We start from the raw sequence: 72,089 nt of genomic DNA, 5'->3' as shown, positions 1-72,089 counted from the left end.
GAAACATGGGCAATGAACAGTTCAGGTAAAAAGAGAATAGAAGCTTTCAAGATGTGGTACTGCAGAGGAATGTTGTTGATTAGGAAGGATGAATATGTAACTGATGAGAAGGTACTGCATAGAATTGGGGAGATGCGAAATTTGTTTCGCAGCTTGACCAAAAGAAGGGATCGGTTGATAGGACACATTCTGACACCAAGGGATCACCAATTTAGTACTGGAGGGAAGTAAATCCTAGAGGGAGAGACTAAGAGATGAGTACAGTAAGCATATGGAGAAGGACGTGGGTTGCAGTAGTTACTCACAGACTCACACAGTATAGAGTAGCATGGAGAGCTGCATCAAATCAATCTTCAATCTGAAGACCACAACAACAATGACAACAACATAGGTATGTAGTACATTGTTTTTCTTTATGGTTTTAATCATTATTGTGATCATTAAATATTTATTCACGATTTATCCACTGATTTAGCGATATTTCTTTATTATCAGAGTTTTTCCGTCTTGAGAGGTAACCTCAGGCCAGAATTAGCTCAAATTACTGGGGACTTATTTAAAGATTTACTTCAATTTATACTGAGAAATATGTTTATGTGCCACTGCCCAGTTTAGAACTGTATCAGTTTATACTTAATGAGCACCTCTTTCTTTCAGTCATAAATTTTGTCATTAGTAGGGGCATGCCTGGTACATCCAATGTAATAGAATCAAAAAGTGTTTTGTGTTGCTTTCTAGACACTCTTTGTCACCACTGTGTTATAATATGGCAAGAAATTAAGTATATGGATCTCTGACAGCATTTTCAGACACTTTCAGTTCAACATATGGTGTACATACATATTGTTGCAGTGACACACTGCTGCATTCGAAAACCATGAAAGGCAACCAAATGAGGTATGTCATTGTTAACAGCCTGGTCTTCTATGTGGGAGGATTGAACCTCTAATTTCCAGCAACCTGTCCAGAGTTAGATTTTCTGCAATTTCTCTAGATTGCTACACATGGGTGTCATGATGGTTCCCGTTACTGGTCAACAGCCAACTACCTGTCTCATCCATCTCTAAGTAAACCTGTAAGTAAACACAAATTTTCACCTACTATACCTGTAAGTGTGTTGTACGGCAAGCTGCCAATTTTGAAGTGGTAGATTAATCAGTTTGTGGATTATCTATGTATAGTATGGTGATTTTTGAAGGGAAAAAGAAAAAGACTAACAAATAACCAAACCTGAAAACTTTTGTTGTACTTAGAAAATTTTTTTTTGTTTAGAACACTCTGTTAGGCATGTGACTAATGTTATGATTCCAGAAGATAATACGGGCTCCATTCCCACTGTCAGACATCCTTCAAATATTTTTCTATTGCTTCCCATGTTTTCCCAGGTACAGAAAATGGCCCAGAGATCACCAGTGTGTGTGTGTGTGTGTGTGTGTGTGTGTGTGTGTGTGTGTGTGTGTGTGTGTGTGTGCGTGTGTGTGTGAGTGTGTGTGTGTGTGTGTGTGTGCGCGCGTGTGTGTGTGTGTGTGTGTGTGTGTGTGTGTGTGTGTGTGTGTGCATGTTTGTGTGTGAGTAATGAGTGAAATGTATGTGCATACAAATTATCTTATTTTAAATTGGTCTAAACCTGTAAATACTTTGGCATGTCCTATGTCCTTGGAAAATGAGATCTACGGATGAATAGAGCTACTGCTATTACTACTACCATCCATTTCATCTTCAGGGAAATGTGATGACCTTACCCGCGTACCATTTAGGTGGCCACTTTCTTGTCTATATGTTTACTAAGTGTTTACCCTATGAGCTAAAGGTCAGTAATCTGGAACTCACTTAAAGCTTAAGGAAAACGAGAATAACTTTAGTTTTCTTCAGAGACAGTTCTCCTCAGAATTATTGCTCTGTGTTCATACAAAATATAAGCACACTGTTAAACATTGCCAAGAAGAATGCAGTATTGACCATAGCTACCTAAAAAGGATAAGTGTTGCATTATATCATTTATCTTGTTGTCGAAGTTATGGCTGGTTCATACGTGCTATGAATATGACAGAAATACAAACATGTTGTAATGATCTAAAAGAAATTAGAAATTATGGATAAGCTAGAAAGGGGCAAATCTGCAACCAGACTTTCTCAGTGTTATCGAATAGAAACAGAAACAGTGAGAGACGTACAGGAAAATAAAGAAAAGATGTTAAATTTTGCAACCAAAACTAATAGTAAAGCACGACTATCACAGCTTAGGTCCGTGAAATGTTCAAGTAGTGTGAAACTAGGTGAAAGACTGCACTTGTGCTTCCAGCAAAATAGAGACGGAGGAGGTCCAGTATGAGGTGCAATGATAGTAGGAGAGTTCCTCGAAACTCTGAAGAATGAAGCAAGTTTGACACATTATCAGGATGACTGAACTGATGCAAACATCACTGTGGGATTCAAAATTGCTGTTCAGGATGAGATACTTAGTGCAACTAAGACACAGAGGTTGTTTCTTTTGATGATTTTTTCAGTCACCTCGAATAGTACATTTTTTTCTGCAGCAGATTTACAGTGATGATGAAACTGGGCTGTAGGTAAGGACACGGCCACATGATTTTTAGCCTCCTGGATTGAAGTGCATGCAACTGGACAAAAGCCTAGCCTCAAAAAACTAACTGTTTCTTCCCAGATTCAATGGATAAACACAAATTGTTGCAAATCTTTATTGGGAAATCGAAAAAGCCTCTCACATTCAAAGGAACAAAAAAAAAAAAAATTGGCATTTTACTGCCTGCATCCAAGACGAGCCCTGATGAACAGTACCACCTTCTGAAACTGGTTACATTCTATGTTGTCAGTGCTGTGCTTATGTATTTGGAGGGAAAATGATTATTTCAAAAAGCAGTTCTTTATTTGGAGAATGCATGTTATCATCCTGCAGAATAAATGGTTTTTTTGGATGATGGAATCTTGTTTATTTTTTTAATTTTTTTTAATTTTTTAAGTTGCATTAGGTGACAAAATTCGCAATATCCCTCACCTTATCATCATTTTTATTTTTTTAAATTTTTTTAAGTTGCATTAGGTGACAAAATTCGGAAGATCCCTCACCTTATCATTATCAAATGAAAAGCCTTACTGTCTGTGATGTAAGGAGGCACAGTGCTAATAAAATACTTTCAACTCAGATGTGTGTCTAGTGTATCTTACAGAAAACAAAAAAAAAAGCTGTCAATTGGATCCAAGCTAGGAGTTAACAAAATACAAGTTTGCAGCAAAAACCATTTCACTGAAAGGTCCATTTCCTTTCACAATAAAATGATGTGGAAAATAGTCATTAACAAGCATCATGGCCTGTAAAATTTACTTCTCCAGATGAGCACTTTCTTTTATGACATGATGTGGAGCTCATAAACAGATTTACTTACTGTTCCATAATTCTATTTCTCCCACAGCTTTTCATGTTCTTACCAATGGCTTTGACACACAGGTAACAATAGTCCCATCTGATCACATAAGTTAATTGCTGTTGGGTTTGGCTTGTACTTCAATGAGTGACCATCTGGGTCTGCTGGCAAGTTGGGCATACTCACCCCTTGTGAAGCCAATTGAGGAGACATTTGATTGAGAAGTAGTGGCTCTAGTGACATAAACTGGCATTGGGTGGCAGAGTGGTGTGCTAACCAAGTGCCCTCCATGTCCACATCCTGTGACATCCATCAATTGAAGATGACATGGCAGGTGGTATGGACTGTTGGAATGCATTCCCTCACTTATCATTATATTTCATAGATATCATTATGAAGTACATATGGAACAAGCTAGGATGTATGTGTGCAAAGAGAAGCAGTTGAAATCAAATTTTGTGAGATTTATTAATAATTGAATGTCACTAAACTGGTGTCTACTGTATCTACTCACACAAAATACACACAGTGTAATGAAAGAGGAAAGTTTATGTTTTGAAGGAAACTACATACTAACTATTCATCAGAAAGATGGGCTAAATACTGAATAAACTTTTATCTGACTACACAGATAGTTATGAGAAATTTTTTTATTTACACACTATAAGTATGCAAGACTGCTCACAAATAACATTGCATGAAATATTTTGCCAAAAGAACAATTTATAGTGCATAAAATAGTCATATATGCTACCCATTCTACTTCCACACCACTGTGGGTCTGCTGAAAGTGATAGATAAAAAACTCTGCTTGTTAGCCTTTTTGTTTCACAGCTGCATATGGGATACAGCAAAAAGTTAGTATTTATTTAATGTCATTTGGTTTAATTTGGAGTAATTTTCACAGAGCATTAGGGACTGTTGCCTCACAACATTTGAGCAATGCATGATAGGTGAGTCACAAGTAGGTCACAAAGTTTAATTCTTTAGTTCATATTGTATTGTGAAGCAACTGCAGTCATGAAGTTTTGTACTGGAATAAAAGGAAGTACAGTACTGCAGAAGCTCCTTGTCAGGTTCTTTTAGCAGCAAAAAAGTTTGTCCATGCATTGGGATCTCTCATACAATTGCTCACTAAAGACACTTATGGTCGCTGGCTGGAGTGGCCGAGCGGTTAAAGGCGCTACAGTCTGGAACCGCACGACCGCTACGGTCGCAGGTTCGAATCCTGCCACGGGCATGGATGTGTGTGATGTCCTTAGGTTAGTTAGGTTTAAGTAGTTCTAAGTTCTAGGGGACTTATGACCACAGCAGTTGAGTCCCATAGTGCTCAGAGCCATTTGAACCATTTGAAACTTATAGTCAAGGCAATGGAAAAAGAACTGTTACATCATGTCTAAGATAACCTCTCAGGTGAACTGAAGTTATCAAATGCCCACATCTTTTTGTGTCTACTAGCATAGGGAAAAACAAGTGTTTTGATTGATGCAGTAATTCTTCACTTTTAAATGCCAGAAGTGCAAAATGATGCCATGAAAGTGGAGAGCAGCAATAGGCCTAAATGTAACAACTAAAATGCATTGCCATAAGTGAAAAACAGGAAAGTTACTGCTTCTCTCCAATAGCTATGGGCGTTGTATTTTACAAAACTAAGTGAAATGATCTTCAATGTGACATACTTCCTATAACTAGCTGCACTTCTGTATGAGGTAATAAAAGATGGCAAAAACAATTTGAGTCATTAACATAAACTGACCCTATTATCTGAATGGGAGGATCTAATAATATGTATCATAACTTGTTATCAGATCAACAGTGAAAGCCCTCAATAATCTACCAAATGCAAATGTCATTCTCTCCAGCACACCTTAATGCTATAATTTAATTCATACTTTGTGTGTAAACAGAGCAACCAAAAACAGTAATAGGCAACTACTGAAAATGTCTAAAGTGTTTTTAAATGCAACTGTTCTTTAATTGCATTCCTGTGAAAGAATACATTTCACCAACCAAGGTGTCCATTTAAACAACTCAGGTAAAATACTTTTTTACCAGAAAATAAGAGAACACATGAGAAATTTAAATAAGGGTAAAAAATTCCAAATTTGTTTTGAATGGGGAACTACAAGGACAGACTAAAACACCTTCTTAAGCTGATAATGTCAAAGAGAAAAAAGAATTCTCAACTGACTAACAAGTGGAAACTTAAGAATTATTTGTACAATATAGGCCCAATGATGTTAGCATTTTCAGAAATGTCCTTGTGACTTGCCGCTCTGCCTCTAAAATTACATCTTCAGAAGGAAGTTGTGATTTTACCATAAATGAAAATATCATGTGCAAAAGAAGATGGAATATCATCTGCAAAAGAGGAGCTACCAACCACATGATCAGTAGTATTTCTTGCATCAGCTGCAACAACAGTGCAAACAACAGCAGTATATATTTTGACAGCTTGTGGGGTATCACTTATATGCAAGGAAAGAAGCATTAGAACAGAAAGCCCACACAAAAGTATCAAACTTTTTAGTACCCAGAGTATTTGTGGTGGGCTCAGAAGCTGTCTCACAAGAGAAAGCAGTTAACAAAGTGACCCAACAATTAAAAAAAACGGTATGTGGCTATCGAAAGAGTTACCGTTACAGTGTACTGGAATTAAAAGCATTAACTTAACCTACAGATTCAAGTTTAGAGACAAATAGTCCCCAGAGGAATACAAATGGAGGTGAACTACTCACGTTTCTACAAGTTGACATATATGGCCTTAGAAATAAGCTTTTAGAATTAGAACATTTGTCTAACATTCTGCATTTTATATATGTACATGAGCACATTTGTGTAACATTCCACATGTCATTTGTGTATTTGAGCTCCTATTAACCCAAAATAAAATAAATGTATTTGTTGGCCAAGGCTATGCTGTTGCAGACATAATACGCAAAAAGCAGAGAAAGAAGGGTAGGGATGGACTTTCTGTTGAACAAGGAATAAAATTCACAAAAAATTAATTTATCTACACGTTGCTAAGAACTGGATGGGGAGTTTAGTTGTGTAAAACTACAGAATGGAAAAGTAGATGTAGTTAGTCTCTATAGGTCTCCAGATGGAGATGTAATTTTTGTTTATTGAAAGATGTGGGTTCAGAGTTAAAAAAATCTTCGAGAATAAGCCAAGAAATGCTATATGTGGTGATTTTAACATAGAAATGGCAAACACAGAGGGGCAAGTCATCAGGCCTATATTGTACAAATAATTGTGCTACATCGAAGAATGCCTGCATAGACAATATTATAGAGAATTTCCAGAGCGAAGAATTTACAATCAGACTTGCAGGAGAAGGTCTGGCAGATCATGAGCCTTTACTCCTCATTCTGTATAGGAGACAAGAAATTAAAATCGAAAAAACTAAGGTGGTACTGGTAAGGGGGCAAAAGCAAGAGTACATAAGAGCCTTTACTGAGAGACTACATAATGTGTTCTACGACTCTAAATATAATTGCAAATTGGAAAAAAAGGGGAGCTGAAATAGCCTTTGATAACATTTTTAAGAAATATATAGATTTATGGTGCTATTGTTCTCCAAGCACACAGAAAAATAAAAGGCTGAACTGGTTTTCTGAAGAACTTGTGGAAATAGAAGAAAACATACTCGCACTGTACCAGATGCATAAGCATGCTTGTACCCAAAGGACAGAGCAAAGGGAGAACATTTATGGGTCCTAACTTAAATGGAAAAAATTCTCCAAACTAAGATCCGGATGGCAAAAAACTAGCAGTTTAAAACCACATAGAAAAGCCCCCCATATAAATGCAAGGCAGCATTGGAAATAATAACACAAGGGGATGCACCAAAATGCACACAAATAGCTCCGCTACATCCTCATGAATTGGATCACTACCTTTGAAACTCAGGTAAAAAATAGGAAACAATATTAAAGCAACAAGTTCATCAGCAATGAACCTGACTGGAGCTGACTGCCAGATGACTAGATATTTTAGTGGAGTAGCATCATGTTCACTGATGTTACAAAAGATGTTTCAAAATTTTCAAATTCTAAAAGTATGGAATGCTATTGTTTGTCAAATTACATACACCCAGTCTCTAAACCATTTGCTTTTATTTTTAAGGAATTTGTAGAATTTGGAGTCACTCAAGGTATCAAATGTATCTCAGTTTTTAAAAAAGGGGACAAATAGTTTATCCACAGTTAAGGAGGAGTCTCAATTGTGGCCATATTTTCAAAAATATTTGAGATGCTGCCACACACACAAATAAGCAACTTCGTTGAACAATGGTCTCCAGTGCAACAGTCAGTTTGGTTTTTACAAAAGGAGAAAAATTACAGCAGACATTTAGGAAATTATGGATCATACTAACAGATCTTGAAGAAAAGCATATGGTATTACTACTATTATGTGCCCAAAGTAGTATTTCATTCAATTCGTGTTGACACTAATGAGGAAGCTGGAGTTGTATGGGATGCTTGGGAGCACATTAACTCTAATGTGCTCTTACTTAAGCAAAAGAAAATAGTTTGTCTGAGTCAGAAATATAAATTTCTCCTTAATAGAAAAAATTACAGGTGTTCCACAAGGCTTTTTCTCAGACCCTTCTTCTTCATTGCAGCTATCAATCATTTGCCTTATAACATAGCTCACTCTGCCATGTGTTATACAGATCACACAGTCCTACTTACAACACGTCAGAGGATCTCAGACCTGAATAAGACAACAAAAGAAACTCTTCATACAGCGTTGGACTTGTCTGCAGCTAATAAACTCCTGTGCAATTCTGATAACACCAACAACTCTAATAGGGAATGTCTAATGAAAGAAAAAATAAGCCTGTAAATGTTTAGGTATTTACATTGACTCCAAACTCCACTGGTGGGAACATATCAATCACATATGTGAAAAAATATCTCCGGCATCATACCTAATTTTGAAGTTAAAGGCTTTAGTGAACTTGGATTACCTTATCATGACATACTTTGGACTGTTCCAGTCACATATGTCATAGAGTCTGATTCTACAGGGAAACTCCACTCACATCAGGAATACTTTAAAAATACAAAGAAAGTGCTAAGTATAATGTGTAAGACATCTACATCTACATATACATTTATACTCCGCAAGTCACCCAATGGTGTGTGGTGGAGGGCACTTTACGTGCCACTGTCATTACCTCCCTTTTCTGTTCCAGTCACATATGGTTCGCGGGAAGAACAACTGTCTGAAAGCCTCCGTGCACGCTCGAATCTCTCTAATTTTACATTCGTGATCTCCTCAGGAGGTATAAGTAGGGGGGAGCAATATATTCGATACCTCATCCAGAAATGCACCCTCTCGAAACCTGGCGAGCAAGCTACACCGCGATGCAGAGTGCCTCTCTTGCAGAGTCTGCCACTTGAGTTTGCTAAACATCTCCGTTACGCTATCAGGGTTACCAAATAACCCTGTGATGAAACACACTGCTCTTCTTTTGATCTTCTCCATCTCCTCCATCAACCCAATCTGGTACGGATCCCACACTGATGAGCAATACTCAAGTATAGGTTGAACGAGTGTTTTGTAAGCCACTTCCTTTGTCAATGGATTACATTTTCTAAGGACTCTCCCAATGAATCTCAACCTGGTACCTGCCTTACCAACAATTAATTTTACATGAACATTCCACTTCAAATCATTCTGCACGCATACTCCCAGATATTTTACAGAAGTAACTGCTACAAGTGTTTGTTCCGCTATCATATAATCATACAATAAAGGATCCTTCTTTGTATGTATTCACAATACATTACATTTGTCTATGTTAAGGGTCAGTTGCCACTCCCTGCACCAAGAGTCTATCCACTGCAGATCATCCTGCATTTCACTACAATTTTCTAATGCTGCAACTTCTCTGTATACAACAGCATCATCCACGAAAATCTGCATGGAACTTCCGACACTATCTACTAGGTCATTTATTTATATTGTTGAAAGCAATGGTCCCATAACACTCCCCTGCGGCACGCCAGAGCTTACTTTAACGTCTGTAGAGGTCTCTCCATTGATAACAACATGCTGTGTTCTGTTTGCTAATAAGTCTTCGATCCAGCCACACAGCTGGTCTGATATTCCGTAGGCTCTTACTTTGTTTATCAGGCAACAGTGCAGAACTGTATCGAAGGCCTTCTGGAAGTCAAGGAAAATAGCATCTACCTGGGAGCCTGTGTCTAATATTTTCTGGGTCTCATGAACAAATAAAGCGAGTTGGGTCTCACACGATCGCTGTTTCCAGAATCCATGTTGATCCCTACAGAGTAGATTCCAGGGTTCCAAAAATGACATGATACTCGAGAAAAAAACATGTTCTAAAATTCTACAACAGATCGACGCCAGAGATATAGGTCTATAGTTTTGCGTACTTGCTCATCTCACATGGAACACAGTCATGCTTTTTTTTTCCTGGCTCAGAATACTCACAATTATACTTACTGCACATGTGCCTTTTCTCTGTGTTAAAAGTAATATTTTGGAACTTGTTGACACCAGAACTAAGGATACTTCAGACGTACCAAGGCACAGGTTAGCAAGAACTGGAAATTCTTGCAAAGCGCACACCTTCAAAGCTTTCAACAAATTACCAATCTATGTTCAGTCTATCGATCTCAAAATTTTTTTAATATTTAGTGGTACAGCTGGCTATCTGATCACCTGTTTTACTGCTCAATCTGTAGAGAAGCAGTGCCTAATTCCCTAGGTGGGCATCTTCCTAATCACAATATTTTGAGAGAATCTCCTGGACCTACGTCACATGCAAAAAAGTGATGAACTTCTATCAAGTGCTTGGCACTTGTTTATAGACAATTATATAATCAAACATATGTAGAAATTTACTAAATAAGAAGGACCAGAGATTACTAGGAAATGACAACTGGTCAATGACCACTGAAGAACTAGAGGCATTTATTGCAGTTATTTATGGTCAAGTTGTGAGTGGTTGCCAAAGTGCTGACCTGTACAGCTTATGGTCAGATTGTAGAGCCCTGCCATTTTATGTTGAAACAATGAGTAGAAATAGATTCTGTCAGATTATAACATTCCTGAGGTTCAACGAGAAGTCTACATGCTCTGTACATGTACAGTATGATAAGTTTGCATAGGTTTCTACTGCCTGGTTTAAAAGCTATCTGGAAGATCGACAGCAGTATGTCGAATTAAATGAAACTAAGCTTTCCGGTACAGCTAGCACTGTACATTCTTCCATACATTCGATAAAGCAAGACGTTTCCCAAGGCTCCGTCCTGGGCCCCTTGCTGTTCTTACTTTACATAAATGACCTTCCTCACAGCCTACCAGACGCAAAAACCCTATTGTTTGCTGATGACACCTCTGTACTCATATCTGCACCTGAACAAATTCTCCAGTCTAATATAGATAGGACCACAGATCAAATAAGTCGATGGCTTCAAAGAAACAGGCTGCTTCTTAATGCAAAATAGACAATTGGAATAACCTTCCACACTGCCCAAAACACAAATCCATTACTACCAACTATATCACTGGAAAAAAATAATGTTAAACTTGAAAATAAAATAAGATTTTTGGGGGTCACTGTTACTGATATGCTCACATGGAAAAGGCACATTGACGTTACCAGCACAAAACTTAGTACAGTATGCTTCACGATTAGATCAATAAGAAACGTCACTAACACAAGTACCCTAACCACAATGTACCATGCACTCTTTCACTCTGTATTTAACTACAGAATCATCTTCTGGGGCCAAAATTCTGAATCAATTAAGACATTCAAACTGCAAAAGAATATAGTCAGAGCAATTATGTTCAAAAAACAAGGAGACACTTGTAAACCATTATTTAAGAAACTAAATATTTTGCCCTCCCATGCCAATACAGACAAGAATTATTATTCTTTACCAAAAAAAGTATCAACAAAATTAGCAAAACTATAGATTACCACGATTGTGACACAAGACCAAAAACCTCTGTAAGAATTCTTCCCCAATCAACAAAACTGTACAGTGATGGTGTCAAGTGCATGGGAATAAAATTATATAACCATCTTCCAACTTTTGTACAAGCAATCCAAGAAATAAATAAATTCAGACAGTGAAATCTCTTTTAACAAAAGACTGCTTTTATACCATCCAGGAATATTTGGAATCAAAATTGTCTTAGTGAATGATAATGAATCAAAGCTGAATGTTATTAAGCCAATTTTGTCACATCATGTAACAATTTTCTGTAAAGCTGTAACTTAAAGTAACATAATTTGTAGGTAATGTAAAATAATCATTCTTCTGTCTTCTTGTTTACTGTTTTAGACTCCTGTAAACTGTATATTTGTATTGACTTATTCCATATCAGTTGTACAAGCCATTTTAATGATTTGATCTGTAGGACAAATAAATAATAAATAAATATATAAATGAATAACAAATTAATAGAAAACCATGCAATATGTTACAAACTTGGAAGTGACATGACAATAGATGACCAGGTCTTCCCAAGTAGAACTAGGTGCCCATTCTCACAATTCTTGACTTCAATGCCTGATAAGTACGGGCAAAAATACAGGTTAGCTTTTGATGCTGAAAGCAGATGTAAACTCAATGGTTTCCCCTATCTTGCTAAGGATACTGCACGATGCCAAGACAAAAGCATTTCAGGTTATGTAGTGACGCATATTATGGAACCATTTCTGGGCAAACGTGGGAATGGCACTTCAGACAATTACTTCACTTCACTCAAACTAGACAAAAAATTGAAAGAAAAATTAACCTCCACTGTAGGAGCAATTAACAGAGCAAGCAGAGAAATACCACACGCTTTCAAGTCCTTGAAGAGTCCTATGTATTCCACGAAAGTTTTAAAATTTGATATTTCCTTGGCCATCTATCAAGGAAAGGAAGCAAAAGATATTATAGTAGTGTCTTCCTTTCATCCTAATGTTACTATAAATACTAATGAGAAAAAACTCCACAAACTGTATGTTATTACAACAAAACAAAATTTGGGGTTGACATAGTAGACAAAATGGCAAGGCAGTATTCAGTCAAGGGCAGTGCACTCCTTTAACAATATCCTTGGCCTATCAGGAATAAACGCATATGTAGTATTTAGGACAGTTATTGGAAAGGTCAAAGAAGACATTTTATTCGGCAGCTTGCAGATGAACTACACTCTATGTAAAGGATTGCTTTCCTCGTATGACCACAGAAAAGTATTAAAAGAATGAAAATGAAGATGAAAACTAAATGCCACAGAAGCACTGTAAATATAAAGTTCTAAAATTCTGCAAATTTAGTAAAATATATCCAAGTGCAGTGTTTATAAGGAGATGGTTTGTGGTAAATGTACTGAGGAAACGTATAGAAATGCGTGAATTGTGTAAAACAATGAAGTGGATGAAATTTCTATGTACATGAAAACTTCAATTTTTTTATGAATTTAGATCAAAGAAAAGACTGTCACTTGCTTACACTTGTTTAGGTGTTACCAGGTTCAGTGAAATTTGTTTATATCTCAATAAATAATATAATTTGTGTCCTTAATATTCACAAACCTATATCTGATATGGCTACAAATGTTGTAAACATAAAAATATATAAAAATGCATAAAATTTTGAAGTAATAGTTTAGAAATTTTTTTTAAATGTTAGAGGTCAAAATGACCCCTCTGGGCATTCGACAGGCAGACAAAGTGTAGGCGTTTGAGTGTTAATGGAGAATGGACTTGTACCTTACAATGAATATGTTCAAGGTATCACTGAATGGTTAACTCATCTGAGTTTTGGAGGTCTTCATCTGCCATTCTGCCTCCAAGTTGAAAGTTGAATGGAATGGGTTGTTGATTGAATTTGTGATCAATTATGCTGGTAAAAGTTTTCAAGATCAGGTGAGACAAACTGTGAACTCAGTCATTTTTATGTTCATTCTTCTGATAGGGGGTTGGAGGGACTTCAGGGCATCATTTTCATGCCTTGACTGATGCTAAGGCAGTTAATTCCAATTGTATACATGATTCATCAGTGGCCAACATCTATGAACCGGTTTTCACAGATTGTCTCTAACAGAGATGCTGTGTCTCCAACTATCAACTGTTCACACAGGCATCATTGTTAAATGTAACATACACACACATCTGAATCTCTCTGAGACCACGGACATGTGTGCAAGTAACGTCTGCCCGCGCGCGAGTGCAAATATGTGTGTGTGTGTGTGTGTGTGTGTGTGTGTGTGTGTGTGTGTGTGTGTGTGTGTCTACTGCTCACAAAGGCCTTAATGGCCAAAAGCTATGATTGTGTAAATCTTCTTATTGTGCCCATCGCAACTCAGCATCTCTATGGTGAGTAGCAACTTTCCTCTCTGGTAATGTACTCTAATCAGTTTTGTGAGATGCAGTACAGTGTTTGCTCAATGTACTTGAGGCCACACTCACAAGGAATATTGTATATTGGGTACATTTAGGATACTCGAGTAATCTTAAAATTTTACCAGACGATGATGAGAGTGAAAATCATTTAAATGTTGCATAATTTCAGTGAATCCACTCAAAGTTTTCTCCAGCAGTATATGCTGAGGACACCTACATTCACATTTACTACACTATCCATAATAACTTAACAAGATGCCTAGTCTCCTATTTATTATTACACCTATTCCTGCATTGCCCCAGTTACGCACTTCTGCGTATATTGTAATTAATGTAATCCAGCCTTCACAGTTCCTGTAGGAACAAGGAAACGTGGGCAGTATCCTATTCCCAGTTTCCACATTTAATTTTGGTTCTTAGATTTTTGTATGTTGACTTTCAAGACTTAGTTGGTGTCTGTCTTCAAGCAACGGCCAATTCTTGTTCTTTAGCATTTCTGTGTGTCAAACCAGAGCATGACGATTTAAAATTCTTCTTCCATCTGTTGCAGCATTTTAGTATCAAAATCATGGCTGATCATTGTCATAAACTGTACAATAATGTTAGTAGGTGAAGGTGTCAGTTGGGAATGGTAAGTATTTATTCTTTACCAGTTTTGAAAACACATTTCCCTTTGTTACAGGCATTAATGTTTAAGTTCTTCTGAACAAGGATAACTGATTTATATCTGAATCCGATAAAGAATAAATGTGTACAATCTACAGGTGTTGACTGTAGCTGACCTCTTCAATGAATCAAAAATAAACTGAAAGTTGGCCGACCACCTTAGAGGCGAAGCTTGATGGAGAAGGAGATAAATTTGTCATTGTGGGCTGAGGAAACAGGTCGGGGAATGCTTCCAGGCTTGTCTTCCAATGCTGATAAGTCATGGGCGTGTAGTGTGGGCCTTGTATCAATCTCTTCGATCGTGTATCATGCTGCATAATGCATTAAATATAAGTCCATTAACTTTTATCACTTAATCACATGCTCACAAAGACCACCTCATCAGGCAGTTACAGTGTCTCAATCTTCGGATCAGTGAAGGAGGTAGCATTGTTAACCAGCAGTTGACATTTGAAGATTATTACCTGGTGGCCAGCGGAAATCCTATCATTCCCTTACTATAGTTAGTCCACTGGGGGCTCATGACACACTAATTTAAGTAGGTTATATAGTTATAATAAGATCAGCATATACATGGCCTGAGGTGCCACCCCACAATGTGCAAGGATGTAGCCAAAGGCAGGCCATGGGGGTATGGGGCCCCCACTTGTCACAAGATGAAATTACGTACAATTTGTGATCATAAGTATCCGGAAATCTGGCTGAAAATGACTTACAAGTTCGTGGCACCCTCCAACGGTAATGCTGGAATTCAGTATGGTGTTGGCCCACCCTTAGCCTTCATGACAACTTCCACTCTCGCAGGCATATGTTCAATCAAGTGCTGGACGTTTCCTTGGGGAATAACAGCCCATTCTTCACGAAGTGCTGCCCTGATGGGAGGTATAGGTGTGAGACATGGCACGAAGTCGACGTTCCAAAACATCCCAATAGTGTGTGCTATAGGATTCAGGACAGAACTCTGTGTAGGCCAGTCCATTGTAGGGATGTTACTCCCATGTAACCACTCCGTCACAGGAATAGGCGCTCGATCATGTTGAAAGATGCAATTGCCGTCCTTGAATTGCTCTTCAACAGTGGGAAGCAAGAACGTGGTTAAAACATCAATATAGGCCTGTGCTGTAATATTACCACGCAAAACAACAAGGGTTGCAAGCCCCCTCCATGAGAAACACGACCACACCATAACAGCACCGCCTCCAAATTTTACTGATGGCACTACACATGTTGGCAGATGACTTTCACTGTGCATTCCCCATACCCACGTCCTGCCATCCGATCGGCACATTGTGTACCGCGATTCGTCACTCCACACAACGTTTTCCACTGTTCAATCGTCTAATGTTTACGCCCCTTACATCAAGCGAGGCGTAGTTTGGCATTTACCGGCATGATGTGTGGCTTATCAGCAGACGCTCGACCATGAAATCCAAGTTTTCTCACCTCCCGCCTAACTGTCATTGTACTCGCAGTGGATACTGATGCAGTTTGGAAATCCTGTGTGATGGTCTGGATAAATGTCTTCCGTTTACACGTTAAAACCCTCTTCAACTGTCTTGTTTTTGTGCCATACGTGTCCCTTCACGTTTCAACTTCACTACCACATCAGAAATAGTGGACCTAGGGATGCGTAGGAGTGTGGAAATCTCGCGTACAGACGTATGACACAAGTAACACCCAATCACTTGATCACATTCGAAGACCGTGAGTTCAGCGGAGCGCCCCATTCTGCTCTCTCACGATGTCTAATGACTACTGAGGTCGCAGATATGAAGTACCTGGCAGTAGGTGGCAGAACAATGCACCTAATATGAAAAACGTATGTTTTTGGTAATGTCCAGATACTTCTTATCACATAGTGTATGACCTAGTCCCTATGTACTGAAATAGAAAGACATTTTGATGTCCAGTCATACGACGAAAAGGTCTACAGTCAGCAAGGTAAACGATAGATTTAAGTTATGTACAAATCCACTATACTATCGGCTGTTTTAGCCAAGACCAATTGTTGACATTGTTTGAGCTCAGTTGCGGATTTGTTAATCGTGTTCTAATTGCAGTTCAATTTAATGTAAGTGCTAACGCTTATTTTTTTATGATGTGAGAAGAGGGAAACTGATTTCGATACGTCCACTAACGTTATTCTAAGTTAAAAATATGTTTGCATTAATGTAACATCCTAATTGCCTATCAATAGCAGTTTAATGTCGTTGTTTGGGGGTTGGTAGAACTTAGGGGCTGGAATATTTCAGTATTTCACAAGGCAGTCGAGAGGTAAAAGTGATTACAAATAAGATAACATTTAAATAAGAGAATAAAAATACAGTTGAATTTGTCTGTGTCACCCACAAATCAACAAAAATATCGCCCAAATGGCTATGGTTGCATTTCTTTAAAAAAATGCTCAATATTCTAACATTAGTGACCCAAATGGCAAAATACCGTCCAATCTGGTCTCCTGTGCGTAACTCTGTTGTGAAAACCGGTTCCGATAACGAATGATGGGGAGGGGTTTGTGAAGATAATGTGAAGGTATGTGATGTCTGCACACTGTACAGTTCGTTCGTCTCTAAAAGGTTTCTTCTGCTGACTGCTTCAACTCGTCTGAACCCACTGGGCCCTTCATCCCTCCCCCCCCCCCCCCCCACCCCAACCCCCTCTTATCGTCCAACATCTAATTACGCTCTTGTAACGCTCTAATAACTGAAGACAGCAATTACAGTTACAATTAAATCTTAATTCATTCATGCTCTATCAAATGACTAAACATGCCAGATTAAAGGAAAAACATGCAGTGTCAAAATTCAATATTTTATTTTGATGCATTTTACGTTATTTTAATAAAATAATGAACAACAACCGGTTTTTCCAAGTTCTCCACCACCTTGCGGTAGCTCTGCATGATGAGCCGCTAAACCAGCAATCCACGGATTCGGGAGACGAGGTAGTTTGAATCCATCAGCCGGAATCCTTGAAAATGGTTTTCCGCAGTTTGCCATTTTCAGTCTACGAAAATGCAGGAGACAGCCGCTTACTACAGGCCACATCCAGTGCCCGCCGAATACGTATCTCTCCTGACAAATTCCAGTCTCCTCTGCTTAAATGGAAAGAGATGCAACGAAAGCAAGTCATACTATAAATAAATGATAAACCAAATGATGATGTTTGGTTTGTGGGGCACTCAACTGCGCGGTTATCAACGCCCGTACAAATTCCCGACCTTTGCTCAGTCCAATATCGCCACTTTCATGAATGATGATGAAGACAACACAAACACCCAGTCATCTCGAGGCAGAGAAAATCCCTGACCCCGCCGGGAATCGAACCCGGGACCCCGAGCTCAGGAAGCGAGAACGCTACCGCGAGACCGCGAGCTGCGGACGGTAATTCAAAATCTACTCATTTAGGTCCACGCATTTGTCTGCCACGACACTATTCAATGCAGAAAATCTTCTTTCTTAAATTGCAAGAAATAACAGATGCATGGTTAAATGAGAAAATTCGAGATAGAACACGATTGAATAATTCCAGATGTTTTGCATTTCAGACACCAAAAATTCTTCTGGCTCTTCTGTCGAACAGAGAACTCTTTATTCCTAAACTGCTCTAGGGTAATAATCATAGTTTCCCAAAAATAAATCGCTGGTCAAATGGTTCAAATGGCTCTGAGCACTATTGGACTTACATCTTTGGTCATCAGTCCCCTAGAACTTAGAACTACTTAAACCTAACTAACATAAGGACGTCACACACATCCATGCCCGAGGCTGGATTCAAACCTGCGACCGTAGCGGTCGCGCGGCTCGAGACTGAGCGCCTAGAACCGCGAGACCACCGCGGCCGGCAAGCGCTGGTCCATTCCTGATCACTTCCTCAGCTCAAATCCAGACTGCAAGAAGAAGAATGTAAAATGACGTCGGAGGGTGAAGGAAGACTGACGAATGACTGCTTCTTAGAGGTTTGCGAAAATACAGTACTTCTTCGTAGTGAGATTACCTCTCCATTAGTGAAAACTCAGAGATCATTGTCGTATGAAATCGCTTAGCGTCCTTTCCGGAATGGAAATTTCCAGAATAAAAGAAGAATATTAGTTTCTTTATGATAGTCTTTAAGAAGTCGGTGCCCCCTTCCCTTTGACAAAATCCTGGCTACGTCCATACAGTGTCACTATTGGCTCTTGACCAAAAATGTTGTGCGACCACTGATACAGATTATACATCTTTGTCTAAGGCTCAGGAAGGAGCTTTATGTTTGATAGACCTCAGTGAGGAAACTGAGAATCATGAAACATTAAAAACATAAGTAAAAGAATACTTTAATAGATATTCTTTGTTTCATATATATATATATATAAGAATATATGGACATGAGAATACAAATTCCTGATGGCACTAACATTCAGATTAAATACTTTCTTAACTTCTACAATGCATAGCGTCTGTTAGTGTTCTGTGTAAAATTACGTACAATGCTTGACACAGAATGTGACGCACCCAGAAGAAATTGTTGGATGCCAATGTAGCTTTGTAGGCGTACGGACCATCACGGGTTATGTAAATGATGTAAATGAGGTTGTGGCTTGCACAATGGCCACCAAATAGCATTAATGTTGTTACCAGGCGTCAGATCTTGAACGATCGTTGTGAAGGACATGGAGATGCCGTGTACTCGTGTTATCGGCACCTAGTAGAGTGAGGGGGTGCCTCATTGTGAGTCTCTATTTGGCTGGTAGGTCGACAGCGACCCGACAGTGATTCGACAGTGATCCGACGTTGGACTAAATCACAACCTGAGAGCAGGCATACGTGGGGTCAAAGGTCAGGTCCTTCACGTTAGTCCACATCAGGGGATTGCCCGCATATTGTGCACCAAGCGCATGATAACCCCTTCACATCTGTGCATGCCATCCGAGAACAAGCAACGGATTTCCTGCAACGTTCGATGTCATCCCGTACCATTGGTCGGAGACTAGCACCGTCCAGACTAGGAGGTTACCGCCCCACAGATACAGCGCCACTGAATCGTGGTTCTGCACTACGTTCCATCACAGTCGTCGACGAGTATGGCGGCGACTTTCATATTATGGCTGGTAACGGTTGAGTGTAGTCTGACGACACAGTGGTACGTCTTGAACATCGAGCTCTCTTATATTACCTCTCATACGACAGTATCGGGACGCAATTTTTCAAGTAGACGATATTTGCCCACACACGGTACGGTCCGTGTCTCTATGAACTGTACTCTTTATGTTGAGATACTCCCGTGGCCACTAAGATCATCAGATCTGCCCGCGATATAACATGTCTGGAACCAACTCGGACATCATCTCTGTCCCAAAGACAGTATACAACGTATCAAATACCAGATACAACAGTTGTGTCCCTGCTTGCCTCAGCAGAGTATAAAACTACTTTATGACAACCTTCACTACGAATCAGTGCATGGCAGAGTGGGTGCCACCTTTTACTGACGTGCAGGGTCATACTGCCTAATTCTTTGTAAATTTTCATTCGACTTTGCAATAACTGAAATGACGTCGCGTACTATATCACGAACGTGAAGTTTCATTTCGTTTCCTCTTGCTGTTCTGGGTGCTTCAATTTTTTGGCAGAAATGCTACATATTTTTTGGGGTGTCCAGATACTTTTGATCATATAGAGTATCCTCTATGTGATCAAAAGTATCTGAACACCCCAGAAAACATACGTTTTTCGTATTAGGTGCATTGTGCTGCCATCTACTGCCAGGTACTCCATATCAGCGACCTCAGTAGGCATTAGACATCGTGAGGGAGCAGAATCGGGCGCTCCGCAGAACTCACGGGCTTCAAAAGTTGTCAGGTAATTCAGTGTCACTTGTGTCACACGTCTCCACGCGAGATTTCCACTCTCCTACACATCCCTAGGTCCACTGTTTCCGATGTGATAGTGAAGTGGAAAAGTGAAGGGACACCTACAGCACAAAAGCTTACATTCCGACCTCGTCTGTTGACTGACCGCCGGCAGTTGAAGAGGGTCGTAATGTGTAACAGGCAGACATCCATCCAGACCATCACACAGGAATTCCAAACTACATCAGGATCCACTGCAAGTACTATGACAGTTAGCCGGGAGGTGAGAACACATGGATATCATGGTCGAGCGGCTGCTCGTAAGCCACACATCACGCCGGTAAATGCCAGACGACGCCTCAGTTGGTGTAAGAAGCGTAAACATTGGACGATTGAACAGTGTAAAACGTTGTGTGGAGTGACGATTCGCGGTACTCAGTGTGGTGATCCGATGGCAGGCTGTGGCTATGGTGAATGGCTGGCGAACGTCATATGCCAGGCGGTGATGTTGTGGTGTGGTCGTGTTTTTCAGGGAGGGGCCTTGTCCCCCTTGTTATTTTGCGTGGCACTATCACAGCAGATGCCAACACTGATGATTTAAGCTCCTTCTTGCTACCCACTGTTGAAGAGCAGTTCGGGGATGGCGATTGCATTTTTCAACACGATCGAGCAGCTGTTTCTAAAGCACGGCCTGTAGCGGAGTGGTTACACGACAATAAAATTCCTGTAATGGATCGGCCTGCACAGAGTCCTGACCTAAATCCTATATAACACCTTTGGGATGTTTTGGAACGCCGACTTCGTGCTAGGCCTCACCGGCTGACACGATACCTTCTCTTAGTGCAGCACTCCGTGAAGAATGGGGCTGCCATTCACCAAGAAAGCCAGCAGCTGACTGAATGTATACCTGCTAGAGTGAAAGATGTCATGAAGGCTAAGGATGGGCCAACGCCCGCCATATTGAATTCCAGTATTACCGATGGAGGGCGCCACGAACTTGTAAGTCAGTTTTAGCCAGGTGTCTGGATACTTTTGATCACATAGTGCAGATGAGAATAGCTGTGAAGTAGTGATAGAGGCTCCATTTCTTAGAAGACATCAAGAAATTCTCATACGAATCACTGTGAGTACTTACACTATTTCTAATTGGTTGTTTGTAGACTATAGTGACTGTTCGTGGCAATTAGTGTATAATCTCCATTTCTTTGTTCTTGAAGGCTATCTTATATAAGAATTTATGAGACATGGCGTGTGAATGAACTAATGAATGACTAATGAGTGACTTAACAGTTGTCTGAATTCTCTGGCGCTGGTCGATTGGCCGAGCGGTTCTAGGCCCTTCAGTCTGGAACCGCGCGACCTCTACGATCGCAGGTTCGAATCCTGCCGCGAGCTTAGATGTGTGTGATGTCCTTAGGTTAGTTAGGTTTAAGTAGTTCTACGTTCTAGGGGACTGATGACTTCAGATGTTCAGTCCCATAGTGCTCAGAGCCATTTCAACCATTTGAACTTCTCTGGCCAGCGAAACGTCGAAGAAAATACCGTATTTAACCCTTTCGGTTATGAGGTGAGACAGTTCTCTGCTTCTGGCACCATGGTGCCTTGTGTGTAGAATAGCGTTTGTTTCTTCCCTCCCGCCTTCACTTATCTGTTAGATCGCTGTTCTTGTCGATCTGCTCCACTGCACTACGGTCCACTAGGCGACTCTGGATATTGGACAGCGTTCCAGTGACAGTGTGGTACGGAAACCACTGCGCAGTTACAACCTAACGCGTCGACGGTATAGGTTACCTGTGCCAATAAAGTGTTCAGAGCGTCGCTTATCCTTCTACAAAATATTTCCTCAGTTTAATGCTTTCGGATTCGGTTAAACCCCTAAAAAGTAGATGACACAAAGGAAATATATGCAGGAAGACAGCTACAGAATGACATGGACAAGGTTGAGCCCTAGATGCTGCTGTTGCTGTCATGTAATTACACAGAGCATACGAAAGAGAGAAAATACAGTTTTAATTGTTCTATTACTATGTAAATTAATGCTGACATTTGGAAGACATTGTATTTATACACGTGATGAGGCTAGTCGGCCTCCTCTATTATCTGCTATTATACAATCAGATAAGAAACTACTCCACGTATATGCTGATTACTTTATAGATAACTCAAAATCGGCGTCCAAAGTCTCTCTTACTTGGCAATTAAGGAGAGATTTTCTAAATTTTAATGTATTTACTATGCTCGACCTCTGATTATTACAGAAAACGGAAGGGAGTCGTAACAACAATATTCCACTTTCGTGTACCTTGGGAAAATATTCTGCTTTTGATCTTGGCAAGCATAACTAATAGACATTCTTGAATAACAATGGCTCACACTACTACGTTGGGTGCATGGGCTAGGATGTGTGATATCGATGTGATTCGTGGATTCTTGAGGCGGAACTTCGTATTCTGAAGTGTCAACCTGGTGACAAACTGGCCTAGTGTGTCATATCCCTGTGAACGATGGCTGCTGCGTTACCTGTAAATTGAAAGACGACGTTATCAAAATAGTACGCATGTTACTGTATTGATTATGTATTTCTAATATTAACATTCTAATATTAACATTCTAATATTAACATTCATGTCAGCATTATAATCATTTTTCTGCAGCATATGAAAATAGTGAACAGGATTATCTGAGCAACTCATGTGAAGAACGGCAATGTGACGTCAATTTTGTTGAGAAGAGGTGTCACCACAAGCCCCAAATGGTACTGAATGCAGTTTCCAGCACACGCACCAGCCCCTGCTCAGTTCGTCCCTGCTGAATCGAAACTCCTTTCTGCTTCCATGAGGAATAGTTTTGTGACAGCAAATATCTGAATCTGGCGGGAGATAGCACTGTCAGCGCCATGCCTTCCTTGTTGGTGAATACTCGGGTAATGACCACCTCACACAGAGCTCTATCAGATAATCACACACTGATTTGGACTTTCTGAAGCGTTAATAGTGTTTAGAAAGTCCTTTCTTGGTATCCTCAATAATTTGCTAATATTTAGATCTCGGTACACAGAGTCTGTGAGTTTCTTGGGAACGGGTCTTTATCTGAAGCTGTGAAAATTCACATTTGTAATCTTGGTTATAACATGGCACTACTCACTCCAGTAAACAGTCTTTTAGTTGTCCTTAAGACTTTCAAGTAGAAGCGATAGTGGCTTGATGAATGATGATGTTATCCAGCCATTCATGTACTTAGTTTCAAGGTTTAAACATCTAATTGGCTGTATCGCACGCAGTTAACCGCGCGTCACAGGCCCCACATTGTTTTCCGTCGTTATTTCACTCACTGTTCTTTGTCTAGTAAGACTAACAACTCAAAGCAAACGCCGCTGCTCTCGGCCGTTAAGTGAATGCTGTCGGCCACTGGGTTGTGCGTGGTGAGCTATTAGTAATGCCTGAAATTTGGTATTCCCGGAATTTTTGACACTGTTGATCCCGGAATATTGAATTCCCTAACGATTTCCGAAATGGAATGTCCCTTGCGTCTAGCTCCAACAACCATTTCGTATTTGAAGTCTATTAATGCCCCTCATGCCGCCGTAGTCACGACTGCCACTTTTTCATATGTATCACCTGAGTAGAAGTGACAGCTCCACCAATCCACTGCCCTTTATACCCTGCATACCTGATACTATAGGTATTTGTATGTATACATATCGCTATCCCATGACTTTCGTCACATTAGTGCATAGATGATTAGCATTTCAGCGCAATCGTACAAAATATGTACAAGTGAAGATATCTACATTCAGTGTAGGAAATATAGTGCAGCAGGTTTGTTATTCAGAAATCGAGTTGAAATGTCAGTTGTTCGTAGGAACATAAGGAGCAATGTCTACCGGCGTGTGTCGGATTTCGATAGCAGCAGGATTGTGGCCTATCATGGCCACAGTTTATCGTTCCGTGATACTGTTGCTTGCATTTGTTGGGGTCCGACCACTGTCATGCGAAAATAAAATCGATGGTTTCAGGAGTGCCACACTCAGTTCCGTGCAGGATCTCAATTGTCCCACACAACGGTTGCCTGTGAGGATAGGCTTTTCGTGCTCTCTGCCATGCAGGATCGTACAAACATGTCACATATTTTGAGTCGGGAGTAGGGTTTATGTACCACAAGGCAGGTATCCTCATAAAAAATCTAACGACCTCCCGACGTCTGGAACACCACGGACTTACAGCATGGAAACTTCAAAAATAGGTCCCAGCTTTCGACCTTATAACATCAGAAATGTAACGGTGTTGTCCAAATTTCCAGCTATGAGAACCAGAGATGCTCGTATTACGGACACACTGGTGCGACACACGATCGCGCCAAGTGTGTATTGTGTATGATAGCGAGGAACGGAATCTGGAAAAGTTCGCTCTCCGCTGAGCCTTCGGACCAGGATAGATACATGTTGTTGCTGTATGCAGCACCTGGACTCATCTGAAAACTAGTTATGTTGTCACTCCTGTCACAGGTGTGGTGATTGGGCGCACCGCTGTCGGCATGTCTGTGCATACTACAGCATCAGTCAAGTTGTGCTGGGAATTCGTGATGCTCCAAATGTCGGCATACTGACCGTAAAGACAAAGTCCGTTATCACGTAATTAGCCGTCTTCCTGGGCGGAAGATAGAACTGCGGAGCACATATTGAAAAACAACGAGCACGAGAGCCAGGAACATTACGTATATTAGTCTCGACAGTTATCCTTACAAGGGTAACACTGAGATCGTATGATAGCACTGTCTTAATTGCAATCGTGGGATACTGCGCGAGTGCTTGGAACCGCAGAATTCTGCTTGTGACAGCAGCAAGGATAATTAACAGGGTGCCAGTTGAGACGTTACAAGTAATACTAGCAATATGTTCACTCGATCTCCAGATAGGAAAAAAGTGGTGATGTATTGGCCGAAGAAAGAACGATATCACTAAATGCTCAATTTAATACGAATGCGGGCCACAAGAAAGCAGCAAAGTCAACATCATATGCTACGGCATAAACGATGGGATGATGCGTAAACGAGGAGGTTCACATATTTTCTGCCAAATATAAAAGAAAGACTCTGAATGAAGCAAATTCCGCAAGAGACCTTACACACTTCTTGATGGGTCATTGGCCCTATACCGCTTTAACTTCCTTCCCCCTGAAATGCAACTTAAATTATTAGGACTGAACAACATCCAGTTACTTGAATGGAAAGTTTTGGGCGAGAGAAGTCGCTTCTCCAATATTTTTACACAATACCTCCCACACTTCCAGGAAGAAATTTTGTTACTCTTTTGATTTCTCAACTCCATAAACCAAAATAATTAGAAGTTACAGTTCATAAGCATATTCTGTCTGACCCTCGGTGTCAAAGTAAGCACCTGGAATAAAATCTCTGTGGCTACATAATTCCGGTGATAGTCGACTCTGAAAATTCTTAAAATAATTAGAGGCACAATCGTACGCCGTGGGGAAGCCGTCTTGGCTGCTATGACGTACTCACTCAGGGTCCAAGTTGTGCATTAATTTCGATAAAGTCCAGAATTTAATCTCTTAAAATAGAGTGTAAACAACCGTGGTGCACGCTCTACTGATTTCCCAGGATACGAAATTCCCAACGAGTTACGATACAAGAAAGAATTCCGAGCCACAGGCAAGGGAGAATTTAAAATAACCAAAGAACTGAACGTACCTTTTCCATTCATGAAATTATATTTTTCCATAAAAGTTATTCCTAGCTACATGTCCGGAAACATCACCCTCTTGTATGAGATGATACGTCAACATAATTAATCCAGTGACATTCAATATTTAATGTGGCGGCTTAGAACAATGCCGCTAATTACAATTCCACTGCGGTCCTACTCTCTGCAATTCTCAATGAGAAGTAATCAGTCCATTGTACACGTAATGTTCCGCAATATAACCACAGAGGTTTTATATCAAGAATGTGAGACAATCCGTCCCTCGCAGTCGTAAGAAGTCCATGAGTCAGATAAACTGCTTGTGCGGTTACTGTACTATTTCAGTTAATGGGTTTATTGTATGATACGTCGCTGTCGGGGACAGCTTGTGAAATGTCTTGAGTTTCAAATAAATGTATCGAAGTCTTTACATGAACTATAATAAACGACCTGTGTGCTGAATTAAATATCCCAATAGTCACACAACAAATACTGAAAGAAACTCGAAAACTGATGGAAAAAATGGCCAATTAAGAAATACAACCGGACACCTAGAATATCGTGGAACCTCGAGAGTGAGAGTTGCCAGAGTCATAACAAGGAATTAAATGGACTAAAGAAAAACACGTAGCAATCACCATATTGCGCTCAAAGGACGGCAACAGCCGAAGTTACTAATAAAGAGAGATGAAATAAAATCATGCTAAAAACTATACACGAAGGAAGTCCAGCCACCGAAGGCGGAAGCACTTCTAAGCAAAAAAGAAGAAGAAATGGTCTACACGAGAAACGAAATGGGAAAAAGACCCGCTATCTGGGTAAGTCCGCCGTATGCCAATGTTGCTGATACTGATCGACAACATCTGAATCGACACGGAATTCTCAATGTCAAGGTGATACTGCGTTGCGAGAAAGAATGGCACATCTTCGTCAACACTGCCGACGACATTTGAAGAAAACCTTGGGTAATCCGTTAATCTGTCAATCACCCACCGTCCACAACACTACGAGAGGTTGCGGCAGAAGATCGAGAAGCAGCGCAGCAAAGGCAACTGAAGTCAACAGATGCGGCAGAAGAACTACCAACACCATAAGCACAGCCTTCGCAATAACACCAGAGAGAAACGCAGGCGTGGGCCGTGTTTCGCCACCCAACGAACCAGAACCAGGATGGAGTGGATTGGCGTGTGGCTGCGCCGCTTACCAGCAATAATGATGTACCCTTTTAACAGGGGAATCATCCCTGCAACCAGGGAGCCAACAAACAGCGGAAGAAGCAGACAGAACCACGACGTACTCTGCAGAGTGCAAGGAACCGACATCGTTGGAGTGCTGGAGGGGATTGTCGAATGTGACAGAATGGAACTGATGTTATTATATTGTAGGTCTAGTTTTTATTTATGGAAGAAATAGTGACTCTGCTTCTTTATTGTTCTAAATAATAATAATAATATTATTATTATTATTATTAATATTATTATTCACAACAGAAACAGTTATGGTGATGGGAGGTAGTATTGTGAAAGATAAAATTAAGTATTAATATATACTCTATAAGATATTGGAATAAGAAAATAAATAAATGTAAATCTGCGTTGGTGATTGTCTACCAGCAAACAAACCCAATTCCTGACCCGAGGTACGTGACGTGTCTGTACTATCTTGTACGGTCCAATGAACAGTATCTCAGTCGTCTCAGGCGCTAGTTGTGTAGGGCCAGTGAGATTCTGCATAGCGTTTGCCCCTCCTAAAGCGATAAAGAGCACCTTTACATGACACTCGGGGATCCAGACAAATCAGCGCTATGAGTGTAAAAATAAAGAGTTATGTGGCAGTAACACGGTATAAAATAGTCTGAGGTTTACAGCCCTGTCAGGTAGCTAACATGTTCTGAGCTTTGGAACAAGCACTCCCTGACCAGTGTCAAGTGGAATGAGACTTACTCCACTTCACAATGGTCAACGAATGCTTAGTCGAAAGTTCGTGGTATTTTAACCACTTGACTTCGTTGAAAGCTTGAGAACACCTTACGTAGCAATATGGGTACCTCAGAACAAGAATCTTTTGTCCCCATAGGCTCTCATAACGCCACTATCTAATTTCTAACCATTAACCATACTGGTAAATATTTCTTCATCTCAGTCGAAGCGTGCATGAGCTTCTCATACACAACCCAATGCGATTCCTGGATGACAAACCTACGGCATTAACTTGCAATCTGTGTAGAGTGAGGCACCTACTCTATATGGTTACACTGAAATGCTGAGCATTTGCATGTCGGAACATCAAATCCGACGATTGGTGCATGTCGTTTTCATGGAGTTATCATTTTAATGTTCAACAGTGTATATTAAATTGCGACAAGGATCGGAATAGTGGGTATACAGCATCTTTTATGTAATGAAAGTAAATTAATTACTCTGGTAGAACAGGATTCCAAATTCGAGATATACAGGGTGGTCCATTGATAGTGACCGGGCCAAATATCTCACGAAACAAGCATGAAACGAAAAAACTACAAAGAACGAAACTCGACTAGCTTGAAGGGGGAAACCAGAAGGCGCTATGGTTGCCCCGCTAGATGGCACTGCCATACGTCAAACGGATGTCAACTGCGTTTTTTTAAATACGAACCCTCCATTTTTATTACTTATTCGTGTAGTAAGTAAAGAAATATGAATGTTATAGTTGGACCACTTATTTCGCTTTGTGATACATGGCGCTGTATTAGTCACAAACATATGGCTCACAATTTTAGACGAACACTTGGTAACAGGTAGGTTGTTTAAATGAAAATACAGAACGTAGGTACGTTTGAACATCTCATTTCGGTTGTTCCAATGTGATACATGTACCTTTGTGAACTTATCATTTCTGAGAACGCATGCTGTTACAGCGTGATTTCCTGTAAATACCACATTAATGCAATAAATGCTCAAAATGATGTCCGTCAACCCAATGCATTTGAGAATACGTGTAACGACATTCCTCTCAACAGCGAGTAGTTCTTTTTCCGTAATTTTCGCACATGCATTGACAATACGCTGACGCATGTTGTCAGGCGTTGTCGATGGATTACGATAGCAAATAACCTTCAACTTTCCCCACAGAAAGAAATCCGGGGACGTCAGATCCGGTGAACTTGCAGGCCATGGTGCTTCGACGACCAATCCACCTGCCATAAAATATGCTATTCAATACCGCTTCAACCGCACAGGAGCTATGTGCCGAACATCTATCTTGTTAGAAGTACATCGCCATTCTGTCATGCAGTGAAACATCTTGTAGGAACATCAGAAGAACATTACGTAGAAAATCAGCATACATTGCAAAATTTAGATTGCCATCGATAAAATGGGGGCCAATTATCCTTCCTTCCATAATGCTTGTTCAAATGTTCAAATGTGTGTGAAATCCTATGGAACTTAACTGCTAAGGTCATCAGTCCCTAAGCTTACTCACTACTTAACCTAAATTATCCTAAGGACAAACACACACACCCATGCCCGCGGGAGGACTCGAACCTCCGTCGGGACCAGCCGCACAGTCCATGACTGCAGCACCTCAGACCGCTCGGCTAATCCTGCGCGGCTTCCATAATGCCGCACCGTACATTAACCCGCCAAGGTCGCTGATGTTCCACTTGTCGCAGCCATCGTGGATTTTCTGTTGCCCAAAAGTGCATATTATGCCGGATTACGTTAACTCTGATGGTCAATGACGCTTCGTTGCTAAATAGAACGCGTGCAAAAAATCGGTCATCGTCCAGTAATTTCTCTTGTGCCCAGCGGCAGAACTGTACACGACGTTCAAAGTCGTTGCCATGCAATTCGTGGAGCATAGAAATATGGTATGGGTGCCAACGATTTTGATGTAGCATTCTAAACACCGACGTTTTTGAGATTCCCGATTCTCGCACAATTTGTCTGCTACTGATGTGCGGATTAGCCGCGACAGCAGACAAAACACCCACTTGGGCATCATCATTTGTTGCAGGTCGTGGTTCACGTTTCAGATGTGGCTGAACACTTCCTGTTTCCTTAAATAACGTAACTATCCGGAGAATGATCCGGACACTTGGATGACGTCGTCCAGGATAGCGATCAGCATACATAGCACACGCCCTTTGGGCATTTTGATCACAATAGCCATACATTAACACGATATCGACCTTTTCTGCAATTGTTAAAGAGTCCATTTTAACACGGGTAATGTAGTACAAAGCAAATACTGTCCGGACTGGCGGAATGTTACGTGATTCCACGTACTTATACGTTTGTAACTGTTACAGCGCCATCTACCACAAAGCGAAAAAAATCGTCCAACTAAAACATTTATATTTCTTTACGTGCTACACGAATATGTAATAAAAAATGAGGGTTCCTATTTAAAAAAAAAAAAAAAACGCAGTTGATATCCGTTTGACCTATGGCAGCGCCATCTAGCGCGCCAACCATAGAACCATCTGGTTTCCCCCTTCAAGCTAAACGAGTTTCGTTCTTTGTAGTTTTTTCGTTTGATGCTTATTTCGTGAGATATTTGGCCCGGTCACTATCAATGGACCACCCTGTAGACACAGTATACTATAGTCGTACCTGTAGGAAGAAAGGTGACAAGCAAAGTAGTGTAGGTTGTGACGACGGAGATGAAGCCAGAGAACACCCCCAGGTCGAGAGAGAGCATCCCAATCAGCGTGGTCGAGGGACGACCAGAGGTCACCCGCAGCGCAAGCAGGCGTAGTTCTCGCTGTGTGTCGTCCGTCGCACCTCTCTTTCCCAGCAGCAGCTGCGAGCATAGCCTGACCGTGCGGTATGACTCAGAAGACACCCACTGGGCAGGCACAATGAATATAGCCATGGTGCTTGTGTTGTAAATTAAGGAGAACCACAGGAGCCACAAGCTGCCAGCATTTCCTGTGCTAAGGACCTCTGATTTAGTAACAATGTAGTACGCAAATATCACAACTACTGATGATAACGCTGCGAGATAAAGGATCAGAAAAGTCTGGTGAAGAGATGTCACCACCACTGACAATTCACACAGTGCCAAGTACCCTCGACTAAGAGCTCTCACAGAGATTGGTGTGCAGAGAACATCTATCTTAGTCAAAGCTAAGATACTGTTCCGTTCAGAACTTATACCTGAGTACTTCAGCTTATGTGCTGCTCTGTCTTTCATCTTGGTGAGGTTCATGTTCAGTAATGACAATCTGTTGTTGATAACCAACTGCATGTTTGTGAATCGTAAGATCTTCATCACAGAGATTCCAAAATTGTTAAGACCTATTATAGAACATAATGTATCATCCAGAGCAGTATCTGCAGCCAGCAGGGCACTAAACATCAAGCAGTAAAGGAGAAACGCTATTGATAACTGCGCCATCACAAACCTTCCTGCTGCCGTTCTTGTTTGTCCCGTTTTGGCAGCCAGACATCTATCACACGATGCTAACAAACGAAGTATTTTCTCATATTTATTTGTGTTCCAGAAGCTATCAGCAACTATCACAATAAACGACAGGCATAAATACTGAAGAAGTCCTATCAGTGTAATAATTTCTTCTGCAGAAGACGAGCGTTTTATCCGCAATGCAAAATATAACGCCACACAGGCACAAAGCAGCTGGAAGAGGCAGGCTAGGCATGTCAAGATAATATCCGTCTGCGACCTCTTCAGGGATGCAGTTCTGGCGTCAATGGTAAACGGCATCAGGCCAAATAATCTGCATGCAAAGTAAAATGGTTTTCCAGCCAACAGGAGCCGCTCGGTCATTTCTGCTACTGGCTTCATCTGAAACAAAGGTAAGTTGAGTAAAGGAGATCGTTCTGGTTTGAGTCTTTATTCTCAGAATATTGAATACTGAAATTCGTGCCCAGTTATTGATTATGTTTTTAAATTTTAGCATCATCTTATTCAGCGAGATGCCTCTTTTGATTATTTCAAATTAAAAATCATATTCTAATATGTTTCGCACGTTGAAATTTCTGATTAATACTCTCTTTATTTGCATGAAGTTCAGTTGATTTCGTGAATTAAAGCAACCATCACTAGTTCTCTTTCTAAAATCTCCACACTCATTCGCATCATCGAAGCTGAAGTTTAACTATAACTTTTTATTTCTCATATTTAGCGCATAAATGTGTAACAAAGTAAATGGAGCAAACAAATTAATAACAAAAATTTATAAAAAGCCATGTACTAGAAAATAATCTAAAATCTTAACAGATGGAAAGGTGTACGGAACTGATTTGAAGCCTGTTCTATTTTATACAGTATTTAAGATACAATAGGGGCCACGTCCAAAGCACATTTTCTGAATGAGAACTCAGCATTGACGTCAGTTTATTTAAAATATCTTTTTCTTAGATTCTCCGCTACTATGTGCGTTTGGCTGTTTAGCCGTTTTCAACTTTTGAAATACAAATCATTGTAACGTGCTTAAAAATAAGTGTGTAACAAGACCATTGGTTCGTTAGCTAAAAAGAATATAGCTAAACAAGAGACAGGACTTAGATAGTGTAACTCGGACTTGGGTGTCTACAGAAAGAGCATTCGTCTAAGCGCACAAATGGTTCAAAAGGCTCTGAGCACTATGGGACTCAACTGCTGAGGTCATTAGTCCCATAGAACTTAGAACTAGTTAAACCTAACTAACCTAAGGACATCACAAACATCCATGCCCGAGGCAGGATTCGAACCTGCGACCGTAGCGGTCTTGCGGTTCCAGACTGCAGCGCCTTTAACCGCACGGCCACTTCGGCTGGCAGAGCGCACAAATAAGCCACGCAATATTATAAAGTCGTCAGTCGAAACACCCATTGACCTAGATCGAAGATGGTAAAAATATCTCAGATTAAATGTTTTGGAACTGCTTCACCGAAGCAAATCAAAACATAAAGACTACGTTTAGCCGTATCACAGACAGGAAAAGCACAACTGTAGAAATAAGAGAGCAGTGAATGGGCACATAGAGAAATGGGAAGAGGACCTAACAGAATGTTTATCACTTTCCATTTTGAATATCCGCAATAATACATGGTCTAGCGGTCTTATACTCACCATCATTGATGACGAAGGCAGGCAACATTACCGAGAATGCGGCAGTGGGCTTTCCTTTCACGCCCATTATGATCGGTTGTACGCTTACCATCTTCATTCACCAGCTGTTATTGTAGAAGTCTTCCGACTAACGTTCAGCACAATACCGGAGAACGTGGCGGTGAAATTGGAGGCTCCAGTCACAGAAGACCAAGTCCTCGATGCTATTCAAGCAGAAACTAACTAGTCATTGGGCCCTGACGGGATACCCATCGAATATTATGATACTTGACGACATGTCTTAGCGTCCATGTGGACCGTTACCTGCGGAAAACTGAGGACCCCCGCGGTGTATTTCTAGAGGGCATCATTGTAACTATTCACAAACAACATGGCAGTCAGCACATAGTTGATTATCGACCTTGCCAAATAGTGACATGAAGGTCTTTATTCGTATTTTGGCAGCGCGACTTAAGAGGACGGCCCGTCATGTCGTGTCCTACGATCAGGCGTCGATTGGCGGGGGCGTACAAAATTCGGGCAGCGCTCAACCGCTACAGGAATCTGATAGCCCTTGCTCCAGCTCAACGTTGCCCGCGGCTTTGGCGTTCTTCGACTTCGGGCAGGCATTTGATCGAGTCGATCAGTTTTTTCCTACGGCTATCCTCCAACACATGTGATATCCAGAAGATGTTGTCAATGTCTCCTACTAGGAGCGACATCTCGGGTGCTGTATAATGATAGGCTCATGCAACCGATTCTGACCAGGTCCTCGGTGGAACAGGTGTGTCCTCTGTCGCGGTACTATACACCTTCTGCCTAGAACCATTGTTTGTGCTCTACGACAACGAATGACGGTGATGTCGATGGGTCGACATCGATTCTGTTACACAACCTGTGCGTACGATTTGGTTCTTTGCCTAAAATACCCAGGCATCGCTTGCGTAGGTGGTGACCCACGGTGAGGAGTCGGGCAGCTCAATTAATGTACGTAAATAGCGAGCTATGTTCTTAGGTACTGGCCAGTCGGAGGGGAGCCTCGCTCCACTGAACGCGACATTACCTTAGCATCGATTTTATGGCTGACATGCAGCGCACTGCGTGACTGCAGATGATTGCTGTAACGGAGCAGGTTAGACTTGTTAAACAACGCCTTCGCTCCCTTGAACTCCTGCAATGTACCTGCTTTGTCAGCAGTGACATAGCGTTGGGGATTCCTCACATGGCGCAAACCCTTCCGGCCCCACACATCTTGGCTCGCCAGATATTATCTGCAATCGGTTCATTTGTTATTAACCAGGGGATGGTCTTCAAAGTCCGCTATGAGTCCCTCATCCTTCCCCAGACTCGAGGCAGTGTGGGTGTTTACCATATACCGGATAGAGTTCGCGCCCTTTTCGTCGGTTCGCAGTTGGTGATGTGGTGGTGTTGCACGACGTGACTTGTCAGGACTTCACGCCACGTTTCAAAAAAGATAAATAAGTAAATAAAAATAAAAACTGAAAGAAAATGAAAAAACTTAAAAAATAAAAATAAATAAACAAAAAACATTCTTCGCTGTTTCATCCATGCGATACCTTCGCCCCACCTTTCCTTTCCTGCTTTCTTGGACTAGGTAGAACTGTTGGGATAGGTGTAGTTAAGGGCGAAAGCCTGGAGTGACACGGGTATTATTTTCTTTAGGGTCAAAGTGATGGTGGTAGATAGACTTTTTTGTGTAGGTACCTTTATTGTCAGGAAGGTGAGGGGGAAGGAGAAATTATAAAATAAAGGGTAAGGTGACTTCTCGCGACAAGCGCGAAATCGAAGGTTTGAACGTAAGGGGGAAAGCAGTAGCATCTTTGAGCAGTAACCGGAACGTCCGTAGTTCCGGGCTGGAACTCCGTCACTGCTTGCTTTCGAAGAAAAACCATCAGCATTGGCCGCCGAAGATCTCTGCAAACGAAGTCTCCTTCATTCTGAAAACTGCCTTGTCAAAGAGAGCAAAGAAAAGTTCCGGTTCTCTCTTGCCCTTGGCCTGAGAAACTTCCCTTAAAAGGCGGAATAATCAGCAATGATCAACGGTATGAGGAGGCAGAGGGCAATGGAAACCACTGCATTAAAGACATATAATATTTACCCAAGGGCACGTGGCCTGTAATGGGAAAACTGAAATAATGATCTCTACACTGGTTAAAGATTAAGGGCTAGTCCCTTGTTAGAATCTCCCGGAGGAGCTACCAAGGGGAGAGTAACGATGAGGACATGATTGAATAACTACCGAAAGGACAACGTTCCACGAATAAGTGCGTGAAATGTCAGAAGTTTGAACATGGTAGGGAATTTAGAAAATCTGAAAATATCAGGTATGCATACCGACGTCAGAAGCAGAAGATTAAGGGACAGAGTAATTGTGTGAAGATATTGAACGAGTAATTCAGAACGTAAAGGGAGATGAAAATCTAATAGTCATTGGGAACTGTAATGCGTATGTAGAGGATAGAGCTGAATATAGGTTTGCAGGAGAATATGCGCACGGTAGTGGAAGTAAAAGAGGAGAAAGACGAATCAAGTAATCCTATAACTTTCAGCTAGTAATAGCGAATAATCTGTTCAAAAATCACTGGAGGAGGAGAAGGTTTGCTTGGAAAAGGCCGCAAAATAAGGGAAGATTTCCGTTAGATTACATCACAAACAGGCAGAGATTGCGAAATCAGATATTACATTGTAAGGCTTACACGGGGCAGATACACACTCAGATCACAGTTTAGTAATGACGAAGAGTGGGCTGAGGTTTAACAGACTAGTCAAACAGTATTGGCACGCACAGAAGTGAGACATGGAACTCCTGAGAATTGAAGAGTTAAACATGAAGTTCTCTGAGGCTATAGATACTGCGATAAGGAGTAGCTGAGTGGGCAGATTAGTTGAAGAGGAATGGACATCTCTAAAGAGGGCAATCACAAAGGCTGGAAAGAAAAACATAGGTACAAGGAAGGTTGCTGCGAAGAAACCGTGGGTAATACAAGAAATGCTTCAGTTGATCTACGAAAGAAGGAAGTACAAAAATGTTCAGGGAAATTGAGGAATACACAAATACAAGCAACTCAGAAAATAAATAAATAGGAAATGCAGGGAGGCTAAGGTGAAGTGGCTGCATGAGAACGCGAAGAAATCAAAAAAGAAATTATTGTCGAAATGACTGAATCAGCATATAGAAAAGTCAAAATAACCTACGATGAAACTAAAAGGAAGGGCGGTAACATTAAGATTGCAATGGGTATTCCACTGTTAAATGAAGAGGAAGGAGCGGAGGGGTAAAAAGATTACATTGAAGGCCTCTATGGGGTTGACGAATTGTCTAATGTTGTGATAGAAGAAGAAACAGGGAGTCGACAGGGAAGACTAAGGATCCAGTATTAGAATCAGAATTTAAAAGAGCTTTGGAAATTTGAGATGAAACAAGGCAGAAGGAATTGACAACAATTCATCGGAATTTTTCAAATCATTCAGGGAAGTGGCAACAAAACGACTGTTCACGTTGTTGTGGAGAATGTAAGAGACTAATCATGTACCATCAGACTTCCGGAAAAATATCATACACACAATTCCGAAACCTGCAAGAGACGACAAGTGAGAGAATTATCTCACAGTTGGCTGAACAGCTTACGCATGCAAGTCCATGAAAGAATGGAAAATAAAGCTAAGGATACGTTAAATGACGACCAGTTTGGTTTTAGGAAAGGTATAGGCACTAGAGAGACAGTTCTGACGCTGTAGTTGATAACAGAAGCTCAAGAACTCAAGACGCATTTATACGATTTATCGACCTGGAAAAAAGTTCGACTATGTCAAATAATGAAATATGCTCGACATTGTGAGAAAAATACATCCAGCCTTAGGGGAAGATCGTAACATACAACATCAACCAGAACCAAGTATCAACAATTAGGCTGGAAGACCAAGAACTAAGTGCTCGAATTTAAAAGGGTTTAAGATAGGGATCTCGTCTCTCGTCCCTGTTGTTCCATCTATACATCGAAAAAACATTGACGGAGACAGATGAAATGTTCAGTAGGGAAATTACAGTTGAAGGTGAAAGGTTAATAATGATAAAATCCACTGATAGCATTGCTAATAATTATAGAATGAAGTAAATAGTTTAATGAGTACAGGATATGAACTGAGAGTGTATCGAAGAGAGACGAAAGTAAAAAGGAATAGCAGAAATGAGAACAGCGAGACCTTAACATCAGAACTGGGGAGCACGAAGTAGATGAATTTAAGGATTTCTGCTACCTAGAAATCAAAATACCCATGACCACAGACCAAATAGGACAGAAAAAGCAGACTAACACTAACAAAAACTGAATTACTGGCCAGGCAAAGCCTACTAGTATCAAACACATGTCTTAATTTGAAGTAATTTCTGAGAATGTACAGTATGTTTGGGATACAGCATTCTATTATAGACACACATGGGCTGTGGGAAAGGGGAAACTACAGCCGTAATTTTTCCCGAGCGCATGCAGCTTTACTGTATGTTTAAATGATGATGGCGTCCTCTTGGGTAAAATATTCCGGAGGTAAAATAGTCCCCCATTCGGATCTCCGGGCGGGGACTACTCAAGAGGACGTCGCTATCAGGAGAAAGAAAAACTGGCGTTCTACGGATCGGAGCGTGGAATGTCAGATCCCTTAATCGGGCAGGTAGGTTAGAAAATTTAAAAAGGGAAATGGATAGGTCAAAGTTAGATATAGTGGGAATTAGTGAAGTTCGGTGGCAGGAGGAACAAGACTTTTGGTCAGGTGGATACAGGGTTTAAAATACAAAATCAAATAGGGGTAGTGCAGGAGCCGGTTTAATAATGAATAAAAAAATAGGAGTGCGGGGAAGCTACTACAAACAGCATAGTGAACGCATTATTGTCTCCAAGATAGACACGAAGCCCACGCCTACTTCACTAGTACAAGTTTATATGCCAACTAGCTCTGCAGATAATGAAGAAATTGAAGAAATGTATGATGAAATAAAAGAAATTATTCAGATAGTGACGGGAGACGAAAATTTAATAGTCATGGGTGACTGGAATTCGGTAGTAGGAAAAGGGAGAGAAGGAAACGTAGTGGGTGAATATGGATTGGGGCTAAGGAATGAAAGAGGAAGCCGCCTGATAGAATTTTGCTCAGAGCACAACTTAATCATAGCTAACACTTGGTTCAAGAATCATAAAAGAAGGTTGTATACATGGAGGAAGCCTGGAGATACTGACAGGTTTCAGATACATTACATAATGGTAAGAAAGAGATTTAGGAACCAGGTTTTAAATTGTAAGACATTTCCAGGGGCAGATGTGGACTCTGACCACAATCTATTGGTTATGAACTGTAGGTTAAAACTGAAGAAACTGCCAAAAGGTGGGAATTTAAGGAGATGAGACCTGGATAAACTGAAAGAACCAGAGGTCGTACAGAGTTTCAGGGAGAGCACAAGGGAACAATTGACAGGAATGGGGGAAAGAAATACAGTAGAATAAGAATGGGTAGCTTTGAGAGATGAATTAGTGAAGGCAGCAGAGGACCCAGTAGTTAAAAAGACGAGGGCTAGTAGAAATCCTTGGGTAACAGAAGAAATATTGAATTTAATTAATGAAAGGAGAAAATATAAAAATGCAGTAAATGAAGCAGCTAAAAAGGAATACAAACGTCTAATAAACGAAATCGACAGGAAGTGCAAAATGACTGAGCAGGGATGGCTAGAGGACAAATGTAAGGATGTAGAGGCTTATCTTACTAGGGGTAAGATAGATACTGACTACAGGAAAAGTAAAGAGACCTTTGGAGAAAAGAGAACCACTTGTATGAATATCAAGAGCTCAGATGGGAGCCCAGTTCTAAGCAAAGAACGGAAAGCAGAAAGGTGGAGGGAGTATATAGAGGGCCTATACAAGGGCAATGTACTTGAGGACAATATTATGGAAATGGAAGACGATGCAGATGAAGATTAAATGGGAGATATGATACTGCGTGAAGAGTTTGACAGAGCACTGAAAGACCTGAGTCGAAACAAGGCCCGGGGAGTAGACAACACTCCATTAGAACTACTCACGGCCTTGGGAGAGTCAGTCCTGACAAAACTCTACCATCTGGTAAGCAAGATGTATGACACAGGCGAAATACCCTCATACTTCAAGAAGAATATAATAATACCGATCCCAAAGAAAGCAGGTGCTGACAGATGTGAAAATTACCGAACAATCAGTTCAATAAATCAAGGATGCAAAATACTAACGCGTATTCTCTACAGACGAATGGAAAAACTGGTAGAAGCTGACCTCGGGGAAGATCAGTTTGGATTCCGTAGAAATGTTGGAACACGTGAGGCAATACTGACTCTACGACTTATCATAGAAGCTAGATTAAGGAAAGGCAAACCTACGTTTCTAGCATTTGTAGACTTAGAGAAAGATTTTGACAATGTTGACTGGAATACTCTCTTTCAAATTCTGAAGGTGGCAGGGGTAAAATACACGGAGCGAAAGGCTATTTACAGTTTGTACAGAAACCAGATGGCATTATAAGAGTCGAGGGGCACGAAAGGGAAGCAGTGGTTGGGAAGGGAGTGAGACAGGTTTGTAGCCCATCCCCGATGTTATTCAATCTGTATATTGAGCAAGCAGTGAAGGAAACAAAAGAAAAATTCGGAGTAAGTATTAAAATCCACGGAGAAGAAATAAAATCTTTGAGGTTCTCCGATGACATTGTAACTCTGTCAGAGACAAGGAGGGTATAAGATGAACATCAACAAAAGCAAAACGAGGATAATGGAATGTAGTCGAATTAAGTCGGGTGATGCTGAGGGAATTAGATTAGGAAATGGGACACTTAAAGTAGTAAAGGAGTTTTGCTATTTGGGGAGCAAAATAATGGATGATGGTCGAAGTAGAGAGGATATAAAATGTAGACTGGCAATGGCAAGGAAAGCGTTTCTGAAGAAGATAAATTTGTTAACATCGAGTATTGATTTAAAAGTCAGGATATCGTTTCTGAAAGTATTTGTATGGAGCGTAGCCATGTATGGAAGTGAAACATGGACGATAACTAGTTTGGACAAGAATAGAATAGAAGCTTTTGAAATGTGGTGCTACAGAAGAATGCTGAAGATTAGATGGGTAGATCACATAACTAATGAGGAGGTATTGAATCGGATTGGGGAGAAGAGTAGTTTGTGGCACAACTTGACTAGAAGAAGGGATCGGTTGGTAGGACATGTTCTGAGGCATCAAGGGATCACCAATTTAGTATTGGAAGGCAGCGCGGAGAGTAAACATCGTAGAGGGACACCAAGAGATGAATACACTAAACAGATTCAGAAGGATGTAGGTTGCAGTAGGTACTGGGAGATGAAGCAGCTTTCACAGGATAGAGTAGCATGGACAGCTGCATCAAACCAGTCCCAGGACTGAAGACCACAACAACATACGAATTAGCAAACGGAAATATACGGATTAGCAAATACCAGTAGTTAACAGAAGACTGTAGAAAATTGCACGGATTCACAATTATTAACACGTTTAGCGTACAATAACGAAACAGAACAAACTATGGGTAATGAACGCGTGAATTCTGAAGTTGGATCGGTCGGCGATTACTCGCTACAGTCTAACGAAAGCATGCTACATTCGCCACAGTCGTGAAAAATTTACAACGACTTGTAACAGGCAAGTCAGAATATGATTTTACGGCAGTGTCTTTTGAACGAACACATCACCTTCAGTTAACAGTTATAAAGAACCACACTGCGAATCCGACAAATTTTCAAGAATCAATTCGCCATATGCTTAAAGAGACACAAAACGAACTGAGCAAGAAAAACGACAAAATACAAGATGAAATGAGTAAGAAAATCGAAGAAACACAGGAAGAACATAAAAAACATGATAGTAGGAAATCACATGAAAAGAAATGGAAAATACAGAATTTATTAGTGGAGATCACTGAAGAAATTAAAAATGATCTTCAACCAATAATCAGCATTTTTGCATCTAGATAACGTGACTATGAAACGGATGACGAAAACTTGAAGACAAGTCACCTTACGGCAAGGGCGATTTGTCACCTAAAATCAACACTGTAGTTCTGAGTGCGTTAGTTACGAAGACAAAAGAACAGAATGAACATCTTAAAAAACAGTAAAAGAGATTAACCAAAAAGTAGAAACTTTGACACTAAATTCTGAAAAAAGAAAAGAACAGTTAACCACAATAAAAGAAAAAGTTGATGAGCGGATAACGCAAACGGGAAATTTGTCAACCATTGTAGACAAAGTTTCAAATGACAGAATGCCAGTACAATTATCAGACACAGCAGGATACAAGTCTTTAATAGATTTTAAAGACAACCAAGAGAAGATAAATCTGGAAAATAAACATTACGGGAACACTATGAATGTGAAGGTCGATCGTGTTGAAAGAAAGCTTAACCGCGAAGACGAATAGGACGAATTTGACTGTGTACATTCATATTCAGAAAACTTTGGTGACCATACAAATTTACAGCGTTCAGTTGATTTTCCACGAGAACAGTACCACACTTCCAGATACGACAATGAATCGCCGATGTGATGCAATTGAGAACAATCTGGTTCACACAGAAATGGAAACTTTGATTACACCTTATGACAGTACATAAATTCAAAGTTTTCAGGAATTATTACAGTAACGAAATTCACCCCAAAAACTTGATTGATGAGTTCCAGTATTCTTTACCTCCAAATTGTCCACTTGAACACAACTTATAATTTATCTTTGGCTATTTAGAAAATGAACCTGAGAGAATAATGCGCTCAGTAGTGAATGACTGCCAAAGCGTAAATGATTTCTATCGAGCATTTTTGTCACCCTATTCGTCGCAGGCCACACAAGATCGAGTAAACGATAGCATCATAATGTTACGAAACTTCTAAGAGTCTGACTTCTCGATCCCAGCAAAACACTCTGAAGACAAGGTACGCAGAAATCAGTACTTATCAAACCCATACAGTTTGTCAGAGCTAATTCACATTTATTTAGCAAAGCTACCTATACATCTGAGACAAATAAATTTGGCCTGCAGCTATAAAGATAACTTACAACCATTTCAAACATTACACCAGGAATTGGAATTGGCCAGTGATTACAGTTTAACGACAAGACACTATAACAATCAGAACAGGAAGTATGACACACATGACGTTTACGTATCGCACGAAAACAAAAATTATGGCACTTCGCATAACAAACACAATCGACGAAACAATTACAGACGGGATAATAGACATCGTCCGTGTGTGGAACAGTTCTCGCATCAGAACAGTGATTGTCATAGAAGTCATATCCGGAACTAAGGTAATGAGAACAAGCGTAAGAATCTAAATAGTCACAGACACTACCCTCACTCAGATGGTAATCATACAGGTTCCCATGGGGTACACTTCAGGCAGATTGAATCCGCTAAATACATGGCACAACAGTTATGTAAATAGCAACCAACACAGTCAAAAACAACACAGTGAAAAGGAATATGTCACAGTAAGCTGTATCATAACTCACAGAGGCCAAATTCTGGAAGGGCAAGCCCAGCGCAACAGATAGAAACAACTAAAATCAGATCACCAGATCCAAGAGATAATCAACGGCGAGGAAACAATGCAAGACAATGACTCGCGGCTTCGGCAACAAGCAGTTATGTGTATGAGACAAAACAGGCCGCAGCCGAAACTTTGAGCGTTTTGAAGACATTAGAAATATTTTACTGGAAGAGACTGAAGGCAAATAAAACTCTGTAGTACATCAAATAATAAAAATTTCAGTTCGCAGCACTATACTTTCTGCTGTTCTTGTCCCAGGTTTCTGTGGTCAGAGACACTGCATTAAGCAAATGTATGACAACAACAGACTGTTCGACCTTAGGTAAGATTAAAATACAAGGAGCGATATTTAGAAAAGCGTAGGCGCGAAGCCTCAAACTTATTTAGACTTTTTGTGTCAAGACAATAGATTTTCGATGAATTTCTGGATTGTTCCTCTCTTGTCCACTGAAGTAATATTAGAAGCGATTTTATAAACAAATACACACATTAAAAAAGGTTTTGCATCATCTCGGTTCAGAGAATTCCTGAACCTGTATAGAAAATTGGTACAGAGATCAACATAAACATCAGTTCCACCCTTTCTATTGCTCATGAAAGCCACACATTGCATGTTGTACTACGATACAACAAGACCTTCAGAGGTGGTGGTGCACACTGTTTTACACACCTGTACCTCTAATACCCAGTAACACGTCCTTGAGAGGCAACGAGCGAGTCGACGCGCCCTGAAAATATTCTAAGTTCGGAGGAAGCAGTGGCCGCACGGGTCGCTCGGCAGGACGACCACGAGGTGGCAGACGCTGGCCGAAGCAAGAGGGCTCCAGCCACGTGGCTGGGGATTCCATGGTGGCGGCTATGTTGATGGAGACGCGCCGGGAGTGCCACAGATGGTGGACTTTGTGAAACCTTAATGGCAGACATTTCTCGGTTCGTATAGAAATTAATAGTAGCCGGAGGAATCATGACACCTCAAAAAGAAACGTGTACATTACCATTATTTGCACGACAATTCCGATGGTGTATTCAGATTTTCAATGTCTTTATTAGATTAAAGTTTAGTATCTGACGGTAAATTAAACAAGTAACACCCAGTAACGAATTTCCAAAATTTAAACGCTTCATCCTACTTCGTCGATAGACGTGTCCTTAGAAAGCTATTAGTGTAAACATAAATTGGTACAAATTACAGGCATGCAACTTGAATAGTACATGCGTTATATGAGGTCAAAGAGGCCGATTACTATCGATCGCGTTCGGCCATAAGTACTCCACAGTTACACGAAGAAACGGTAGCAGATTGCTTATAAATATTGTAAGTCGGCTGTTTAGGTTTTTTTATTGGTAACGCCACCTCTGTATGAAAATCACTGGCTGTGCTGTGTGCAGTCTGCGGCTGCTTTGCATTGTTGTAATACTCGCCATTGTAGTGTTGGGCAGCGGCAGCTGGATGTGAACAGCGCGTAGCGTTGCGCAGTTGGAGGTGAGCCGCCAGCAGTGGTGGATGTGGGGAGAGAGATTGCGGAGTTTTGAAATTTGTCATAAACTGCTATAATTATATATGATGATATCAAGGTAAATACATTGTTTGTTCTCTATTAATATCTTTCATTTGCTAACTATCCCTATCAGTAGTTAGTGCCTTCCATAGTTTGAATCTTTTATTTAGCTGGCAGTAGTGGCGCTCGTTGTATTGCAGTAGCTTGAGCAGCGAAGATTTTTGTGAGGTAAGTGATTTGTGAAAGGTATAGTTTAATGTTAGTCAGGGCCATTCTTTTGTAGGGAATTTTGAAAGTCAGATTGCGTTGCGCTAACAAAATATTGTGTGTCAGTTTAAGCACAGTCTTGTATAATTGTTCAAAGGGGACGTTTCAATATATTTATCCATATATGTCTTTGTTTATATCTCTATATCTACTATTCATGAAGAAATTGGTTAAATATTTGCTGTGTTTTAAAAAGCACAGAGACTTTAGGCAACTGACCTACCTTTTGTTCTAGTCCTTTGATATATGTTTATTTAATTTGTTTATGTATCTAATAATGTGTGTTTTTATGGTCCAGCTGGAGGAATATTTATTTAATTTCAAGTTATTTGAATGTAACTCCAGTATTTCGCATGTTTCACTATGTTCGTGAGTGGGCGTCGACTTGAAGACAGGGCGGAGCGCTCTAGCCAATCACAGCTATCGTCTCCGAGGAGGAGGGGGAGGTCTGGCAGTGCGGCAGTTCTGGGGAGTAAGGGACGGGACACGGGAGTGAGTAAGGACAGGGACGGCGCGATGGACGCACATAGTCGCGGCAGAGACTTGCAGAGAGTGGAGCGGTTTGCGCGCGTCGCGGCAGATAGAAATTCTTTGGAGTGGCGACTTTTGCACTTGTGAGATTTCCGTGGCTTCTACAGTGAAGACGCAGTGTGCGTTTAGAGGTGAATATCTCGCGAGCTGTGTTGTTATTCATAACTAATTACGTACTGTAGGAATCTATTGTTTCCATGTTATTCAACTTATATTTTATTTAATTGCTGGACCATCGACACCAATAAGTCTTTCGCAGAAGTGTACCGCATTCTCAAAAGTACTTCTACTATCGTACTCATCATTTAAAGTCGCTAAGAGGTACCTGCAGATTTTATTTAATTGAAAACTTTCATTTATAACTTTATACACTCCCGGAAATGGAGAAAAGAACACATTGACACCGGTGTGTCAGACCCACCATACTTGCTCCGGACACTGCGAGAGGGCTGTACAAGCAATGATCACACGCACGGCACAACGGACACACCAGGAACCGCGGTGTTGGCAATCGAATGGCGCTAGCTGCGCAGCATTTGTGCACCGCCGCCGTCAGTTTCAGCCAGTTTGCCGTGGCATACGGAGCTCCATCGCAGTCTTTAACACTGGTAGCATGCCGCGACAGCGTGGACGTGAACCGTATGTGCAGTTGACGGACTTTGAGCGAGGGCGTATAGTGGGCATGCGGGAGGCCGGGTGGACGTACCGCCGAATTGCTCAACACGTGGGGCGTGAGGTCTCCACAGTACATCGATGTTGTCGCCAGTGGTCGGCGGAAGGTGCACGTGCCCGTCGACCTGGGACCGGACCGCAGCGACGCACGGATGCACGCCAAGACCGTAGGATCCTACGCAGTGCCGTAGGGGACCGCACCGCCACTTCCCAGCAAATTAGGGACACTGTTGCTCCTAGGGTATCGGCGAGGACCATTCGCAACCGTCTCCATGAAGCTGGGCTACGGTCCCGCACACCGTTAGGCCGTCTTCCGCTCACGCCCCAACATCGTGCAGCCCGCCTCCAGTGGTGTCGCGACAGGCGTGAATGGAGGGACGAATGGAGACGTGTCGTCTTCAGCGATGAGAGTCGCTTCTGCCTTGGTGCCAATGATGGTCGTATGCGTGTTTGGCGCCGTGCAGGTGAGCGTCACAATCAGGACTGCATACGACCGAGGCACACAGGGCCAACACCCGGCATCATGGTGTGGGGAGCGATCTCCTACACTGGCCGTACACCACTGGTGATCGTCGAGGGGACACTGAATAGTGCACGGTACATCCAAACCGTCATCGAACCCATCGTTCTACCATTCCTAGACCGGCAAGGGAACTTGCTGTTCCAACAGGACAATGCACGTCCGCATGTATCCCGTGCCACCCAACGTGCTCTAGAAGGTGTAAGTCAACTACCCTGGCCAGCAAGATCTCCGGATCTGTCCCCCATTGAGCATGTTTGGGACTGGATGAAGCGTCGCCTCACTCGGTCTGCACGTCCAGCACGAACGCTGGTCCAACTGAGGCGCCAGGTGGAAATGGCATGGCAAGCCGTTCCACAGGACTACATCCAGCATCTCTACGATCGTCTCCATGGGAGAATAGCAGCCTGCATTGCTGCGAAAGGTGGATATACACTGTACTAGTGCCGACATTGTGCATGCTCTGTTGCCTGTGTCTATGTGCCTGTGGTTCTGTCAGTGTGATCATGTGATGTATCTGACCCCCAGGAATGTGTCAATAAAGTTTCCCCTTCCTGGGACAATGAATTCACGGTGTTCTTATTTCAATTTCCAGGAGTGTATGTTACATTCATAATTCGCAATTGACGAGTGATAGAAACCTTCGAACATTCGACTCATGTGTGTATTCTTATCGTATACTGTAGACTCATCAGTATTTGGCCTGTAATGCGGCAACTACGTACCCCAGCCCCTAGACAACGAAACCAGCCAAAACTTTTAATACTGCAACTCTGAGTCAGTGAGTACGTAGCTGAGGGTCACTATCAACACCTCACCACATTATTAATGTCTGAAAGCCCGCATCCTCTTGCATTCATGCATGCATGTAATCGTCGTGGGATACTATCCAAAAGTTCATCAGGGTGCTGTTGGTACAGATTGTCCCACTCCTTACCGGAGATTCGGCGTGGATCCCTCAAAGTGGTTGGTGGGTCATATCGTCCATAAACAGTCCTTCTCAATCTATCCCAGGCATATTAGATAGGGTTCATGTCTGGAGAACATGCAGGCCACTGTAGTCGATCGATGTCGTTATCGTGAAGGAAGTCATTCACAAGATGTGCTCGATGGGGGCGCGAATTGTCGTCTATGAAGACGAATGCCTCGCCAATATGCGGATGATATGGTTGCACTATCAGCCAGAGGAGGCATTCACGTGTCGTACAGCCGTTACGGCGCCTTCCATGACCAACTGCGGCGTACGTTGGCCACACATAATACTACCCCAAAACAGCAGGGAGCTTCCACATTGCTACACTCGCTGGAGAGTGAGTCTAAGGCGTTCAGCCTGACAGGGTTGCCTCCAAACAGGTCTCCAACGATTATCTGGTTGAAGGCACATGCGACACTCATCAGTGAAGAGAACATGATGCGAATCCTGAGCGATCCATTCGACTTACTGTCGGGCCCATCTGTACCGCGTTGCATGGTGTCGTTGTTGCAAAGATGGACCTCGCCAAGGACGTCGGGAGTGAAGTTGTGCACCATGCACTCCATTGCGCCCAGTCTGAGTCGTAACACGACGTTCTGTGGCTGCACGTAAACCATTAGTCAACATGGTGGCGTTGCTGTCAGGGTTCGTCCGAGTCATAATCCGCAGGTAGCGGTAATCCACTGCAGTAGTAGCCCTGGGGCTGCCTGAGAGAAGCATGTCATCAACAATTCCTGTCTCTCTGTTTCTCCCCCATGTCCGAATAACATCGAACTGCGGTATTGACCGTCTAGGCATGGTTGAACTACAGACAACACGAGCCGCGTAACTCTTTCCAGGTGGAATGACTGGAACTGATCAGCTATAGGACCCCTTCCGCCCAGTAGGCGCAGCTCATGCATGGCTATTTACATCTTTGGGCGGGTTTAGTGCCATCTCTGAACAGTCAAAGGGACCGTGTCTGTGATACAATATCCACGGTCAACGTCTATATTCAGGAGTTCTAGGAACAGGGGTGATGCAAAACTTTTTTGATACGTGTATAAAGCTGCTTTGAATTTCAATGACGCCGAAGTAGGAATTTAAGTGAAAGGTAAGTAAGTTTTATTAGCGTTTCAAGTCTGGATCTCGAAATAAGAAGAATAAATAGATTTTGTATGTGTTTTGACAGATAATGCATCTCAAATTCCATCCGATTACTTTCGTAATGACACAAGTTGCGCACATGCATTTTATGATGAAATGGATCAGGAAATCGATAAACAGAGTCTCATTCAGGAAAAGATAGATAGAGTAATGTACATAAACTGACAGATAGGATCTTATTGACATTCTGCTCACATATTACATTGTACATCATGCAGGAACTATCAAGGGTTTTCGACAAATTCCGGGTCAAAGAGCACAATATGTTTTGCATTAAACCATTCATCATTCCAGCTTGCTGCAGAGGAAAAGTGAAAGGAGAAATTCAGTCCATGATGGAACAAGGCATCATAGAACCCTCAGTCAATTCATATAACAGCGCATCACATATTGTGAAGAAGAAAGATGGCTCGATTACACTTGTATTAGATTCTAGGCAGATTAAAACTATTATTTCAACAGGAACTGTGGGACGTGGGACTTACGGCAAGCAGGAAAGATGTGGACGGGGCCTAATCAGTTACTGTTGATTGCACAGAAAACACATACATTTTATATTTGAAAGTCATAACTCTCAACAATCATTTTACCAAAGATTTTACTACACTGGTGGCTGAAAGCCTTATTAGAAGGATTGCAAGTTATTGTCGGCTGAAGGCCACGAGGTATGTTACACACAATGAACGGCTGAAGGCCTGATTAAGAAGTATCAAAATTATTCGTCGGCTGATGGCCAGAAGCAATTTCACAATACGCAACGGCTGAAAGTCTGAATTACAAGTAAGGCGGCAATTACATAGTAAAAAGTACTAAAACCATTTTAAACAATATTAACAAACTGCTATAATGATGGCTGAAGGCCTTATTATAACAAAATTGAAAATTATTTGTCAGCTCAAGCCACAAGCAGTTTGCTAAAAATTAATATCTGAAGGCCTCAATTACAAGTGAGGAAGTCAAGTACATGTTGTAACATCACGGTAAATTTTAAACAATTATAACCACTTCATTAAATAAGACGGAGTGATCCACAGACAGAGCTCCCTGGATCGACCTGAGGAAGGTGACTACAGCTGTGTAAGCGGTGAGACAGGCAGCCAAGAGTTGCACTCACATAACGGGATAGCAACTCACACGAGGGGTAGCTTAAGCACCGACTGACCGACTAACCAATCCACCTAACGTCCGATTACTGGTACAACGATGGAACATTTTTTGGCAAGAGGGAAGAGACGGACAGCACCACGTCGTCAGAAACACACCCAAACCCGAAGTAAACACTAGAACCAAGGTAGACCTCCCAAAAACAAATGCACAGTGCAGTTCAAGAGGCTGTCGAACTACAAGCCGTGTCGGACAGCAGCAACACTATGATGAAGGGTACACTGTCCGGAACGTACGCTACCTCCAGGGCAGGTAACTGGGGCGTTAGCGGGCACAAGGCAGAAAATACGCTGGCTGCACTAGACTAGTAAGAATAATACTAAATCCAAACTAACATCAAGGAGTATAAGGCGGCTAATAGCTTCTGCCAATGCCAACCTGACCGGCTCCACTTGTTGTGGTTGGCCTCACCGAGCCTGGAAACAGCAACACTCAAATAACAGCGAGATCTCAAACAGTGGAGGTTCCAGCACTGGACACAGTTCACTCAACTTCAAACGTCCTGGGGTCGGTCGTCGGCTACAGCCACTCGGTCCGACAGTGCCGGTACGCCGTCAGCGGTCTCGATGTGCCCTAGCGCTGCGGATCTCCAGGCTGCTCCGTCCGAAGCCGATCTGCCGACACCCGAATGCAGGCACCATTTACATAACTGGACATTAAAAACCACACAAGATACACACGGATCCGCGAAGACAATTCCACATTGTCTCAAACAATACTAAAACCTGTCACTGTGAAACGACACGGACGAATTATAAGTTGGCACAAACACAGAGAAGCCAGAAGTGGTCGGAAAACCAAATGCACGTCGTCCGCAGCGACGACCGACCGAACGACCAGCCAACGGTCGTCCCCACTCAAGTCAGGCACCGAAAAGATCCCAGTATAAATCGTCGACTGACAACTTATTGCCATGAAGGCACTTCGACGGGCGGCACACACACACACACACACACACACACACACACAGGTGAAAGTTACACTACTCGAATATCATGGCCCACTCAACTAAAACTCGTTGGATCCCGTCCTTGATGTGGTCGTGCCCTCTCGCGACCACATTCTTCCGTCGGACAGCGTATGTGTGTCGCCAGCGGTCGGGCGAGCACTGCTGCTCCGTCCCAACACAACCTTCTCAACACACGACGACCCGGAAATACTAGAGGCCGCTCCAAAGATGGTACCACAGTACGCGCTATCGATAAGCGCTGCTGCTGCTGCTACTCACGGACAGACAAGGCAAAAGAAATAGTGACGCCAGTGAACACACCAAGAAAACAAGACGCACTATCACTATTACAAGAGGCCAAGCTATGAACGGCATAAACGCCAGCCGCACAAGGCTCAAACAGATAACCACAAACATTAGAACTCTTGCAAAATTTTTATGGTGTGGAAATTTTATCTTTGATCACCAGTGTGTGTGTGTGTGTGTGTGTGTGTGTGTGTGAGTGTGTGTGTGTGTGTGTGTGTGTGTAGTGAGTGAAGTTTTATGAAACAATATGTGTATAGTGTGTGCAGTGGCTGATAGTGAGATACGAGTGAACAATGTGCCATTATATTATTTAATATGTTATTTGTAAAAATAGTATTGTATACCAGGAGTAAATCTAATGATTGTCTCTAACGAGAATGTAAATACACGTGTATATGAATTAGCTTGTTTTCAATTGATCTAAATTTGTAAATACTTTGACATGTCCTATATCCTTGTAAAAAGAGATCTATGGATGAACTACTACTACTACTACTACTGCCAATCTTCTGTAAACCTCCGTGTTAGGTTTTGGCAAATGGTGTTACACCCAGACTATAGAAAATATAATGCTTCCTTGTGCTATGGTGTGTGTTACCAGTGTCGTAAATTATCCTTTGGCCGCAACAAACCTTTCTTCGTGGCCTGAACAGTACTTTACTTCACTACTTGACAAGACACATAAAATCCTATGTTGATGATATTATTATAGGAGAAAAATCATGATCACAACAGAACCGTTTTTTTAGAAATTTATTGGGTATTTTTGATGATTCGGGAATCATTGTCAATTTCGGAAAATCAGAGTTTGGAAAAACCTGAGTAAAGTTTCTTGGTCATACAGTTCCATCGGGAGGTATTGAGCCAGACCCCGAGAGATTTGAAGCAAATAGGGCAATCCCCCCTCCTACCACAAAACGTCAAATTCAAAGTTCCCTTGATCCAGCAAATTTTTGTCGGCGTTTTTAAGTAATAAAATTCTAGCGACTCGTAAGTTATGTTCACTTACTGGAAGAAACACCATATGGCACTGGGATGAACAAGCACAATTAGAGTTTCAGAGTTTGAAAGATTCCCTTCGTAATGCTTCAATACTTCCTCTTCATGATTTATCACGAGACTTTTGCTTATCAACGGACTCTTCAGACTTCTGATTGGCTCTCGTCTATTGCAAGAATCTGAAGAGAATGATATAACTGTGCCGAAAAGTGTAGCCTATTCCAGTCGTGTCTTGTCTAAATCTGAAAGAAATTATTCGGTAACCGGGTTGGAAGCATTGGCAATTATTTGGGCATCTTCTAAATTCCGATTGTTCTTAGGTGCCAAACATATAGAGGTGTACACTAACATCGACCATTCCAGTTTTTAATGTCGTCTAAACTGAACCGTAATCGTTTGAAACGATGGTCCTTACATTCACAAGAGTTTAACTTCACTGTTGTTCACATTTCTGGCACTCAAAATGTTGTAGCGGACACTTTATCACATGTTCTTGTTGGTGTTATCAAAAACACTTCTGAAATAATTTGGAGAAAAACTTCAGTTTGTTGTATATACGAAAGGTAATCTTTGAAAAGTTTCTCTCTTTACGAGACATATCGCATGAATAGGATCAGCATCCTACCTGGAAAGATGTTAAATGTAAATGGCATAAAAAACAAACACTGCAATAAGACATTTATTTTATTTTATAAATAAGCTTATTTGGTGTACACATCTCACTTTGGTCCAAGAAAATTCATTACAAATTTCGTACCACCCTTTTATTTTAATGAAATGCAGAAAAGGAAACAGAAAGTTTTCACAAAATGAAAACTGTGTCAGAAAGCCAAGGCATCAACCATTATACATTGAGCACCATTATTTCCTGTAATTCCTTCTAAACTAAAATGTTGGCTGAAGTAGACCTGTTAGGACCTCTTGTCAGATCACTCAGTGGATTCTCGTAAATTGTTTGTTGCTGTTAAATTGATTTCAAAATTCGTTTCATTCAATCCTTTACGGAAAGCTTCTGCCAAAACAGTAATCAATATTTGTCAACAGCTTGGAAGGTAGGAAACGAGGTACTGCAGAAGTACAGCTGTGAGGACGGGGCGTGAGTCATGCTTGGGTAGCTCAGTCCGACAGTCTGGCTTTAGCTGTCGCCGCGGTCGCACGCTCCTCAAGTTTGCTCCGTGAACGTTCAGTGTTTACGCCAGTGTTTTCGTGTTTCGTGATTGTTTATTGGCATTTTTCACGTGAATTAAGTTTTATAAATTGGTCTTCGTTCGTGTCGTCTTTCTACGTAGTGCCGTTGCGATTTCGGCGTTGTCCGAAATTTCTTCGCTGCCGAGCACCATGGTAAACTCCGTGAGAAAAAACACCATGATTTTCACCTTCGACAAGTACAGCCGTCGAGCACAGCCCTCTGTACTTGAAATACACGACTGTATTACCGAGGTAATTGGCCTTCATTCTGAATCTGTTCATACCATGCAGCTACACTCTGATGAATAGTGCATTTTTGTAAAGTTTAACGATCCCGTGAGTGTAGAACACTTTCCGGAAAAATTTGGCTATGAAACAGAATTTATACACCGTGATGGTACTAAAAGAACTGTAAAACTCAGGAATGCCGAGTCTGTAATTAGAAATGTTAGGGTTTTGAATATTCCCATAGAAGTAGACAACTCGAAAATTAAAGATGTCCTTGCAAAGTATGGGGTTGTCAGGCAAATAGTCAACGAAAGGTGGGCTTCGCATTTCAAGCTGCAGTGCTTTAACAGCATTCGCTCCGTGGAGATGGAAGTGAAGGCAAACGTTCCTTCCCACATCTTTGTTGACGGGCACAAGGCGCTTGTTATTTACTCAGGGCAAACCCCTACACGTCATGTATGTAACGAGTCTGGTCACCTCCGTCAGGACTGGCCTCGCCATGTTTTTGTTCTAAAAAATAACCTTACGCAACGCTGGAAATTAACACTCAACGATTTGTTGCCAGCAAGTAATACAACTGAGCCGGCGGCTGTTGTGGATCCAGTTACTACGTCTGAAAATGTTGCACTTAATGTTAATGAATTTCCGTCTTTAAAACCTGCATTAACTGCTGAAATTCCGTCCCGTGACAACGAGATTCCCACTGAAAAAAATGTTGATGAGGACTCTTCCTGTGAAAAACCCGTTGCCAGGAAGCCGAAGCCAAGTCCTGAAGATCTGTTGGAAGTGGAAAAAGGAGATGAAATGCAGGTCGATGTGGCTCCCACAAGGAATTATACCGCCACGAACAGATAGTGACGCAGCTGGTAGTGACATTTCACAGAAATGTGACCCTGAGCCTGAGGTCACAGCTGCAATAATTGCTTCAAGTGCACAGCCCATACAGTGCGAACAGTACGAGGAAGTACCAAGTAAACAACCTGCTGACTCCGAAGCGCAACACCGCGCCGAAGGAGGAAATAAACAAGCATCACCGCCTCGCCAGCAAGACAACACAACAGTCAACACGCCGGAGCCAAATACTGACGACTCGCAAGCCACCGCCGTTGCGCCAGACGGCCACCGTCGGAGGCTGCGACCGAAACCAGGTCTTGCTGTCACGCGTCATCAAGCGAAAGCCACACTAGAGAAGAAAGACATAAAGAAAAAGAATACTAAATATGAAGTCATCAGGGTCAACACTGACGAGGAGAAAGAGAAAGACCACAGTGACTTATAGCAATGCATTGTCAGGATTTCAGGATAATTTTCTTTCAAGCACTTTGTTTAAAAGCAGTAAAATTTTTTCTATGAAGTTAGTACATGTAATGGGCATACAGGTTGTAAAGATCGTGACTTGTAGAAAAGCACGTTTCTGCTATAATCATACCGATCCTCATCTCAAATAGCTTCTTCTGGTACGTCTGTGATGCAAGCTTATAGCATCACTACTATTAACATTAATAAAATACAGTCACCCTTGAAATTAGCAGCACTAAAAGAATTCTTGTACCAGTCTGGGACAGATATCGCGTTGCTACAAGAAGTTGCGATAACGCAATTTCGGATCCCAGGCTTTTTAGAAATTGTTAATGTTTCTACGGAAGCCAATATCGGTACAGCCATTCTTATATGGGAAGGCATTCCGGTGACTGAAATCGAACGACTAGACTCAGGAAGGGCCGTAGGCATAAAAATATTCGACGTGACCGTGCTTAACCTTTACGCCCCATCAGGAAATTCCCATAAATTGGATCGTGCGAAGATTTTTCAAGATGAACTAATTTATTTATTCCGTGTTGTCTTACACTAGGTGGAGATTTTAACTGTGTTTTAAACCAGAAAGGTCGACAACCCCATTGCATCTACTCGCCACAGTTAAAAAAGTTAGTAAATTATCTACAGCTTAAGGATGTGTGGGAACTTCAGCACCCGACGTCAGTCGAGTTCACGTATATAACCAGCCACTCCCGCAGCAGATTAGATAGAATTTACGTGTCACCAAATTTGTAACATTTTTTATTAAACGTTGAAACTGTTCCCGTGTATTTTAGCGATCACAGTACACTTTTAACTTGCTTTAATTTAAGTGTACAGCCAACGCGTCGATTCAGAGGCCAATGGAATTTGAATATCTCTGTTTCAACTGACGAAGGACTGGAACAGGAAATAAGAGTAGCGCGGACTATGTGCCTCCGCACGGCAGACAAGCACCCAACAGTCATTGACGGGTGGACAAGGAGAGCTAAACCAAGGCTGCGGAAAGTTGTCATGCAGTATAGTGTAGCGAGGCACAGGGAGTTGAGGAATACAATGTAGTTTTATTATAAAGTTTTAAGAGACTTATATCTACAGGCACATGATGATGCAATTCCTCTGAATAATATCAAAAAAATAAAAGCCAAGTTAGTAAGCATTAAACGGCAACAGATGGAGGGACTAAAAATTAAATCGAAAGCCAGCAGTAGCAGATGAAACAGCTTCTCTGTGTCACTTGATGCGGCATGCTAAAAACAGACGACAAACTTTTATTGATGAAGTCCAGACGCATACTGGTACAAGGCTCACATGCCCGAAAGAAATACTGGACGAAGTCCACAGGTACTATGACAACTTATATGCCCCTACCACAGTGACGATGCAGCTCTCGAGAACTTTCTTGCTATTTTAGGTCCACAATAGTCAGTAACAGAAAACGCTGACATCCTGTCACCTATTACTGAAGATGAAGTGTATGAGGCAGTGTGTAACTCACCTCTCTAAAAATCTCCTGGACTTGATGGCCTCCCTGTGGAGTTTTATGCCCGCTACTGATCTATAATTGGGGACAAGATCACTTCCATGGCGAATGAGGTCTGAACGGAAAAGCGGTCCCTGCAGAGTTTAAGGAAAGTAAAATAGTACTGATTCCTAAGAGTAAAGGCAAAACCAACTAAAACCATTTTCGGCGTCTTTCGCTACTAAATTCTGATTACAAAAGAATTTCGTCTATTATCAACAAAAGACTCTCTGCCTTTTCCAACAAAATATTGAGTCATCAGCAATATTGTTCTCCAACCGGAACGATATTCGAAAGTCTGTCTGCACACAGAGACGTCATTGCAATTACCTCAGTGACAAGTAAAAATGTGCTTTATTCTTTATAGATTTCATCAAAGATTTTGACCGCGTCAGTCATAGATACCTCTTTGCGACGCTGTAAAAAATGGCTTTCCACCCTCAGATTGTCAACATGCTAAGAAATATTGCAACAGGTACAAATGCGAAAATAGCAATCAATGGCCAAACATCTAAACCCATACAGATAAGGCGAGGGGTTCCACAGGGCAGTCCCTTATCTATGTTTTTATTCTCCGTATCTTTAGAGCCCTTTCTACGCACTGTCCACGCTAGATTAACAGGCATAACATTTAGTGGTGAGAAAACTATCATACGAGGCTATGCTGATGACATGGGTGTTGTAATAAGGAATAAGGGGTAGACAGTTACACTGGAAAGAGAAATCCAATAGTATTGTCTAGCGTCGGGAGCGACAACAAATGAAAACAAAAGTAAAATATTGAATCTGCGTGGCCTAGATCACCTCCGACTGGCATGGGCAAAACAAGACAACAAACATAAAACTTTGGGAATAAACTTAATTGCATGCCCGATGAGGATGGCTGCTTTCAACTGGACGGAAACTAGGTGGAACGCTCATGGTACTGTAATGGAGAACATCCATCGAACTATGGACCAGGTACAAAAAGTCTGATTCATCAACTCCTGCGTTTTGTCTAAAGCGTATTTCACTGCTCAGGTATTTCTAATCCCCAAACTAGTAGCGAAAGGAATCATATCCACTGTTACCTATTATTTATGGCGAGGAGACATATTCAGGGTTGGTGCGACTACCGTTATACTGGATGTCAGAAACGGGGGCCTCGGTTTGGTGGATATTTGAAATGAAGCGTCTGCTCTGTTCCTCAAACGGACTCTCCATGTACTCAGAGAACTTCCACAATGTATAACCGCAAAGCTCTTTGAGGCTGTGACACCCGATAGCCTGCAAGCACCGATTGATGTGCGAAGGATTAATGCCCGTCTGCAGTATGTGAGGAACTTTTTCCTCGAAGTAAGTTATCTTAGTGACGAAATCAGAAGCAACACAAGTATCACAGCGCGCGACATCATACTTGAAAGGAAATTAAATGAGGGCGGAAACAAAATTGAAAAGAAATTCCCTAATTGGGACTTCAAAGTTGTACGGCGGAACATCAACTATGCCGGGCTATCTACAGACGCTATTTCCGCACGGTACAAAATAGTTAACAATGTCATCAACACCAACGAGAGACTATATGGGATCGGTTTAAACCAGACACACCTTTGTGGAAAATGCAATCTGGTGGATACACTCATCCACAGATTCACCAGTGGCGGTGATGTGAATAACTGAATTGGATCAGGCAACAAATCACCTTTCTCAGCAGATCCTCGACGGAATATATAACGCCATCGCTCCTCCGGAGACCAGACATGACGTACTTTTCGAAATTAAAAACTAACGACATTAGCTGGTTACTCGGAAAATATGTAAGTTATGTCATCAACAAACTTGGGTCGGACAACGATATAGAAATCCGCGTTTACATGAAGTGCGAATACGCAAAAATCAGCACCTATCGCAACCAGAAGAAGCACTAGTGCAACATGCTGAAGAACATTTTTGAAGAAATGGGTGTCGGTTAAATATGTGGCACGTGGAACCATTACACCTTGAACGAGAACGAACAGAAGAAAATTAAGAGTCTCTTGTGTTATTATTATTTACTATTGCCTTTTTTCCGAAACTTCTATGTTACACGAAGAGATTTTTTTTTCAATACATTTTGTTCAGAATTACTCGTGTTCGACTTCCAAAGTATTTGTGTGATTCAAGAAGAATTGTTAAGTTTTATCAATGTTCAGTTTCTACTCAGAGAAGAGGTTTCTTTGTCTTTCTTACGTCGGAGAATGGGAGTTTTGTGTTAAGATTTCTGCACACTTAGTGCTATGACCCAAAAAGGGACATGAAAAAAGGGGTGGGAGGGGATTGGGCCTCGACGCACTGGCAGTGCCGTGAAGAGACCCCACTGCTAGTTGTTAGAGCACTTGCCTGCGAAAGGCAAGGGTCCCGAGTTGGAGTCTCGGTCCTGCACACAGTTTTAAGCTGCCAATCTGCCAGGAAGTTTCAATATTTGTCAATAATTTTTTACGAGAAGGTGATACTGATAAACTCAGTTCCACAATTTCCACAATTTCGTTCAAATATTTCGTTATGGACTTTACGACGTCGTAAAAGTAGACCTGCGTTTATTTCACTCTGTTGATCTCGGTCAAATCATTCAGAACGGACTATGTGAGAAACTAAGAATCAGTGCAGAATATATTGTCATAGTCAACATCAGACTTGGGACAAACACATTCACACATTCCTAGATATTCTCAATGATTTGTCACACTATTCTACATCGTTATCTCCACCACTTGAACTCAAAAATAAGCAACTACCAGATTGTGTCAGAGATTTAATACCATTTCCAGCTTCAAAAAGTAGATATAGGACTAAACAACATTAAAAAGAAGAAAGATATCTCAGCAAGGGCAAGTAAACATCAAAAAGCTACAGGTTGGGCAGAAAATTCTACTTAAATATCAACCTTTATCTTGTAAAAGCAAGCATCTTAGTCACAAATTCTTTCTTGTATGTGAGGCAGCTAACACGATTCGGACAACTGTACACGAGAATTTTGTGGAAATTGAAACTATTTGACACGCAAGAGCAAAGGACTGCATCATGTTTCACATGTTGTTGTTGTTGTGGTCTTCAGTCCTGAGACTGGTTTGATGCAGCTCTCCATGCTACTCTATCCTGTGCAAGCTTCTTCATCTCCCAGTACCTACTGCAACCTACATCCTTCTGAATCTGCTTGGTGTATTCATCTCTTGGTCTCTGATTTTTACCCTCCACGCTGCCCTCCAATACCAAATTGGTGATCCCTTGATGCCTCAGAACATGTCCTACCAACCGATCCCTTCTTCTAGTCAAGTTGTGCCACAAACTTCTCTTCTCCCAAATCCTCTGCAACACCTCCTCATTAGTTATGTGATCTACCCATCTAATCATCAGCATTTTTCTGTAGCACCACATTTCGAAAGCTTCTATTTTCTTCTTGTCTAAATTATTTATCGTCCATGTTTCACTTCCATACATGGCTACACTCCATACAAATACTTTAGAAACGACTTCCTGACACTTAAATCTATGCTCAATGTTAACAAATTTCTCTTCTTCAGAAACACTTTCCTTCCCATTGCCAGTCTACATTTTATATCCTCTCTACTTCGACCATCATCAGTTATTTTGCTCCCCAAATAGCTAAACTCCTTTACTACTTTAAGTGTCTCATTTCCTAATCTAATACCCTCGGCATCACCCGACTTAATTCGACTACATTCCATTATCCTCGTTTTGCTTTTGTTGATGTTCATCTTATACCCTCCTTTCAAGACACTATCCATTCCGTTCAACTGCTCTTCCAAGCCCTTCGCTGTCTCTGACAGAATTACAATGTCATTGGCGAACCTCAAAGTTTTTATTTCGTCTCCATGGATTTTAATACCTACTTCCTTTGTTTCCTTCACTGCTTGCTCAATATACAGATTGAATAACATCGGGGAGAGACTACAACCCTGTCTCACTCCCTTCCCAACCACTGCTTCCCTTTCATGCCCCTCAACTCTTATAACTGCCATTTGGTTTCTATACAAACTGTAAATAGCCTTTCGCTCCCTATATTTTACCCCTGCCACCTTCAGAATTTGAAAGAGAGTATTCCAGTCAACATTGTCAAAAGCTTTCTCTAAGTCTACAAATGCTAGAAACGTAGGTTTGCCTTTCCTTAATCTAGCTTCTAAGATAAGTCGTAGGATCAGTATTGCCTCACGTGTTCCAATATTTCTACGGAATCCAAACTGATCTTCCCCAAGTTCGGCTTCTACTAGTTTTTCCATTCGTCTGTAAAGAATTCGCGTCAGTATTTTGCAGGTGTGACTTATTAAACTGATAGTTCGGTAATTTTCACATCTGTCAACACCTGCTTTCTTTAGGATTGGAATTATTATATTCTTCTTGAAGTCTGAGGGTATTTCGCCTGTCTCATACATCTTGCTCACCAGATGGTAGAGTTTTGTCAGGACTGGCTCTCGCAAGGCCGTCAGTAGTTCTAATGCAATGTTGTCTACTCCCGGGGCTGTATTTCGACTCAGGTCTTTCAGTGCTCTGTAAAACTCTTCACGCAGTATCATATCTCCCATTTTATCTTCATCTACATCCTCTTCCATTTCCATAATATTGTCCTCAAGTACATCGCCCTTGTATAGACTCTCTATATACTCTTTCCACCTTTCTGTCTTCCGTTCTTTGCTTAGAACTGGGTTTCCATCTGATCTCTTAATATTCATACAAATGGTTCTCTTTTCTCCAAAGGTCTCTTTACTTTTCCTGTAGGCAGTATCTACACTCCTGGAAATGGAAAAAAGAACACATTGACACCGGTGTGTCAGACCCACCATACTTGCTCCGGACACTGCGAGAGGGCTGTACAAGCAATGATCACACGCACGGCATAGCGGACACACCAGGAACCGCGGTGTTGGCCGTCGAATGGCGCTAGCTGCGCAGCATTTGTGCACCGCCGCCGTCAGTGTCAGCCAGTTTGCCGTGGCATACGGAGCTCCATCGCAGTCTTTAACACTGGTAGCATGCCGCGACAGCGTGGACGTGAACCGTATGTGCAGTTGACGGACTTTGAGCGAGGGCGTATAGTGGGCATGCGGGAGGCGGGGTGGACGTACCGCCGAATTGCTCAACACGTGGGGCGTGAGGTCTCCACAGTACATCGATGTTGTCGCCAGTGGTCGGCGGAAGGTGCACGTGCCCGTCGACCTGGGACCGGACCGCAGCGACGCACGGATGCACGCCAAGACCGTAGGATCCTACGCAGTGCCGTAGGGGACCGCACCGCCACTTCCCAGCAAATTAGGGACACTGTTGCTCCTAGGGTATCGGCGAGGACCATTCGCAACCGTCTCCATGAAGCTGGGCTACGGTCCCGCACACCGTTAGGCCGTCTTCCGCTCACGCCCCAACATCGTGCAGCCCGCCTCCAGTGGTGTCGCGACAGGCGTGAATGGAGGGACGAATGGAGACGTGTCGTCTTCAGCGATGAGAGTCGCTTCTGCCTTGGTGCCAATGATGGTCGTATGCGTGTTTGGCGCCGTGCAGGTGAGCGCCACAATCAGGACTACATACGACCGAGGCACACAGGGCCAACACCCGGCATCATGGTGTGAGGAGCGATCTCCTACACTGGCCGTACACCACTGGTGATCGTCGAGGGGACACTGAATAGTGCACGGTACATCCAAACCGTCATCGAACCCATCGTTCTACCATTCCTAGACCGGCAAGGGAATTTGCTGTTCCAACAGGACAATGCACGTCCGCATGTATCCCGTGCCACCCAACGTGCTCTAGAAGGTGTAAGTCAACTACCCTGGCCAGCAAGATCTCCGGATCTGTCCCCCATTGAGCATGTTTGGGACTGGATGAAGCGTCGTCTCACGCGGTCTGCACGTCCAGCACGAACGCTGGTCCAACTGAGGCGCCAGGTGGAAATGGCATGGCAAACCGTTCCACAGGACTACATCCAGCATCTCTACGATCGTCTCCATGGGAGAATGGCAGCCTGCATTGCTGCGAAAGGTGGATATACACTGTACTAGTGCCGACATTGTGCCTGTGGTTCTGTCAGTGTGATCATGTGATGTATCTGACCCCAGGAATGTGTCAATAAAGTTTCCCCTTCCTGGGACAATGAATTCACGGTGTTCTTATTTCAATTTCCAGGAGTGTATCTTACCCCTAGTGAGATAACCCTCTACAACCTTACATTTATCCTCTAGCCATCCATGCTTAGCCATTTTGCACTTCCTGTCGATCTCATTTTTTAGTTGTTTGTATTCCTTTTTGCCTGCTTCATTTACTGCATTTTTATATTTTCTCCTTTCGTCATTTAAATTCAATATTTCTTCTGTTACCCAAGAATTTCTACTAGCCCTCGTCTTTTTACCTACTTGATCCTCTGCTGCCTTCACTACTTCATCCCTCAAAGCCACCCATTCTTATTCTACTGTATTTCTTTCCCCCATTGCTGCCATTTGTTCCCTTACGCTCTCCCTGAAACTCTGTACAACCTCTGGTTTAGTCAGTTTATCCAGATTCCATCTCCTTAAATTCCCACCTTTTTGCAGTTTCTTCAATTTTAATGTACAGTTCACAACCAATAGATTGTGGTCAGAGTCCATATCTACCCCTGGAATTGTCTTACAATTTAAACCCTGGTTCCTAAATCTCTGTCTTACCTTTATATAATCTGTCTGAAATCTGTCAGTATCTCCAGGCTTCTTCCACGTATACAACCTTCTTTTATGATTCTTGAACCAAGTGTTAGCTATGATTAAGTTGTGCTCTGAGCAAAATTCTATCAGGCGGCTTCCTCTTTCATTTCTTACCCCCAATCCATATTCACCTACTATGTTTCCTTCTCTCTCTTTTCCTACTACGGAATTCCAGTCACCCATGACTATTAAATTTTCGTCTCCCTTCACTATCTGCATAATTTCTTTTATTTCGTCATACATTTCTTCAATTTCTTCGCGTTCTGCAGAGCTAGTTGGCATGTAAACGTGTACTACTGTAATAGGTGTGGGTTTCGGGTCTATCTTGGCCACAATAATGCGTTCGCTATGCTGTTTGTAGTAGCTTACCAACAGTCCTATTTTTTATTCATTATTAAACCTACTCCTGCATTACCCCTATTTGACTTTGTATTTATAACCCTGTATTCGCCTGATCAAAAGTCGTGTTTCTCCTGCCACCGAACTTCACAAATTCCCACTATATCTAACTTTAACCTATCCATTTCCCTTTTTAAATTTTCTAACCTACCTGCCCGATTAAGGGATCTGACATTCCACATGTTTCACATATGGAACCGTATATAGAAAAATCCTATAAACACTAAACTGGACCCAGATGATAGAAGTACATGTCACTTACATCGAAAATATTTCGGACAGCAACAGTTAGCGATAAAAAATGCCACTGCACAGCATGTCAGAGCGACTCCCGTCGCACGGCAGGGAACTTTTGACAAAAATCGGGCGATTATCGTTGAGCACCAAACTTCATTAATCGCACAATAAACCGAGAGATTTGCTGTCATGACGCATATGCTAAACAAACTGCTACTAACTTCGAAATTTCATCCAGAATCAGAATAAGAATAAATAATTTCTAATCGAATAAACATTGACAGTATTTTCTTAACCATTTCTGAGAGGAAACAAAGGTTACTAGCAATAAATTGCTCACTGGAAAAATGTTTTTAGCTGCACACAGTGATAATAATACAGCGACGTTTAACACTTCCTGCCATTTTTGATGAGGTGTACTGCTGTTATGATGGTAATTGTATTGTCTGGGAAGAAGAGTGATTAGTATTTTGATGTAAGAAATTTTTAAGGATCTGTTGTGAGGCAGTGATCCTGTGTTTACTGAACTGTAACATTTACGATTATAGCTATGAAATATTGTTTAAGCGGAAATAATTGGACGGAAACAGTGCAGGGAATCGTTATTTGGAGTGTATATTGAGACGAAGGCAGCGGATATGATTAATGTTGTAATAGGATAATGAGATTTATACTGGTGAGGTACATGAGATGACAATTGTGAGATTTATGATGTGTTCTTTAACAGAATGAGGCAAACATTATGATGATCAATGAAGAGATAGAGTAATGGTTAGGACATAGGCACCCTATGTCTTCTTATAGTCAATTGTTATGTCATGTGGATGTATTTCGTCTTTATAAGAGGTAAGTTTTAGAAAAGATGTGGCTGTGTGACAAAAGTTAATAAAGGCTACGTGACTTAAGGCATCACAGTTATTACTTTGATGGGGAGTTTGTGATTATCTGATGCAAATTTTTCAACCTTTTCACTAAAAATATGCTGTAATTTTTTTCACTGGAGCAACACATCGCTTAACAGTGACACTTTGCAATAATTCGGGAAGTGAACATTTTTTCTCCATTGTGCACAGAAAATGTTTTGTAAAGACGTGGCTTCCATTGATTTCTACTCTGTACAGTGACGCACTCTTCACTATAAAGTACCTCACAGATTTTTTTTATTTTTCTTTGTCTTAGTGTCTATATTATTATCTATACTGATGAATGACAGTTTTTTCTGATTTGCATTGAGCTGTGAGCATGCGAAAATTTAACTTCTACTGAATCCTGTAAAACTAATCTGCCATTTCTTTGTCTAACAGATAAACATTACATATATATGTGAAACGAAGTAATAACAGTCTAGGTATTGGGGGAATTTTAAATTTTGTATGTGAAGATAAAATTCATAACTAGCGAACTGTGACATGGAATGTGGGATAGTATATTTTTGTTTTTTTGTTTTACTTTCCAGCTTTACTCTTTTTGCCATGGATTAAGATAACCTTCATTTATATATTTTTTCTGCTAAGAAGTGGGACATTCCAGATTAACTATCTTCTTGTATTTAAAATGATGTAACTTAATAACATGCAGTGCTATAACTTAAGGAATTTTTAGGTTGTATTTGCCTTTTACACTTATGTTATTTATTGAGTTTCTTCATAATGCATATTCTGTGTGTAAATTGTTACCTTAGAATGTGGCGCCATTAATATAATAATCATATTAAGTATAGTACTGTAGGGAGCTCCCATAATTCATTTAAGATGCTTAAGAAATTATGAAAGATGTGTAAGGAGGAAATAAAGATAAATGTGAAAGTGCAAAGACATCGTTACAAAGATGAATATGACAATTGGCTAGGAACGGCAACGATGAGAAATGACTAGGTAGGGCAAACATGAGAAATGGGTAGCTGGAGCAAAGATGTCAAATGGTTAGGTAGGCAATGGACCTAAATAATATGAAATTATGAGAACATATGAAACGTATGGCAGAAAGAAACAATGAGCACTGTAAACAGTGGTATTTATTGAAAATCTGACGAAAGTATTGGCAAAAGAATTAAAAGGTGCTCAAACTAAAGTATAAAATATAGCTAGATAGCACGCTAATTACTGCCCATATTAGGCATAATCGTAGACTGATGTTTGACTGACTGCATGAAATATACTTTGATGTGAATCTTTGATACCTCCTAAACCATTTTTCTCCTAATTATATATTTGTGTTCTCTTTACCTGTGTGGGTGAGCACTAACATTATGTGTTTACTTATTTTGTGTAATAACTAACCTGATGTATCTCTTTCTACTTTATTCTTTATACTGTTGTGTATTTCACAGTTGTCCACAGAATCATACTTATTTGAGTAGATTGAGAATGATGTGTAGGGTCATTCTGTACAGATATTATAATATCTTGCCTATTACTGTACACACTCTCACATGATTTACCTGTCTGATGTTTCTGTAATCCCTTATTGTAAATCCATGATGCAATTTTTTTCTTTTTTTATAAACATAGAAATCTGTTTTTACCATTACACTACATGTGCATTATATTCAGCGATGTAAAATCTTATTACACCTGACTTAATATAGGTACTTGTTTGTTGTAAATGGAACAAATTGTAACTGTCTAACCACTCACCACAAATGATTGAGACTTCCCTCACAGAAGAAATATGTCTATTGAAAGTATTGTAAAGTTTGGAAGGTAGGAGACGAGTTACTGGCAGAAGTAAAGCTGTGAGTACCGGGCGTGAGTCGTGATTCGGTAGCTCAGTTGGTAGAGCACTTGCCCGCAAAAGGCAAAGGTCCCGAGTTCGAGACTCGGTCGGGCACACAGTTTTAATCTGCCAGGAAGTTTAATATGTCTATTGATTATACACTGAGATATTCTGTAAGATGTGGGTATACTTCACTGATAAAAGCAGCGATTGACTTTTATAAGGAACTTTTCAATACTAAAAGATGGGTTTGGAGTTATTAATCAATCTACAGGCTGCTTCAAGGAAATACTACGACATTTTACTGTTTGTGGATGTGTCGGGTTGTTAGCTGAGAACTGTGCTTAGTCTCACTGAGTCTGCATCCGTATAACTTCCCACAAAAACGACATTACTGCAACGAGATATACAAAGTTAGGTTGTTCCTGACAAGGACACTCTTCTACCTACTTTCATGGTGCAAATTACTGCTGCCATACGTGACTGTGCTTCAGGAATGTAGGTCTTTTGTGGTACAGAACATTCTAACCCACTTCCTGCATGCTACAAAAACATGTGTAGATCACCAATACTTCTTCAATACAAAATGTGAGATATAGACTTGCAAAATAACCTTGTGCAGAACGATGTCATAGACATCATGAATAATTTATAACTTGCCAGTGGTGAGTTCTGTAGATTAATGATTCATATATTATTGAATTTTGTGTAAATGTGTTGAAGGATCCTGTAGCAAACAGAAGTTAGGGACACTGGTCTGTAATTTTGCGAACGCGTTCTTTTACCTTTCTTATACACTAGAGTGACCTGCACTTCATTCCAGCTGCTTGGGACTTTGTGGTGAGCAAGAGACCCACTATAAATTCAAGCTAGGGAAGGGGCCAATGCTGTGCAGTACTCTTTGTGAAACAGAACTTGGGATTAAATCTGGACATGGTGATCTACAGTAGGTCAACAGGGTTTACACTTTGTCCATCATGTGCATATGGGGCTTTTGAAGGAGATTCACGACCTGAAAAGGTCAAAGTGGTTGTATTCTGATGTGATGTGAAATTGTGTCTTCCACCCACTATGCGATGCTTCAAGTGTTTGAAATTTGGTCATGTATACTAATGTTGCAATGCCTATCCCATCTGCAGAGACTCTGGACGAGCACTGCACGCAGATGAGATGCTGCTTGGGCTGCCCCCCCCCCCCCCCCCCCTCATCTGTGTTCACTGTGGACAGCACCATTCTCCCTGCTCACCAGGTTGCACCGCTTTTCAGAGAGAGAAGAAGAAATAAGAATACGAGGCTCTGGACAGTCTCACTTACCAAGAGGCCAAGAAGATGTACGAGAGAGTACACCCTGAATATATAACATTGTCATATGCTATGGCTATGACTACCTCGGCCCCTTTGGTTACCATACTCCTGCCCATTACATTTCCTACAGTGAACTGATGAACAGTCAGGGCTACTTAAGCATGACTTCTCTCCCCCCCCCCCCCCCCAGCCTTGATGCTTGGTGGAAGGGGGGAGGAACATTGATCCTCATGTCCCAGCTGGAGATGAGTTATCTTCCTCTGGCTTCTCTTGCCAGGAATGGGTCCCTCAGGACACCTCCTCTCAAGGTTCCCAATGGTCTACAACTGAAGGGTAGCCAGTGGCTGAAGGAGCCAAGGACTTCATGACCATCATCTTTACCTGAAAATGAGTCAGAGAAGCCTTTGCCACCGTCGAAATTCTCTAAGGAGAGGAAAGACACGAAGACGTCCTCCAAGAAGGAAGATAATACAGTGGCCCCCACACCACCAGATACCACCAGTTCCACTCCTTTGTCTGAGGCGGGGATTCTGGTGACCCCTGAGACCCTGGTTTGTACCAAACAATGGAAACTGAAACCCATGTATTTTATGCCATCACCCCTCTACTAGTGGCAGCAGGTGATTCTATGACCTTTTTGCGTAACTTGATACCTGCATGGCCTCACAATATATCGACAACATTATTTTCCTTTGAACTGTAGTGGTTCTTCCACCATCTGTCCGAACTACAACATCCTTTAAACACTTACCCTGGCTTCTGGACTACCCTCCAGGAGACTTTGTTTCCATCAGCGTGAACCCCGCCCTTGTGGATACCAGGGATGTTCGTCCACATTTTGCTGGATTGTCGCAACGTAGCTACACTGTAGAGGACACTTAATCTCGTTGACTCGCTACCAGAGATATTAGGAGATGATGCTTCAGTTGCTGACTTAGTGTTGAATTTTATTCGCGAAGGCTGCTTTTACTACTCTATCTAAGGGGAGGCCACTTAATCTTATCAGCCCATTCAGAAATTGGCCGAACACGTTGTTGCCTCCTCTGTACAAACTGTGCTGAGGAGTCTGGACTTTTTGGTCCACCCCGGCCCTCACCCTAATTGTTCTTCTTCTCTTCCTCCCACCCTCTCACATGGTCTTTTTGACTCGTTCAACTTATATCAGTACTTCTCTTGCCCTATCTGTGCTGACAGTCTTTCCTAGACAGTTTCTGTGTGGGGTACCTCTGGTAAGTGTTGAGGGATTAGGGATAAATTTTCCATCGTTGCATTCTGCTTTTAGAGACTTCAGGCTGCTTCATAAACAGGGCATCTCCAATGCATTTCTTCCTATAGCTCCCCTTTCTTCTTTTTCGCCCCTTATCGAGTCTTCGTTGACATTCAGTAGACCATGGGCTTTTCTTCCTCTGTGTTTTGTGTGGCAGGCTGTCTCTGATCTACAGTCATGTAGACCTGCTGATTGAGGAAAGGGCGGCTTGCGACCTAGTAGTTTGGTCCCTTTCACCATTCAATGAACCAACGAAGCTTTAGCGAGATGACAGTATCGCCCTGGCTACCCCCTGTGTGACTGCAGAATGACTCCAGTGTCCGGATCTCAAGTGCTCACCACATGGGGTCATGCAGGCTTTCTGCTAGGCTGCTGGTGGAACGATTCATTGAAGGTGGTCCCCAGTGGAGGTACCACACTCTGAATAAATAATTTACTAGCGAGCTTGGCGGTTTGGAGTTTTTTCAGACATCAGAAGTATATTCATTACTCTTAACTGCTGATACTCCTTCAAATGAGAATGATAAATAGTTCAGACAAAAATTGATCGCCAATTCTGTTGCAGTTTTTGCGGAATCCTGTAGCCTATCGAATTTTTAATAGGCTAGAAAGGAAACTTACCAAAGGACTATCTTCCTCTCCTTCATCTGTGAAATATGAAAATAATTCGTAGCAAATCCTATACCATATTTTTATTCCAATCCCAGTTCAGAGTGAAGTGGTAAACTTCATCATACTATTATTTAATCTAGTAAAGATAGATTATATATATTTACAAGTTATTTTAACCTTAATGAGTAGCTTCAAGTTGTTTATACAGTAATGACTACCATGTTGTCGTAACCTTGACAGCGACGTCTGAACAGGTATGAAATTTATTTTTTCTAAGGGAACAGTGCTGCGTTTTTGCAGCATTATTGAATGGTCCCAATAAAACTCTATCGTAACTATGAAGCTGTGAACACATTGACGACCTGTAGAACCTTGTCAGCTATTCGTCGAAGTCAGTATCATTGACGAACTGAAAGATATCTGTAGTAAGAGGATTCCCTCGCTTTTTCTGTGCATGAATAGGGAAGGAAAAATTGTAAAATATTTTCTGTACTTTCCCTACGTCGAAGATAACTGAAGGGTAGGTATAAAATCCTTTGGTAATATTCAGTTCCAATTGTCGATTGTTAAACATCTCAATTCAGAAGTGTCATCAGTGACGAGTTTGAGTAACGTATGTGGTACATTTATCTACACTGAAGCGACAAAGAAACCGGCACAGGCATGCGTATTGAAATATAGAGATATGTGAACAGGCAGAAGACGGCGCTCCGGTCGGCAACCCGTATATAAGGCAAAAAGTGTCTGACGCAGTTGTTAGCTCGCTTACCGCTGCTACAATGGCAGGTTACCAAGATTTAAGTGAGTTTGAAAGTGATATAGTCTGCGCACGAGCCATGGGACACAGCTTCACGGAGGTAGCAATGAAGTGGAGATTGCGTACGACCATTTCACGAGTGTACCATGAACGCCAGGAATCCGGTAATACATCGAATCTCCGACACTGCTGCGCCCAGAAAAATATACTGCAAGAACGGGAGCAACAACGACTGAAGGGAAACGTTCAACGTGACCAAAGTGCCACCTTTCTGCAGATTTCAATGCTGGAGCATCAACAAGTGTCAGTGCGCGAAGCTTTCAACGAAACATCATCGATATGGGCTTTCGGAGCAGAAGGCCCAATCGTGTTCCTTTGATGACTGCACGACACAATGCTTTACGCCTCGCCTGGGCCTGAGCCTGAACCTGGGCTCAACACCAACATTGGATTGCTGATGAATGGAAACATGTTGCCTGGTCGGACGAGTCTCGTTTCAAATTATATCGAGCGGATGGACGTACACGTGTATGGAGACAACCTGATGAATCCATGGACCCTGCTGTTCAGCAGGGGACTGTTCAAGCGGTGGAGGCTCTGCACTAGTGAGGGGCGTGTGCGGTTGGAGTGATATGGGACCCCTGATGTGCCTAGATGTAACCCTGACAGGTGGCACGTACGTAAGCGTCCTGTCTGATCACCTGCAACCATTTATGTCTATTGTGCATTCCGACGGACTTGGGCAATTCCAACAGAACAATGCGACACCCCACACGTCAAGAATTGCTACAGAGTGGCTGGGAGTACTGTTCTGAGTTTAAACAATTCCGCTGGCCACCAAACTCCCCAGAAAACAACATTGTTGAGCGTATCTGGGATGCCATGCAACGTGCTGTTCAGAAGAGATCTCCGCCCTCTCGTACTGTTACTGATTTATGGACAGCCCTGCAGGAATCATAGTGTCAGTTCCCTCCAGCACTACTTCAGACATTGGTCGAGTCCATGCCACGTCGCACTGTGACACTTGCGCGTGTTTGCGGGTGGCCTACACTATGTTAGGCAGGTGTGTCCGTTTCTCTGGCTCTTCAGTGTATATGTCAATTTAAATTATGATTCATTTGCTGAACCAAAACCGAAATTGAAAACAAAACTAAATAATCACAAGTAAAGAGAAAAACAGTTTATTATCAAACTACATAGTGAGGGTATATATATATATATATATATATATATATATATATATATATATATATATATATATATTACAATTTGCTCCATTAAAATCGCAAGAACATGGTTATGCAGTCGTTATTATTCACACCCCTACCGTTTGAACAATAATCTAATTGCTCATTTCCAGCACTGCTAGGATGCTTCTGCCACAGCGGTGGGTTCATGTGTTTCTTTTGAGAGTCATCTCTGTGCTGAATTTCTGTTTGTTTTGGCAAAAGAAGCAAAATTTAGCGTGGCGTCTAGGTAAATGCATTGTGTATGTTACTCAAAATTCGCCACTCATCACACTTCTGAAGCAAAAAAGTTCAGCAAGTCAAATGAAAATAAATCGCCAATTCTCATGCTAATATTATTACCCAGTATTTCTTGAACTATAACCATTGGGCACTGAAACTTACGAAATGAGTTTGCTTCTACGCTTCAGTTATCTTTGATATATGTAAAAGTGCGGCAAATAACATGCTGCCTTTCCTTTCCTATCACTTTACAGAGTAAGTGAGTGAATCTTCTAACTACACGTACCTTTTAATTAATCAGTGCTCATACAATAAATTCTATTAATCTTACTGATAATATGGCGTAAATTGTACCTAATGTTCCAAATGATTCGATTTTTCCTCTTTCTTAAGATACAATGTGTGAGATAATACCAAATACTGGTAAAATTGAAATGTAAACCCCTGTTAACTTTGACGAATAGTTGTCAAGGTTCTGCAAGCCGTCAGTGTGTTAACATCTTATAGTTACGAAATTTATTGGCTTAATTCTACTTTATTTCAAACACGAATAATATTTCTATTAAAGAAAACCAATTTGATTCCTGTTTGCCTGTGGATAACAAGATTACAAAAGCATGATAGTCATTACTTTATGAATCCCTTGAGATTACTCCTTAAGGGTAAATTAGCTTATAAATATGTGTGATCTACCAATAACACATTTCAAGACAGTTGTAGTGAAGAAATTCATGACTTCAGTCTGGATGTGGATAGAA

This window comes from Schistocerca serialis, chromosome 5, assembly GCF_023864345.2.
Source record: "Schistocerca serialis cubense isolate TAMUIC-IGC-003099 chromosome 5, iqSchSeri2.2, whole genome shotgun sequence".
Lineage (NCBI taxonomy): Eukaryota > Metazoa > Arthropoda > Insecta > Orthoptera > Acrididae > Schistocerca > Schistocerca serialis.
This window is presented reverse-complemented; position numbering follows the sequence as displayed.